Source organism: Sorex fumeus, unplaced genomic scaffold (genome assembly GCF_029834395.1).
Source record: "Sorex fumeus unplaced genomic scaffold, SorFum_2.1 ptg000039l, whole genome shotgun sequence".
Taxonomy (NCBI): domain Eukaryota; kingdom Metazoa; phylum Chordata; class Mammalia; order Eulipotyphla; family Soricidae; genus Sorex; species Sorex fumeus.
In genome coordinates, this window is record NW_026606096.1 from 3675845 (window position 1) to 3747933 (window position 72089).

At 38.8% G+C, this 72089-nt stretch overlaps 2 protein-coding genes across 2 annotated transcripts; one reads left to right on the plus strand and one right to left on the minus strand.

The window, feature by feature from the left end:
* Nucleotides 1–37: 37 nt before the first annotated feature.
* Nucleotides 38–2113, minus strand: LOC130028328 (serine/threonine-protein phosphatase PP1-gamma catalytic subunit B-like). Its single transcript, XM_056119090.1, has 2 exons — nt 1168–2113; nt 38–310 (listed from the first exon to the last, which is right to left on the minus strand). The coding sequence occupies exons 1-2, from the start codon at nt 2108–2110 to the stop codon at nt 240–242; spliced, it is 1014 nt and encodes a 337-aa protein (XP_055975065.1). The 5' UTR covers nt 2111–2113; the 3' UTR covers nt 38–239.
* Nucleotides 2114–26979: 24866 nt separating this feature from the next.
* LPL (lipoprotein lipase) lies at nt 26980–55748 on the plus strand. The gene is made up of 10 exons (XM_056119115.1): nt 26980–27211; nt 35700–35869; nt 40957–41136; nt 42409–42520; nt 44130–44363; nt 45770–46012; nt 47161–47281; nt 49105–49287; nt 51913–52017; nt 54261–55748. Coding segments are annotated over exons 1-10 (1437 nt in total). The 5' UTR covers nt 26980–27123; the 3' UTR covers nt 54262–55748.
* Nucleotides 55749–72089: the final 16341 nt, after the last annotated feature.

Here is a 72089-nt window from a genome sequence, read left to right on the forward strand (position 1 = left end):
GGAGGGCCTCTCTCTTTTTTAAACCAATACTTCATTCAATAAGTCTGATATTCATTTCCATCACATGGTATTGTACACGATCATCTGTTGAAACAGATTTCTTTTTAACAGGTCTTAGTTTTAAAAAAGTCATATTGTGAATTCTGTATAAACTGGTAGAGAGTGAGTTCCTTTGTTTTGAGTTATAAGCCTCAACTTCACCGCAGAATAAAGAATGTGGCCATAGAAAGCATAACCGTTCACTCATATAGAACAGTATTGTTTCTATAATTTGAAGCTTTCTGAATGGTCGGGTTCAGGCCTGATGTAACTGTAAAAAGATTACTTAGTGAATAGACTATATGGGAATTGTACAAAATGTTATTAAGTCTGATCATTAATAGCTTAACTAGCACTAAGTGACTAATCGCTGTTTGAGTCCCGAGGAGGCCGCTGTGGACAGACCCAGGTCACCTTTTACTTCGGGTGTTTCAGTGTTTTCCAACAGAAACTTTGGCCTTAGGAAAGAGTCACAAACATTTAAAATAATGGCTTTAATTGTCTTTTATATAGTAGGGGGAAGTGTGCTTTAATTAAATATACATACCAGTGACGCTGGCAAGGTCGAAAAGTTACTCTTAATGTTGACAGCTATAAAAACTATAGTTTTTACATGTAAGACAATGAGAGAAAAAAAAGCAATCCCTCTGAAACAAAATAAAAAAAATGTTCACAGTGGCTTGTATCAACAGATATGTATTATATGACAATAACATGTACATACCGAGCACCCTAGGGCTCAGTTTATGTCCTAAAGAAAATGAGCTCTTACATTACTTATGTTTTTTTTCTGAATTAAAAAAAGATCAATTGTACAATGACCCTCTGGGAAGAATAACTGTCTGGGATGTACAGCATTAACACCATGATTAAAATTGTTTGCAAAAGGAATCGAGAATTAAAAAAACAGAACAAAATACTTGGTGGAATTGCAGAGTCTTTCATTTGCTGTTACAACCAGCAAACGGCTTCATTAAGACAAAAATGGAAGGGTGGGCGCGCTCCACAGACACACTATTGAGCAAGCTGACCATTTATGCACATTACAGTTTTAAAAATGAAGGTTATACACTCTATGTTACAAGTCCCCGCTAGGCAGTTTTTTCTTGGCCGGCTTTGTGATCGTACTCCGTGGAGGTGTTACAGGTCTCCTGGCATTCGGTTTCTTTTTCTCTGGAGGCTTTAGTACCTGAAATGTGCACATGAGCGTCTCGTCCACACTCATCATGGCCCCGGCATTGTCAAATTTTCCACAGTAATTGGGTGCGGAAAACAGAGTGACCAACTGCCTCTTGGCAAAAAATTCATACCCATCTTCAACCACCTGATGGGCTCTACAGATAAGATCCAGATCATGCTCATGGAGAAATTTTGCAACCACGTCTGCACCAAACGTGAAGGACACTCCTCTGTCATTTTCACCCCAGCCTAAGACATCCTTATCGGGGTCAGACCACAGAAGATCACAAAGAAGACCCTGACCTGGTACGTCAGTTGGTCGCGTAATTCCCCGAATCTGCTCCATAGATCGAAGATCCGGGGACAAACCTCCATGACAGCAGAAGATCTTCTCGTCCACGATGGCGGCTATCGGCAAACAGTTAAAGCAATCCGTGAAAGTTCTCCACAGTTTAATGTTGTACCTTCTTTTGCATTCGTCATAAAACCCGTAGATCCTACTGATGCTGGCACATTCATGGTTCCCTCTGAGGAGGAAAAAATTCTCGGGGAATTTGATTTTGTAAGCCAGTAAGAGGCAGATCGTCTCCAGCGACTGCTTCCCCCGGTCCACGTAGTCCCCGAGAAACAGGTAGTTGCTCTCTGGAGGGAAACCACCGAACTCGAAAAGTTGGAGCAGATCGTAGTACTGCCCGTGGATGTCACCGCAGATCTTGAGCGGCGCTTCGAGGTCGAGCAGGGTGGGCTGGCTGAGGAAGATCTCGCGGGACTTGAGGCACAGCCCCCTGATTTCACTCTCCTGAAGCTGGACATCCTTCCCAGGCTTGGCCCCCCGCACCTCCAGCAGCCGTTGGAGGATGCTGTCGATGTTGAGTTTGTCTGTATCCGCCATCGCCTCCCCTCCCCCTTCCCCTCCCCCCCACCCCCCACCCTCCGGCAGGGGCACTGCCGTCGCAGGCTGGTGGCCGGGACTCACGCCTCCTCTCCCACGCCACGAGCACTGAGGTGGTGGTGGCGGCGGCCGTGGCAGCAGCCGCGGCGGGACACCCCCCCCCCCCCCCACCAGCCGCCCCGCACCCTGCTTCCTCCTGCTCTCCCCACTGGAACCACCAATTAATTACTAGCTTTTTCTTACTTCAGTTATTTCAAATCAGGAGCTATCAAGGCCAGATTTTTTTTTTTTTAACGATTCCACACAGAAACAAGCAAATAAACATATGCTTTCAGACACAGGAAAAGACCCTTGGTTCTTACCAAACTTTCAAATGCCAGCATAAGAAAACACTTAAACTGCCAATGTTTATGAAAAAAATGAGAAAACTGCCTTTGATTTAATTTTTGATGGCTTTTTGTATCTCTATTGTTTGTAAAGCAGCCTGATTTCTCATTAAAATTAGCTAAGGCTTATAAGGCAAAGCTTTGTTCTGGCTCATAAAGTTGAGTTTTTTTTTCTTTTTGGGTCATATCCAACGATGCTCTGGGGGTCCTCCTGGCTCTGCACTCAGGAATCACACCTGGCGGTGCTTGAGGGACCATATGGGATGCCGGGCATTGAACTCAGGTCGGCTGTGTGCAAGGCAAATGCCCTACCCACTGTACTATCACTCCAGCCCTGTCTCACAAAGCTGTTATCTCACTTCTGCTTTTGATTCTACCTCCCCATGCTTTCTAAACAGTACAGGTTCTGGAGCTGAGAAAATTAGGGATCAGGAATCTTTTAACCTTTTATAGTAAGATCTAGATTGAGAATTTTAATTTCTCCTCATTCTCAACACTCAGTTTTATTTTTATTTTTTGCTTTTTTTGGGTCACACCTGGCAATACACAGGGTTATTCCTGGCTCTGCACTCAGGAATTACTCCTGGCGGTGCTCAGGGGACCATATGGGATGCTGGGAATTGAACTCAGGTCGGCTGCGTGCAAGGCAAACGCCCTACCCGCTGTGCTATTGCTCCAGCTCCCTCAACATTCAGTTTAGAGGTATTTCAGCTTGTCATAATTAACAGCCTACTGACAGACTTCTTCATCTCAGTTAAAAATCAAATCGAATGATCTCAAATTTTCCTGCCTCCTCTGCTCTAATTAGCCCATTTCTTTTGCTTTTTGCAAAAAAGCAAACTGCAACATAGTATGATAATGCAAGCTGCCATCTTTACCAGGCTCTAGTTTATACTTTGGTCATGTGTTTTACAAAGGTCGGTAAGACACTTCCTTTTTGACCTCTAATGGGAACTTATTTCAATATTTTAATAAGCAACCCAGAGGGGAAGAAAAAAACCTAAAACAGAATGGTTCCTTGGCAAACTTGTTCTCAGGATCTCTTTAATTTCTGGAGGGGCTTTGACCCCTTCTAGTCTAAAGTGCTGTGACTTTAGAGCCTACCTCTGGTGCTGTTATATCCAGGTTTGGAGTTTCCCGTTTGCAGAGAGACTGGTTCCACATGTGAGAATGCAAGAGAAAAGGACCTTTATTGCTAGCTCAAGCTAGGGTCCAAGTCTCATTCAATGCAGTGGATTTTGACAAGGACCCTGAGCCTTACTACAGCAGGTTTTTATATCTGTAATCACATAACATACTTAGCAGGCACCAACTTTGATCACGTAAGCATAGCTAGGAGGCACCAACGGTTATGCTTTGGGTTTTTTTTTTCCAGTAACAGACTATAGCACAGGACAACAGGATGTGTTGCTTACTGATTAATGTAAGCAGGTAGGGACCGGGTGGGGGTGTCTTTCCCGTAACTCTAACCACAAACTTTTGGGGAAACTGGAACACGGGTCTTCGGGAAACAGAAATACTACTGCTTGCTTTGCTAAAGTGCGGCCTGTCATGGCTTCTTGTTCTGCCTTACTCCAGCCCTTCTTCCTTCCCCCCCCCCTTTTGCTTTAGCTCATATGAGGAATCTTCCTCATATATTGACCCAGTTATGGGGTTCACCCACTCTGATCGCTGGTCCTGAGCTGACTCCTGATATTGTTGTCTTAGTATCATCGGTTGAACTGTGTTTACCCTATGTTTAACAAAAGACACCCACTTATTCAGGATGCAAGGGCCAAGGTCAGGAGCAAAAGCAGGAGCACTAGGGGTCCCATGTGGGATGGGATCAGGGTGACAAGTTGACTTTCCCAGTTCTCCCTCTATAACAATACCTGTAGCACAATCTACCATTAAACACAATTCAGGAGGGCTGGAATTGGCAAAGTAGGAATGGGACAAGCCAGGGGTTAGGTGCAAGCAAGCCAAGTATTTCTGGGTCCCAGGTATAGGGGCTCTTCTAGAAGAGCTGTGGTATAATTGCTGGGAGGCCACTCTATAGTTTTGGTTACAATATGCTCAGTATGTCCCTGAAAAAAAAACCCCACACATCCCAGGATGGGCCATAACTGGCACTGATCAGGGTAAATTCTACCTATCTCTAGAGCAGAATGTACCCAGTGTTAAAACTGGGGCACCTAAGGAGTTCGTTCCATAGCTGTCACTATGAGCATGCAGAAACAGAAAATAACCTGTGCCCTTCCCAAGGTTCCTTTAAGTAACTTTCTTCAGTCTTATCTTGAGGGAGTCGTCTCTGGTTGTCTGGACACACCATTCATAGTATGTCTTCGGGGGATGTGGGGGCAGCTTTTATGTGTTACGTGTGGACACAGGTTTTGATTTAGTTCACCTTCAGAGCAGTTGGTATGGTCAGGATCACGGTATAAGGACCTCTCCACTGAGGTTCTCAGGTGATAGTCTTATGTCACCTGATTTAGACCAGATCTCCCAATGCATATGGATGAAAAGTTACTAGTTCCCCTTCACTCAGATAGTGTGCTCCAAGCCCCACATGGAGCTGGGCCTTGATACCTGTAGGCCCAGGAATGACTGAGGAAGAGAGAGATCATACATTCTGGCCTACACTTCCTCTTTCAAGGCTAAGTTGGAGTAGTCACTTAGAGTCAACCCAAAAGAAATTCAAAGGGAGCAGAGTTCTTCCATAAAGGGAGTTCGCACTCACAACAGGGCAATTGGAAGGGATTTTTTGGGGGGAGGAATTTTCTTAATCTATCTACCTACATCATGGCCTACATCATAGTCCCCTAGAGATTTCACCACCTAAATCTTTAAGGTACTGGCAGAGGGACAAATCCACGCGGGTTCTGGGGCCGAGATCTCCCAGCCTACTCGGATTGGAGTCGAGCATCCTCCACCCAGATCCTCCAAATTCTAGTAGGCGGGGGTCACACCCACCACCTGGCCCCCTGGCGCCGTGTAATCCCATCAACGGCCAAGACACAGAGACTATAAAATCCAGCTCCCGGACGAGAACAGTGCAGTCTGCCCCCGCGCCTGGCTGTTCCTCGTCGGGGCCCGTTGGAGGGGAGCTGGTTGAGCTTTCCTCCCCGCCCTGACCAGGGCTCCGGCAGCCGAAGACCTCCAGGACCAGCCACCACCATGCTGAGACCACTCTCCACACACCTGAAGGTACTGGCAGAGGGACAAATCCACGCGGGTTCCGGGGCTGAGATCTCCCAGCCTACTCGGATTGGAGTCGAGCATCCTCCACCCAGATCCTCCAAATTCCAGTAGGCGGGGGTCACACCCACCACCTGGCCCCCTGGCGCTGTGTAATCCCATCAACGGCCAAGACTCAGAGACTATAAAATCCAGCTCCCGGACGAGAACAGTGCAGTCTGCCCCCGCGCCTGGCTGTTCCTCGTCGTGGCATTCGCGGCCATGTGACATCTTGTCAGGACATCTTTTATGACATCTTATTATCTCATTCCTACTTTGGACAAACTTGCAGGCTATCGAATGTAGCCTGCCCACAGGGCAGAGTCTGGCAAACTCCCCGTGGCGTACCAAATATGCCAAATACCAGTAACAATGATGGGTCTCATTCTCCTAAAGAGCCTTGAATATAATCTCAGGGCTAGGATGAAAGAGACGTTACTGGGGCCTGCTCGAGGCAATCGACGAATAACAGGATGATGAAATGAAATGATAAAATGAATCTTTAACTGGAAAATGATCAAAGTTACGCCTTCTGGAGCTGCTTCCTGCTGACAGAGGGGCACTGACCCCGCATGCTCAAGGGCACTGACCCCACATCTCAAGCAAGCTTTTTTCCTTTAATAATACTTAACTGCATTAGTCCAGGGGTCAACAATGTTAAACTTCCCTTTGGAAACCTCACTCCAATCCCCATTCTTCCTCTTCTGCAGAGTGGTCTGACTTAGAGGAAATATTCTCTAAATGGGGTATTAATCCCATGATGGAATAAGAATTAAAAGCTGTTTAAAAAATCTGTTCTTTCCAAATGACTATATGCATTCAAAGAACTAAGAATAAATACTTAGAACCAGTTCAGATGTCCACTCTCAGTACTTTAGCCAATTGACAGGCTGGGTGGGGGGGAATTGATTCTGCACTTTGAGCTGAGGTTCCCTCTGGTAAACCTCTGGCTTCTGCTTTTCTGGCCAGATGGGTGACAACATGTACAATATTGAGTTTCTTTATATACTAGGAAGCTTACTTACTGAATTAACCAAGTATTCAATTACCTTTGTAGAACTAGAATCTGACTCTTACAAAAAGCAAGATACAGAAACATGGTTTTCTCTCCTCCATTTTAAATTTGCCAGGTGTCTTAACAAACCTGGCTTGGTCTTTTGCATAAACACAGCAAGATTGGCTCCATTTGGGGTACCCTGTTATTTACTGAGAAGTCCTGGGGGTTGGTCAAAGACAGAGCAGGAGACACAGCACTAACAGCATTTAATGTTTTACCTCACATTAATGTTTTACCTCACATCAAGGCTACTCCAGGCTCAGCCATAAGATGTGAAGATCAAGTCCCGCAATGAACTAGAGGTAGAGCCTCAGACTGAACTGGATGTGGCCTCAGGCCTCTCACCCTCTGTAGGAGTGTCCTGGCAGTCAGGAGTCCACTCCATCCCTTCTTCAGGATTGGGAGAGATCCTGGTCTCCTGTTTTTGGACACTGAGGGCGGGACCCAGGCTGAGCCAGTCATTGCAGATTTTCAGTTTCCTCATTTTCCATGGCACAGACAATGTCAGTCCTCCCTTGAGCCGGCCTGCCTTTAGGATCTCCCTGAGGTTTGAAGGGAGACTGTTAAATACCCACTCCTGTCATTTAGCCCAATCCCCTGACTGTTTTCCTGGGAGAGGGCTTTTGGGGTCCGATAGCTGGTTTTCCTATTTGCACTAGGGGTAGACCTTATGCAGAGAGGAAAGACTTTTGTCTGGGTTTATGAAAACAAACAGTGCCATGAAACATTAAAAAACATTTGAAGGTACAAAGGAGAGAAAAGCAAATATTTTACCATACTCGCAATGAGATGCACCTCGTTTGCTATGGGTCCTAGTCAAAGAAGCATTAAGTCCTGTAGAAATAGAATATGCAGTTTAACGGCATCATGTCCAACTCATTTAGTCTCATATTGAAAAACTTGATTTCCAATTGTCTAAGAGCACTGTAACAGGAATCTGGATACTAGAACAATTCTGCAGATATAAGTGTAAGTTTCTTATAACAATATAGTTTGAGCACAGTTTCTTAAAACACAACCTTAAACCTACACATTCTTTACATACTCAAGCCTTCTACACATTCCTTTATGTTCATTCTGTCCTGTTCTTTTCCCACTAATGATATCTCCATTCATAATTTTCTTTTACTTAAAATAAGCACTTGTACTCCTTCCTTATAGTCATATCTCACAGGTTTTAACCTCCTTATTTTACTGAACTTAATATAGCTTCATCTACCAATAAAACAATTTTTTTAATGTAGAAGTACTGTTATTTATTCAGCCACTGATTAGCTGATTGAATTGTGCATGAACTCCACCTTACTGTTTTTTTTCCCTTTTTTATAATTTTATTTACTGAATCACCATGAGAGCAGTTACAAAGCTTTTGGGTCTAAGTTTCGGTCATACAATGAAACACCTATACCTTCACCAGTGCCCATTCTCCACCACCAAAAACCCCAGTATACCCCCATTTTACACCCTCCCCCTACCTGTGGGGCAGATGATTTCCACATTACTCTCTCTCTACTTTGATCACATTCAATATTTTGACACCAGACCCACCATTATTATTTGAGATTTTACCCCAAAACTCAGATCTGCTGAAAAGGCAACAGTAGACAATTTGTTTTCTATTACTGGTTATGAATAACATATGATGGCATGTGGCTGCCATAGTGGCCACGTGATTTTGAAATTCTGAAATTTTAACACTTAAATCTGGAGGGATTTCTGCCAAAACCTGCTGGGTTCCGAGATTTGTTCCTGAGTCTCTGGGATCATGGCTGTTAAGCAGCTTGATCAGGGGCCAGAAAGGCCATTCGTGGGTGATGACTTGGAGTCTCATTGGGGTGGGGAGGACAGGACCAGCTCCACACCATCCTGTGAGGCCCTGCGTGTCTCGTCACTGCGGGCCCAAACCTGACTGTCCAGTGGCCTCTGGAGGATGGTGGCCTCCGACCACCAGGGGAACAGGCCAAGGCACGAAACCTATTCCCACCTGGGTTGGCCCAGCACCGGTAACCTACGGCAGGGACTGAACACATTTCTGCCAAAAACCGCTGGGTTTCGAGATTTGTTTTTGAGTCTCTGGGATCATGGCCATTAAGCAGTTCAATCAGGAACCAGAGAGACCATGCCTCCAATTATATAGCTGAGCCGGAGGTGGTTTGTGGGTGTGTTTCCCACATACCTAACTTTTGGCCGTTTACTTTCTTGGTAAACTTTGCCCCAAGTTTTTGGGGTCTAGCCAAAGGCACAGCAGCAATTTTGGGGTATCTGGAAGTCTGAAGGCGCCATCAGGCTGCTGATGCATTCGCCTCACAGGTACAGATTGACCTGCTGGCGGCACCATACCCCCACATCTACCAAGAAATTTGGAAAGAAGTTGCTAACCATTAGATCATTTACCATGACTAAGCTGTACTCTGCAGTACTCTTCCAAAAACATTGCATCAGCTTTATAGATATTCAAAAGGATTACAATGCTCACAATTAAAGTTCTTTATAACATATATCTACTTGGCAAAAATTCACTTTATATTAGAAGCTTTATCTTTAGAGCTCTAATTTCTAGGGAAACATATAAAAGAATTAATACAATAACAGATTTGCTCGAGCGGGCCCAGTAACGTCTCCATTGGAGACTTTGTTGTTACTGTGTCTGGCATATCGAATACTCTCGGTAGCTTGCCGGGCTCTCCGAGAGGGGCGGAGGAATCGAACTCGGGTCGGCCATGATGGCCGCTTGTAAGGCGAACGCCCTATCCGCTGTGCTATCGCTCCAACAGATTACCATGAAACAGTAAGGATTTCATACTTGTGGATAAATCATTACTCTTAAGGTCAAGACTAGGTTGATACCTGGTAACAAAGCTTAGGTGAAATAAAGTCACTGTGTAGACTAATTATCAATAGTTTGGAAAAGAAAATGGACTAGTTATTTTCCACTTGACTGGCATTACTGGGGCGGCTCAAGGCCTTGTGCATCACCCACACAATTCTCCATTCTCAGGAACTACTAAAGTCAAACAGACTGTTCTTAGCTGCTTAACTGCTTGAATTTTAAAGTTTCTCTCTCTCTCTCTCTCTCTCTCTCTCTCTCTCTCTCTCTCTCTCTCTCTCTCTCTCTCTCTCTCTCTCTCCACCCCTGCTCTTTTTCCAGTAAAAAGAAAGCTGGTCTGGAGCTCCAGCAGGAAAGCCCAGTATCTTTAACTTTTATCAAGGCACAATTCTGTGGTTTTGGTAGCTCCTGAAATTTAGGTTATCAACAATCTCAGAAATCAAATAAAATACTGGTAGGGTGAAAAGATTTTGCAACCAATCTTATAACTTTAGAAATTCACGTTTTAACCCATTACTCTTTAAACTTGTTTTCATGTACCACAATAATTTCAACCCACATTTTAATAATCCAGTGGAAATACAAACAAATATACATTAACATACCAGCATAAGAAAACTCTTAAACCATCAATTTTTTTTTCTTTTTGGGTCCCACCCAGCGATGCACAGGGGTTACTCCTGGCTCTGTGCTCAGGAATTACTCCTGGTGGTGCTTGGGGGACCCTATGGGATGCTGGGAATCAAACCCGGGTTGGCCTCATGCAAGGCAAATGCCCTACCCACTGTGCTATTGCTCCAGCCCCCTTAAACCATCAATTTTTATGAAACATAGGAAAACCTTCCTTGGCTTAATTTTAAAAGTTCTTAGTTATTATCTTTTTTTACACCATATACTTTAACAATTTCACAATTCAAACATGCTTTCAGACACAGCAAGAGGTCATTGGTACTCACTAAACTTTTAAATAGCAGCATAAAAGAACAGTTGAACTGGCAATGTTTATGAGAACTTGAGAAAACTTTGTTTTGATGGTCACTCTACCTCCGTTGCTCGAGGCCCTCCCGTTGATCATCGATTTGCTCGAGCGGGCCCAGTAACGTCTCCATTGGAGACTTTGTTGTTACTGTGTTTGGCATATCGAATATGTCACGGGTAGCTTGCCAGGCTCTGCCGTGCGGGCGAGATACTCTCGGTAGCTTGCCGGGCTCTCCGAGAGGGGCGGAGGAATCGAACTCGGGTTGGCCATGTTGGCTGCGTGCAAGGCAAACGCCCTACCGCTGTACTATCGCTCCAGCCCGTTACTAAGCTAAATAGTCTAATTTTATTTCTACACTATTTCACAAAACTCTTGTTTTTAGCTAGACAGGGAGTCTCTCAACCAGTTCCTGCCAGACCGAGATGCAAGGGATTTGGTCCTGGTGTCCTCCTGGTCCTGGGAAGAAAACTTTACCTTTCTTAGCCTTCAAGGACAGACTAATAGCTTTGGTCTTAAAGTCCTGGAAGTGGTCAATAAAGAGAGACAATGGAGTGGTTTGTGCTTGTCCCACAATTAAACGATGAATCAAGGGACCAAACACACTCAGACAGATAAGCAAAATGCAAAGTGAAAGTAAGCAGGTTCAAGATACAGAAAACAAACACAACAAACACAGGGCAGGTCTGCCGACAAACTATTCTCAGGTCAGGCCCCGGGTCTGAGCAAGAGTCACTCCCTGACGTTGCTTACTGAACGGTGTCCACTATACTTGGGACATTCAGGGAGCCGTCGGGATGTCTCCCACACTCCCCAACCAGCGACCCTCCAGCGAGTCCACCTAGATCTTTTACTGGTCTCTTTGCAGGACCCTCCCACTGATCCTCCATTGGTGTCACTCTGGTCTGGTCTGGTCAACAAAAACAGGTGACCAATTGCAAGTGGAGGATCCAATTTCAGGTGGGAATCCTGGGAGGATGAGCCTCCAAATGTTATACCCGGGTTTGGGGTTTAACGTTTGCAGGAAGACCAGTTAGTTCCACAGGTGAGAATGCAAGAGCAAAGAACCTCTATTGCTAGCTTGAGGTAGGGTCCAAGTCTCATCCAATGCAGTGGAGTCTTGACAAGAACCCTGAGCCCTTATTACAGCAGGTTTTAATATAAGGATATAATCACTTAAGCACAGTTAGCAGGCACCAAAGGTTATGCTTTTCGGGTTTTTCCAGTAAGGCTACAGCACAGGACAACAGGACGTGTTGATTACTGATTAATGTAAGGGGGGGGTCCTTCCAGTAACTCTAACCACAAACTTTTGGGGAAACAGGAACACCAGTCTTCAGGAAACAGAAACTTAGGCCTACTGCTTGCTTTGCTGAAGTGCAGCCCATCATGGCTTCTTGTTCTGCCTCACTCCGCCCTTCAACATCCCTGACAGACTTAATGACAGCTGAATGTCTAGCCTAGCCTTGAGTGCTGAATTGTCAGAGAATCATTAGCTTGGAGGTAGACCTCTGAGACTACCCCAGACTACTGGGGCCTTACCTGGTGTCCAATACAACACCAGCTTGCGTGTGAAGCCAAACCAGAGTGCTACGGATTTCAGGAAACCTTGATCAGGAGAAGAGAAAAAAGTTCTGCCTTGCTGACTTGATGCATCTTTTCCACTGCCTGCTGGCTTGTTGTGTCTTTTTTTAAAAACAGTTTTTTTAAAAATTGAATAATTGTGATAGACCCTTACAAAGCTTTCATGCAGTATCTTTCTCTGGCTTTTCTCCTTTCTTTTCTGCCTGCCTCTAGTTCACCTAGGGCTACCTGTCTGCTTGTTTGATTAGCATTTCAACTGACCACCTGGCATTCTCTTTGTTAGACTGGAGCAGAGATAAGGGAATGGGAGTTGATCTCCTGACTTAATATCCCAAGATCTTTACACTAGGGGGTTTCCTCTCATCCCTCCCATAGTAATTGGTGGCAAGAGACAAACAAAAAGAGGTGCCTATTCACAGAGACCCATTCAGAAGCTGCCTAGTCACTGGTGGACTTAACCTTAGTGGCTCAGCACTGTGACTTACAGCGGACATCAATACCAGTGCCACCGTAGACCAGCCTTGGAATTTTGCAAGAAGTCCATGCAGATTCTGTAACCTTTTTTATGGGATTTCAAGAGTGTCAGGATCAGGTGTGTAGTGGAACCTGAAGTTGTAAATTTAACCATGAAATTTTATTCTTAGTTTTGAAGCAGGTAGGCAGGAAGAAAGGGATCCACCTTGTGGATACAGGAACTAAGACCTGATAAGACCTTAACCTGGCCCCAGTACAGACCCCCAAAACTGAATCCCTTCCCCAACTCCCTCCCTAGATCAACTCCAGCAGGAACAAAGGCCAGGAAAGGAATATCAAAGAAGACCATTAAGTACTCCCAACTCTACCCCCTTGGCAATGGATTCTTACCAAGGTAGAAAGCACCACGTGGGGCAGCTTGGAAGAAACCCTTTTATAAAGGCCAACTTGGACAAAGGAATTTACACAGATGCTGCTGAGCCCATGTGTTGCTGCCAAGTGCATGTGGTGCCTGAGCATGTGCATTGCCCGTATCTCCCCTTTTGAGATGTGTACTTTCATGCTTTCATAGCTAATGCCATTGGAACGTGTGCTAGTACGCTCCCTGCCTTTGGAGAAGCCTGCGATCTCTCCAGAGAAGGTTATTCTCTCTCTATCTCCCCCTCCCTCCCCTTCCTCAAAAACTCCAAATAAAGTCTATTTTTTACTTCACTGCTTGTCTCCTCCCAAACCTTTTTCTGAGAGAAAGGTGAAGGACTGAAAGGACCTGGGTAAGGTCTAGGACTGAGTTTCCTTTCTTGCAAAGAGCAACTCCTCCCTTCAGCCTGAATCCGTGGCTTTCTGAGAAATCAGCGGGTGGGGATTAACTCCTGTGCTGTGCAGAACAAGTGAACCTCAGGTGCGGCTTGATAGCTGCCTAGTGAGCTGCTGGTGGGGGGGGGGGGGGCGGAGACGTGGGGGGGCGGGTATGAGGTCTATGCCCTCTAGGTGCTTATCTCAAACTTTATCAGTCCTAGACTTACGGCCATTCCCAGCATGGCAGAAGAAAGTGGCAGATCACTTTCTCTCTCCTCTCTGCTTCACATAAGGCTCCCGGGGACAATGGGCAAGGGACTACTGGAGGTGTGTTCAGCAAAGCAAGTTACAGAAGTATAATAAGCTTGTTAATGGTTAAGCTGGCTTATTGCTCAGGAGAACAGTTGGCTTACAGTTATAGGGGACAGTCACCTTGTGTGTGGGGGGGAGTGATTCCAGGAGTTGAACAGAATAGATTGTACTTGTTAACAGGTCATACCTTTGGAACAATGGAGTTGAGTTCCCTTCCTGTTGACAGGTTAGGAGAGGAATAATGATGGCAGAAGCCCTTATAGAGGAAGCCCCTAGGTCAATCTTGCCTTTTAAAGAAGTTCCTTTATTGCTTCTTTCAAGACTGATTTCAACACTATAAATTACCTAGGCTGTTGCTTGTACCTAAAGCTGCTTTATTTTTTTCAAATGCAAACGATAATCCAAAGATAGAGATTGTAGGGGAAGAAGAGTCTGTGGCAGAGCCCCATCAAAAAAGTCCAAAAGTTTCTATATATTAACATAGTGGATGAATATAGGAATATGGTTATGAACACACTACCCTGAGAATTCTCCTTCCTAAAGTCAGCCTCACCTTGTCAAAAAGGTCAACCAGGTCTTCAAGAAACCACAAATTGACTTTCCAGCAACATATCTGGTGCCTATGACCAAACCTGAAAATGATGGCCTTCAGAGACCAATTCATCACCAGGAAAAACCTGAAGAGTCCCTGGGAACTTGCTGCCCAACTGTGCATCTCAGATCCTCATCCTATTCTTAGCCTGACAAGTCATGAGCACACACAAACACACACACACACACACACACATATTTGGGCACAAAAGGGATTCATGACTCTGAGAATAAACTAAGGTAATAACAGTGTGGATATTATATAATGGATAAGGGATCAATACATTAAGGACTTAGTATTCATTAATATCATCGAATTAAGGAGCATCAAATTTGTGAAGCAACTAATAAAATGCCTGAGAGAGATCCATAGCATTATAGTGATAGTAGGAGACTTTAATAACCTACCATTATCAGAAAAAAAGAGAACCACATGGAAAAGAAAAGGTAAAGGTAAAGGTAAAGGCCCTCCCGTTGATCGTCGATTTGTTCGAGCGGGCCCAGTAACGTCTCCATTGGAAAAGAAAAAGTACATGAAAAATAAAGTAGCTGTCTTAAATGAGAAATTGAATGAGTTGGGCTTGATAGATATTTACAGAGCTCTCCATCATCAACATGCCAAATATACAATCCTTTCTAGTGCACACTCTCAATGATAGACTACATGTTGGAATAAAAAACAAGTGTCAATAGTTTATGAGTACTAAAATCATATCCAGTATCATTTTAGAGCACAATTGGTAAAAACAAGTAGAACTCAAATGCCCCCCAAAAAAGGAAAAACAAAAAAGATGCAGTCTAAACAATAAGAACATTGAGAAAAATAAAAAAGAAAATTATAATATTTCTGGAAATAAATGAACCTGGTGACATGATCTATCAGCAATTTGGGGCACGGTACCAAGAGGGAAGTTTATAGAAAATTCTTGCTTGTATCAGGAAATAAAATAATTCTCAAATAAACAAGCTAACATTATACTTGAAGGAACTAGAGAAAGAAGAATGCAATCTAAACTCAGTAGAAGGAACGGAGTTTAATAAAATAGAACTAAAATTAAAAAAAAGCAATGATTTTTTGAGCAGATAAATGATTTGTTGAGAAGACAAATGAAATTGACAAACCTTTAAAAAAAAGGGGAGGGGGCTGGAGAGATAGCACAGCGGGTAGGGCGTTTGCCTTGCACATGGCCGACCCAGGTTCGATTCCCAGCATCCCATATGGTTCCCTGAGCACCGCCAGAGGTAATTCCTGAGTGCAGAGCCAGGAGTAACCCCTGTGCATCTCCAGGTGTGACCCAAAAAGAAAAAAAAATAAAAACAAGGGGAAAAAGTCATAAATAAGAAAGAAAAGGGAACTTTACAACTCATTTAATAGGAACACAATTGTATTTTCGGCTGGAGCGATAGCACAGCGGTAGGGTGTTTGCCTTGCATGTGGCCGGCCCGGGGGAGCTGGGTTCGATTCCTCCACCCCTCTTGGAGAGCTTGGCAAGCTACCAAGCGTTTCTCGCCCGCATTCACTTCAGCGATACAAGGATGATTCAACATATTCAGATCAATTAATGCAGTACATGATGTCAAAAAAGATACAGAAACCACCTGATCATGTTAATAAATGTAGGGAAAGCTTTTGGCAAGATTTTGCATCCCTTTATGATAAAACAAACATATTCTAACATAGTAAAGACCAATTATGACAAAGTCAGCCCACAACATAATGGTGAAAAAAGTTTCTTTTCTCAATGATTAAGTGAAAAATAAGAATCCCTCCTCTAAACACCATTATTCAGCATAGTATCGAAAGTTGTAGCCATTAATATTAGGCAAGAAAGAAAAATGTGATTCAAATTAGAAATAGAGTAAAAGTTTACATGGAAAACATGTTTAAACTATATAGAAAACCATAAAGATTACACTAAAAGAACAAAATAAAAAATGAAATTAGAAATGTTAGACCAACACAGTAAAGTTTATGAAATCAATATATATGCAAAGTCTGATACATTTGATATGCAAATTGAACTAGATAAAAGTCAAGAAAATAATCCCATTTACCATTGAATCTAAAAAGTTAAGTGAAGATTGGTGTTGTAATATTGAATGTAATAAAATACGAACAACTTTATAAAAATGAAATATATGAATAAATTGAAAAACTAAGTAGCTATGAATAAATTTAGTAAAGGAGGTGGAAAAACTTGGATATTGAGTACTATGAGTTAGTGAATTGAGAAATAGAAGACATATGGAAATGGAAAGATATTCTGTAACTGGAAGAATTAACATTGTTACAATGACCAACCCACCTAAAATATGATATTGGCCAAAAAATCCTATCAATATTTGAACTGCATTCTTTAAGGAGCTAAAATGAAACATTCAAAAAAATTTATGGAACCACAAACTACACAAATAACCAAAACAAGAAAAGAATAAATGTCATGTTCCCCAACTTTAAATATTCTGCAAAAATATAGTAATATTACTGTGGTATTGAAATAAAATAAACAAATAGAATAAAATTTTGAGCTCAGAAATAAATTTTTGCATAATGGATAATAATGTATAAAAAATCCAGTGGCATAAAATTAAGAAAAAATATGTCTTTCACAAGAAGTACTAGATAAACAGGATAGCCACATGCAAGGCAATGAAAGTGGATCCTTATTCTTTATTGTTCACGAAAGTGAACTACAGATGGATTAAAGACTTGTATGTTAGATCCAAACTTTAAAATACATTGAAATATCAACCTCAGTGGTTTTTCCAGTGATTCATTCTATCAACTAAGAAAATGCAAGTAAGGAGGCTGGAGCGACAGCACAGTGGATAGGGTGTTTGTCTTGCATGCGGCTGACCCAGGTTCAATTCCCAGCATCCCGTGGTCCCCTGAGCACCACCAGGAGTAATTCTTGAGTGCAGAGCCAGGAGTAACTCCTGTGCATCGACAGTGTGACCCAAAAAGCAAAAGCAAAAAAAAAAAAAAAAGAAAATGCAAGTAAAAATAAACAAAGCAATTAAAACAAAACGTTGCTGCACAGTGCAGCAGTCCTTAAAACCGAAAGAATACTGAATAAGAGAACATTTTCAGACACCAGGCATATAACAAAGAGCTAATATCCAAGATTCACAAGGAACTCACCAAATTTAATAAAATATTTTAAATGAATTTACCCCATCGCCCCCTAATGGTTAGAACTCAACACATTTCAGCGAGGAAAAGAAACAGATGACCAATGGGTACATGATAAAGAAAATATTCATCACCACTGATTGTTAGGGAAGTTTAAAACAAAACAGCAATGAGACATTTTCTTACACAGTTGAGAGTAACCTACTTAAAAAACCCATATATATAAGATATAAGTAAAAGATATATATAACTTCTCAGAACCTATATTGCAAACCAGTATGCCCAAAAGGAGAGACAGAGAGAGGGAAGGGAGAGAGAGAGGTAGAGAGAGAAGAAGAGAGAGAGAAAGAGAGGGGGAGAGAGATAGATAGATAGATAGAGAGAGAGAGAGAGGTTTCTGCTTTAGAGACAGACTGCAAGGAGAGTGGCAGGAGGGAAACTGGGGACATTGGGTGGGAGGGACTGGTCTTGGACCATTGTATTGAACATTGGTTGAACGTTGAAACCCAACATCGTAACTTTGTATCTAACAATGATTCAATTAAAAAGAAGAGAGATGCCTGCCCTAGAGGAAGAAGGTGGGTTGGGAGGGAAACTAGGGACATTGGTGCTGGGAAATTACACTGGTGTAGGGAAGGGTGCTGAAACATTGTATGACTGAAACCCAATCATGAACAGCTGTGTAATGCTCTATTTCTTTCTGTTAAGTGCTGATTTTTCTGGCACCAAATTTTCTTAATATGTTTTCATTTGAGATGTTCTTATTTCCCATTGATTTCTGAATGATATACATAAATATTTTCTGAATGATATATTTGCCAGATATAGGAGTCATGAATCAATAGCTCTGCCTTTCAGCACTTGAGGAAAAATCAACTATCATTTGAATGAATTTTTCCTTCGGGAGTAAAATAAATAAATAAATAAATAAATAAATATTAAACCCCACCCAAAACTGTAACTGGCTGTTTTTTCCACTCTGGAGAACTCTGGAGAAGTTGCGTTCTTCCTTGTTTCTCTCTCTTCCCTAACATTTCTCAAAGTAAATTTCTTTTAATAAAACTATATTGCTTCACAAAAGTGAAAGATACAAAATAACAAGTGCCAGTGTGGATGTGGAGAAAAAACACTGTTGGTAGGAATGCAAATTGCTTTATGGAATACAGTATAGAGATTAATCAGAATATTAAAAATATCTTGATATCTACATCTTGGTATCTAACCAAAGAACTTTAAAAATAATAATTTTAATGGACACATGCATATCCACAATAATTGCAGTACCATTTACAGTACTCAAGATCTCTGAAAATCTGGGTGGCCAGGATGAATTTCCATGCAGAAAAGGTCTAATTTTGTAACATTCCAACCTATCTAGGGACTGGTTTCAATTTTCAATTCACCTAATTCATCTCTCCAGAGAGTACTAGTATTGGGTGCTGCTCATAGAAATTTGAGGAAAATCAAACCTCACAGACACATGAGGTAAAAGATTAAATACATGATGTCATCTATACATAAAACATAAGAGAAGTTGAGACCATGTCTTCTATTAATTAGGATGAATATTAAAAATAACAGTAAAAAAGTGTTGGTGAGAATTTAGAGAAATTGGTGCCTTATGGATTGCTGGTAGAAATAAAAAAATGGTGCAACTGCCATAGGAAACAGTTCATCAAAATATTTTATTATTCTGCAATTCTACTTCTCATTATGTATCCAAAAGAATTGAAAGTGAGCACTCAAGGAAAACCTCTGTTTACAGGTTCATGGGAAAAATATGCAGTGATTTGGGCTGGCTTTTTTTTCTTATTTGCTACTCTGTCTCTCAAACAAGATGTCATCTTCTTACTTCTGGATATCATCTGTTCTACTGTCATATAGGACCTAACCTTCTCTGCTCAAAGACAAATGACAGCTTCTTTTTCCAGTTAAAATCTGTCATATACCTATGGAAATCCTTTTTTCTGACTTGATAGAACAAGGATACAACACTTAAAAGAAAAGGAAAAAAGAAGAAAAGAACACTTTTCAGTTATAGAAATGGCCCAGCTCCACAACTAATTTTGAGAAGAACAAAGCTATCAAATCTCTCAGGTGGACCTGAGAACTCTGGGGCTTTTTAGAATGGGGTGAGCAGATTTCTCCCAATGCACCACTCTGCCCAAGCAACCTGCCCCTGCACCCTCACCCCACTGACATTCTCTGGCAAAGAAATGGCCCAGCTCTGCAATTGAATCTCATCAAGTCACCAAATTATTTCAGCTCCTGGAGCATGTGGCCACATACATAGCTGTGTGACACCTCCGAATTTCATAGTACTGACAGCACAGTAGAAATACAGGAAATCTGATGGGGAAAGTCACACAGAAGAGCATCAAACTTAGTGTGAAAGCAAATGACTCAACTAGCACAAACCAATAGTAAATCCTTATATAAAAACTTTAGTAACACCAAGTGAAATATAATAATTAATACAAATTAGGATGAAGGAGACATTACTGGGGCCTGCCTGAGGCAATCGATGAACAACAGGATGACAGTGATACAGCTCTGTTTTCTGATAATTCCTTGTTGCAACAAGGAATATCAAGTAAATTATTTTGTTCCTGCTAAGGGGGAAGGCATGGTGGGGTGATGGATGGGAAATATTAGTGTGTGCAGCAAAAAAAAAAAAAGGAGCAGTCAGCCAACTGTGCTGACACCACAGCTGTGAATGTAAACTCAGAGCCAGCACGCGTGTGCAGCCTCAGAGAGCCAGCGCACATGCACTACCCTGTCCATCTCAGCAACAACCACCATCCCACCCCCCAATCACAAAAGGAATTATTAATGCAGACTGATTTTTACTTTAGGGTGTGTTGTAACAACCAATATAATGTAAACTAAGGGGGGGTACGTGGGACATTGGTGGAGGGCAGGTCACACTGGTGGTGGAATTGGTATTGGCACATTGAATGCCTGAAACAACTTTGTAAATCCTGATGTTTAAATAAAGTTTAATAGGAAAAAAGGATGAAAAGAAAGAAAATAAAATTAAAAACAGGCATGTGGGAAGCACTATAACAATTATAATAAAACAACTAAAAACAAAAACACAACTAGTCAAAGGGCTGGTATGCCTGCTTACCACTTGTGAGGCCCTGCGTTTGATCTCTGATCTGCATTATGATGTTTAATAGCATCTCTGTCTTCTAAAGAGTAATTCCCTACTCCTCTCATTTATTACCAAAAACGTAGACCAAAAGTCATTCGTAGTTCAGACTTGTATATAGCACTTATAGGATAGAACTTAGTGATATACTGATAAATATTTCAGAGTCATATCTGGGAAAAAGTATAGTGTTTACAAATTTCTCTGGTGTACACAATACTCCAGAGGTTTTCCAACTACAAATTTCATAAATTAACGATCAAGTTTAGTGAGCCAATATACACCAACTTCAGCACATTACAAATAATGTGCTTGACATCAGAGTATTCTAACATCATGGGTTATTTTCAGACTGCTGATGCCAGCCTAAGAGAAAGTACAGAGGTTGCCTTACACTTCTGATGACCCTGGTTTGATCCCCAGTACCACATATGATCCCTTGACCACTGCCAGAAGTGTAGAGCAGAATAGCTCCACAGCACTACTGGATAGCCCCCTGGCCCTGCCGCCTGTTACTTCAACCACTTCCCTACACCAAAAAAATTCTCAAAATAATTCCTGGAATCAGGGTCTTGCAACCATGAATGAGTCCAAAGTACTAACTTTCCCCTTTCATTTTTGACTGTCACCTAGTCTCAGTGTTTTTCTCTAACTTCTAATGAGATTCACTTTTCACTGAAGCTGCTAGATCTCAAATCTGAGATGGAAAAAGCTTCAAATTCACATAGGACTGATCTCATGCGACTACTTTCTTCCGCTTCAATCAAGTAGACATAAATTAGGTTCAAGGCCTCTAGAGAAAGTCCTTAATGTAGACTCAAGGTCTTGGCAGATTTTATGCCCCTGTTACATTGCTATTAGGTAATAAGTCAACTGGGTTGACCTTCTGTAGCTTGAAACTGTCCCAAAGATTCAGGATAGAGTATATGAAGGTTTGAGTGGTTCTGTTGAATTTTGGAGAAGTGTTTTTCGAATTCCTATGCAGTAAAAGGAAAAGTAGTGATTGACATGTGAAATCATACAGTAGATTTTGCTTTTAGAAATAATTTCCATCAATTTATTTATTGAGTTTTCTGGGTGGATCTTCAAGAAGCAGGCCAAGCACAAGCAAATCTCCAATTCCTTGCTTTTAGGGAGATTTCTCATATGTGATATGTTATCATTAAAACTTCTTGAATTACAAATATTGAAATTGACTGGGTAGCATATAACTATTTTAAAGTTAAATAGTATTGTACCTGGGATGACAAAGAATTGTGAATATTCATTGTAAAAATGGCAATAGTGTTATCCTAAAATATCATCTCAAGTAGGAGAAAAATCACCTATAAGAGTTTTTATGACATATCTAAGTCATATAATAAAAATGAAAAGTCATATTTTTACAAGTATTATGGCAATGCAAACTCAAATCTGTATACGTTTGATATGATTCTGTTCTGTCTTTCTGCATTAACTTTTATTAATTTGTGAATAACTGTTGTGTTTCATAGTCATATATTTCATATTCAGACACAAACTTCTATAAGACAACATTTTCAGTTAATCGTTATAATGCTTTGGTACTATAATGACTTTTACTCTTCAGACCATTCTTTTCTTCTTTGTATCCAGTAATCTCTTCAAATAAATGTTTGAGTGCTTATCCTGGTACTCAGCCCTGTATTTTATCATAAAGAGAGAGAAGCTATGAATTAGAATTATCCTCAACTTTGGGAGGTCTACAATTCATACAATAAATGACAGTAAATCATGTCACATTTTAAGTATAACAATTAAGAAGTACTACTACACATATTTAAATATGCATTTTTGATAAAAATCAGCAATTCTGTTCCTCCGTGTGTATCTGCAGAATGATAACTATATTGTTCACCAAAAGACACAGCAGATTTATTCACAGAAACTCAAAAGTAGGAGTAGCTCAAATGTCCATCAACTAATACATGCATAAGTATATGCAATGAAATATTTGACTACAAGAATAAAGTATCAATTTATGCTTAATATAGGTAGAATTTGAAAACATTATGTTACGTGGAAGAAACTAGTCCCCAGATCACACAAATTTTAAAACACATTATCCTTGGATTTTCGGGAAAGAGATTCAAGACAGAGCTAGCTTCTGGAGAGACTAGAGAATATTGGAGGTCTGTCAAAACAATCCCAGTGTCAATTTGTTTAATTGCATATGCTTTTGTGCTGCTCAAAATTTTGTTTTTTGCCTTTCATGCCTTTTTTGGGTTTTGTGGGAGAGGCTGAAGCAAGAGTACTTTTTGTTTGTTTGTTTGTTTTAAACTACTTAATTATAAATACGAACTAAAATATGTGAGGTCTGCAAAAAAAAAAAATTCTCTAGTCAGAAGATGTCTTCCATTTCCCCAATCCAGATTTGTTTTAACCAGACTAAATAACAACATGGAGGGGTGATTGTGTGTGGGTGTTTTCAGCTTTATATTTTAAGTGAATATTAAAAACAATTTAATTTTTTTATTGAATCACTGATTAGAGACCCTTACAAAGCTGTTCATGATGAGGTTTCAGTCATACAGTGTTTCAACACCCATTCTTCCACCAGTGTACATTTTCTAGCACCAGTGTCCTCAGTTTCCCTATCACCCTCACACCACCCCCCAGCCTGCCTCTGTGGCAGGCACTTTTCTTCTCTCTCTCTCTCTCTTGCTCCCTTGCTCCCTCTCCCCTCCCTCTTTCTCCTCTCTCTGTCTCTGTCTCTGTCTCTCTGTCTCTGTCTCTGTCTCTGTCTCTGTCTCTGTCTCTGTCTCTGTCTCTCTCCTTTTGGGCATTGTGGTTTACAATACAGATACTGAAAGGCTATCAGTTATATCTCTTCATTTACTTTTAACACTCAGTTTTTGTCCAGTGTGATCATTTCCAGCTACTATTGTCATACTGGTCCCTTCTCTGTCTTCCTAAGTGAGTCTTTTAAGCTTAAAATCCTGCTGACGGGACTGGAGCAAGCCAGTAGGGCACTATTTGCTTGGACCGGTCTGAGTTTGGTTCCCTAGCCCACCAGGAATGATAGCTGAGCACAGAAGCAGAAATAAGCCCTGAGCACCGCTGGCTGTGCCCCTTTCCCTCTTCCAAGTCTTGCTTTCTTCTCCAGTTAGATTTTACCCCCGTTACTCTGTTGTTAATTTACCCACATATAATTGATTTAGAAGCATCTACTTCCCAGGACAGTTTGATGTTGTGAAAAGTAGCACAGAGGTGGGTGAGAAGAAGAATACATGTAATTCAACAAGAAAACCTCAACAATACAAGACTTTAATGATTCATTAAGCCAGTTTGTTCCAAGTCTCTTAAAATGTCGTTTTGGACATGTAACAGATGACAGCAGGGGGCACTTCAAACCTATCTTTTCCGTGTCACGTCTGCTTTTTAGTACGGGACTTTTTTTTTTTTAATATTTTGTCTGAAGTTTAGTAACTTTTCCCACAGTGATTCAATAAATAAATATAAAAATAAAAAAAATTAAAAAAATTAAGGTGGAGTTCATGCCCAATTCAATCGGCTAATCAATGGCTGAATAAATAGCAGTACTCCTACAAAAAAATAAAAATGAAGTTATCTCTGAATGTGTTAAAGCATTTGCAGCCCAGACTTGGAGATCCCGTGGGTCCACCCCCAATCTTCTGAGAGTCACCAATCACAAGAGCACTTGGCTGCCACACCCCCCCCCCCACTCACCACTCGGTGGATTGGAGGCACTTTGTCTGCTTTTCTACCATTTTGAGCTGCTGCGAATTTATTCTTCCTGGAAATCTTTGCAGTTTTAATGGATATGCAGCATAAATGATGCAGACCACTTCTAAACCGTTTGTTTCTTTTTCAAGTACTTCTAAATTTTTGTTTTCTGTTAATCTGGAAATTTCTTTTAAAAATGTTATGACCCCTGAGCACTGCCAGGAAATTGGAGCACAGCTGGTTGTGCCCAAAACTCCCTGCGCCACCTCCCTCCCAAGAATACTTTGTTCCCGACACTTGTAGTTGCTGCATTTGCATGGTCCCCAGAGCAAGTCACCCAGAAGTAACGGGGGAACTGTCCCCCAGACTGCAGGACTTTCCACTGTCCTATTAGAAGCAACCACGGTCCTATTAGAAACAACCAAGGTCCAGAGTGATAGGGCAGCGGGGAGGGCACTTCCCTTGCACAAGTGACCCGGGCTCAGTCCCCAGCACTCCAAATGGTCCCCCTGGCGCCACCAGGAGTGATCCCTGAGCTCAGAGCCAGGAAAAAGTCCTGAGCACCTCCAGATGTGGCCCAGCAGCGCCCCAAATTAGAATAAAAAATAACCACCAAACATTAGAGAACTAGTAAATCCTTACTGGATCTCAGAAACATAAGTATACTTATTAATGTATACATGCCAAATATACATGTGTGTATACTAGAGACAGAAAGGCATGCTGTGGCTCAATGTGACAGTTTATTATAGTAAACACATTAAAGTATATCATGTTATTAATTATATAATATATAAAAGATAAGTATACATTAATGATACAAAGCATCAATTATGTTATATATTTATATTTAAAACAATTTACATATTTGATGTACTATGTAATTAAATATATAAAATTTAGTGTACATTAAATATATATGCCTGTGTACACAGCTAGCTACACATCAAGGTTATTTATATGCTTTATATAAAATATATAATTTATCTAAATCATAAACATTTTATTTATAAGAACTTTATATAAAGATATATAACAATTTTTTAATATTGAAGTTTGTAGAAATGTATTAGATATTTTATTACATACTTTATTGATGTAATAAATGTGTAGCATTTTGCAAGGGATAATAAAACCAATGGTCTGCTCTTATAAAAAAATAAAAATAAAAGATAAAAGTGCTATGACTGTCAGGCTTAAAATCTTTTAGCAATTACATAAAATTTTCTTGCAGTTCTCTGAAAGGCACAGAGTACATATTGTTTGATTGTATCAGTTTCCATAGATTGCATAAGTACTCACACTTTTGTTTATATGTTATTTGTGCTTGAGTACACCAATGTGATTGTATTTATCCTGTGCAATTTTATAAAATTGGGATTTATTATGGTAATTTTTTTTAGAACACAGTTTTAAATTTATCTCCTGTGTGTTCTCTTGTGATACTTCTACAGTTTTTAGAATTTTAATTCTTGGTGTGTCTGAAGGTTTCTCTCCATGGTATATAAGATAGGATGAATTATATAATACATTGCTTAATAATTACAATAAAGACCATGTATTATGCTATGCCCTTAAATCAGTCAACTTAAAGAAAGAATTGCATTCTAGAGAAAAGTAAGCTTTTAGTTACTGGGGTATTGACAGTGAAGTTTTATTTTTGAGTAAGATTTAAAATGTGAGTCTAGCTTAAATTGTTGAACTTTTATTCTTCTGAGACATAAATATAGATTGTGTGCATGTGTATATGTGTGTGAGAGAAGGGAAATAAAGGAGAGTGGGGAAGAAGAAAGGAATTGAACAAAGAAGGTCTGAGAAGAAAGAGAAAGGAGGAGAGTAGAGAAAAGATAAGAAAAAGAAGGAAGATTTCCAACATACACAATGAACTAGCTGTTTTGACTTATGAACTTGTTTTTCTGTAAAGAATACAGTCAATTGTCATTACAACTTACTGCAAATCTTATGTGTAAAAGTGTATCAAACTATCTGAGAATTTTGTCAACCCCCCCCCACAGTATCATTTATAATTGCATTCTTATCCTTATGCTTACAAACTTCAATGCATTTTTTTCAAATAGACTTTTTAATATATAATTTCCATCCCATAAAGTATTCACTTTAAACATTCAGGTCATTTTCTTTTGCATTCTCTGAAGCGTTTGATGACTGGGTACAATATGCTTGATGCAAAATTCCAGCGGGAGGACTTTTCAGCACCACATTTGCCATTTTTAAACAGTTTTCTGTGCAAGGATCAGCTCCAGGGCAACGTGTCCTGAGTTTATGCACCAACAAAACATATTTTACCAGTTTAAATATTCCCTCCTGGGCAAACTGCTGATGGAAGACTATCTTACTTAAATCCACATCCATACCAACCGTACTTGGGTCTTATACAGGCAGCGTTGGAGAGCCAGACCCATTAGATAAAGCACAGAGAAAGCAAAAGAGCAAAATTTCCCTCTTGCCCTTTCCCCCTTTTCTCCTTGGCAGGTTTGATTCTCGTTGCAGTTTGCTCAAACATTTGGAAGTGATTTTAGAGCCCTCCCCCTCCCCCCCAACTTAAGATTTTAATAGCCAATAAGTATGCGGTTTATTTGCATATTTCCACTCACATAAGCAGCAGTGGGGTGGAAACTGTCATACCCCAGAGAGGAACCCGGCCACTTCTTAGCAGTCTTGTCCTCCTCTTTAGGAGGACCACTTGTCCCCGCGCCTGTCGGACCCGGGTTCCAGCTGATTCCTGTCTCCGAGTCAGCCAGCGAGTGCCCGGAACTCTTGCAGGGAGAGGCGCCGCCGGGAGATGGAGAGCAAAGTCTGGCTCCTGGTGGTTCTGGGTGTGTGGTTCCAGATCCTAACAGCCCCCCACGGAGGGGTGGCCACCGCCGACAGTAAGTTTTGCACGCAGACTTCCCCCACCTGTGCAAGGGACACCTCCTTGCATTCTGTGGACGGGAAGAGGAGCCGGGAGAATTTTCCTAGCCGGAGCGCTGAAGACGCTAGGGGCAGGAAAGGAAACCCTCCTCTGAGCCTCTGCTCTCCAAAGTCCACAGAAGGCAGCTGCCAACTCTGTGTGTCTGTCTGTGTCTGTGTGTCTGTGTGTCTGTCTGTGTGTCTGTCTGTGTGTCTGTCTCTCTCTCTGTCTGTCTCTACCCCCCTCTCGGTCCCGCTCCCTCTCTCTCCCAACTCTATTAAGAAGAAGAAAGCCCCTAAGATTTGAACTAGCAGGCTTTACATATTAAAGTTTAACTAAGAAATGAAATCCGTTTAATCGGCTGAGCCCGCACGGGACAGAGGTGGCCGGGGGGGGTATTTTGGGGGGAGTGCGTTGGGTGCTGGCACGAATGGAATGCGCTGACCAAGGTGACCCTGGCGGGACCGCGGTCTGCGCGGGCCTGGGGTCCGGAGCGCGGCGGGAAGCGGCCGTCCCCCCTCCCCCCCGCCACCCCCCAGGAGACCGTTGCAGGGATCCCTGAGGGCGGCTTGCTCTCCGCTCCAGGGCCGGGAAGAGGCTTCCACTCTGGCACATTTGGATTATTTTTGGTGCCCAGAAAAACCTACTGAAGAGTTGCCCTTCCCGAAAAATGCAATGAACAGCGGTCCTTGGCAGTGCTGGCGTGGGCTTTAGCGGTTTGCTCTCTTCCCCTGGTTCTGAGTCGAACCCTGCTCGGGAGCGCAGCTGGGTAACTTGGCCTCCAGCCAAGGGGGCCCAGAAGCTGGGGACTCAGGGTCTGGGGCGCAGACCACGCAAAAGGAGGCAGTCCAGGGTTAAGGGTTCCCTTGCCTGCCAATTTCTTTATTGCTCAGATGAGGGTCCAAGCGAGGTCAGCTCACAACAGAGGCATAACTTTAGCCTCGGTTCAGATAGCAGACAGCAGCGATCAAAAGGCAACCAATTAAATCATTGAAAAGAAGCAACGTCTTCTCTGCATTGTTTTTGGTGGCCTGTGGATATGCATTCAGGTGGTTTTCACACAGTGATTAAGTTAGAAGCGACTTGCTCCTAGCCAGTTTGCAAGTAAAATTTTATTTCTGTGCTGAAGTGTGTGTGTGTGTGTGTGTGTGTGTGTGTGTGCCCGCACGCGCCTGTATGTGTGTGTATTTGAAGGAGTTTTTAGGATAAAATGCTAGATCGAATAAAAATGCAAGGCTTTTTTGGTTCTGTTCCTCAGATTTTTGTTAGAGTAAACAGCTGAATTGGACAAAATTACAAGACTCTTTTGGTTCTGTTCTTCAGATCAATTTGAGAGCACTGGAGATTCTATTAGAAAGTCTTTAGCATCTTGGGTGGAACATGTTCCTCTGTATATCAAGAGCATGCAAGTAACAAAATTCAAATCCTTATTTCATAAAGTACATAATATTATACCTTTACTAGTTACTTTTGCCATAAACACAGGCACACACACACACATCTACTTTTTTGTGGAAGGTTTTGTTCAACTCACTTAAGTGTTTACTTTCTGGCACTAAACTCTTTGGCTAATCTGTGTTATCTGATTTAGCTTTCTCATCTCTAAAGTAGTGCATTTAAATCAAACTGAAAGTCTCTTAGGTCCCTCAAAACAAGTATTAATTAGATTTAAATGGGTAAAACTAGATTTTAACCAAGCTTTTTTTGGTTGTAAATACATTGAGGAGCTACCATAATCTCAACAAGGCCTCACTGGGACACTTGATAAGGCTGAGCATGAATGACAATTTCCAGTAGCTGTGGTTCTATTTTATTTGTCATGGTCAATTTTCAGGCATATATTGGAGTTTAGCTTGACTGATGATGATAGTGAAATAACAGATGACACTTTGGCATGATGCAGAGTGATTGATTAATACTGGTATTGAGAGGTGGGAGTCAGTCTCCTAAGAATGAAAAATTTTCACTTTTTTCAGGTCATGTATTTTTAGCTCAGCCTTCTATTGCTTTATTCTTATGCAAGAACATTGAATGCATAATTTACTGTCTCTACTTTTGCAATTGTTTCAATACAAAGGAAAAATAATTATGTTGGTTAGAAAAGTCAAAAGCATTGTTTACATCGAAGTAGGAAATAGCCTTGGTTGAATATGATAATATTCAATCATATATTAGTATTAAATATTAAATATGATTCTGTTCAATCATATATAAATATTGAGGTTTTTTTCTTACCAAATTGACCAATTCAACTTATGTCCTTTTTATCATTCTATAGAAGATGTGAGTTAATGACTATAACATTAATCAGAGATGAATTGCTAATCAGGTTCATTTGGAGTGTGTGTGTGTGTGTGTGTGTGTCTGTATGTGTGTATTAGAGAGAGAGAAAAAATAGAAACTTGGAAGAGTATGTCACTATGATCAATCTTTATGTTTACATAGTAATGTTAATTTTATGATTCTGATAATTATAAACCACCCTTAAGTATCCTGGAATATTCAACATTCCTCTTTTTTTTTTTTTTTTTACTGATACGGGTGATATTTTTTTCTTCTTTTTTTTATTACAGTTGTAGATTTACAATTTTTTGTGCTTGGGTTTCGATTATACAATGATCAGATAGCCATCCCTCCACCAGTGCCCATTTTCCACCACCATGGATAATATCCCCCCACCCCCATCCCCCCATCCCCCCCTGCCTCTGTGGCAGGGCAATCCCCTGTGTTCTCTCTCTCCTTTTGGGTGTTGTGGTCTGCAAAAGAGGCATTGAGTGGCAAACATGTTCAGTCCATAGTCTACTTTCGACATGCATCTCCCCTCCTGGGAGGATCCTCCAAACACCCTTTATTTGGTGCTCCTTTCTCTATCTGAACTGCCCTTTCCTCTAGGATACCCGGCTGGCCACTAAGTTATGGAGTAATCCTCCTGGTGCTGATCTCAGCTATTCTTGGGTATTAATCTCATACTTTGTTACTTTATATCCCCCAGATGAATGCAATCTTTCTATGTCTATCCCTCTCTTTCTGACTCATTTCGCTTAGCATGATACTTTCCATATTGTACCACTTGTATGTAAATTTCATGACTTCATCTTTTCTAACAGCTACATAGTACTCCATTGTGTAGATGTACCAAAGTTTCTTTAACCAGTCATCTGTTCTTGGGCATTCAGGTTTCTTCCAGTTTCTGGCTATTATAAAGAGTGCTGCATCAACATTCCTCTTTATAGCACTAATAGCATAACCCCTATACATTTATCTTTAAAAAATTTTTTTTATTAGTGAAATTATACATTTATCTTTAAAGAACCTTACTTAGCCAAATTTCATTTCCATGAATTATTATCTATGTTAAGATAAATTTATTGTTTTTGTTTATACACATATTTTAACTATATACTAAAAATTTTGGTATAAAGATTATATAGTTAAGAAATGCATTGATTTGGGGAAGAGAGACAGTACTGAGGGTAAGGTGCGTGCCTTGCAGAGTTGACCTCAATTTTATCATATACGGTCCTCTGAGCATCACCAGGAGTGATCCCTGAGCACATAGCCAGGAGTAAGTCTCAAAGTACCACTGGCTTACTTCTGGCTCTGACCCCCTCACCCCCACAGCGCATTAACTTGTCACTCTCCTTAGTAGCTAATTATGACATGTTTGATGGGAATATGATGGCATGGTGATCCTGAGATTCACGTTCAGGGTTATACACATATTCAGTTATGTGTAGGTTAGTATAGGTTTGAAAAAGTATATTTATCTGTTTATTTTTAGGATGTTGAGACATTCAGTAGGGGTAAATGTCTCAGAAGTAGTGTGAAAATTCCTATCAGAACACCTATGACACAAAGACTAAGTGCTGAGAACAATTACGACTTCCTATATGAAAATATCACGTAACATATAGAAGGGTACTAATTTTCTACCAAAGGCTTCATTATACTTTGCATAACATTTTTTTTTTGGGGGGGACAGCAGGTTTGGACCATACCTGGTGGTGCTAGTGCTTACTTACTCCTGATTTTCTGCTCTAGTATCACTTTTAGTGGAGATCTAGAGACCTTATAGGGTTTGGTGATTGAACCATGGTCAGCCATATGCAAGGAAAACTTCTTACCTCTGAACTATCTCCCGGTACTTGGGTAAATTTAAGAATAAAGTGAAATAAAAGTCTCTCCAATGGAGGCAGAGTGATAGTACAACAGGTAGGGCATTTGCCTTGCATAGGAGATATCCTGGGTTCAATCCCTGGCATCCCATATGATCCCCCGAGCACTGTCAGGAGTGATTTGCAGAAATAACCCCTGAGCATCGCCAGTGTGACCCAAAAAGCCAAAAAAAAAATTAAAAAGTCTTTCCAAATGCAAATTTGCTTGATTGTGTATAAATTCTTTTTTTTATTAAAAAAAACCCAACAATTTACAGACCTAACAGAAAACATTGACAGTAGGAAATATGTGCTCTCAATAAACATAAAAGATAATCTGAATTAACATCTGTGCATTGAATAGATTTTTGTGTTGGATAGGAGAGGGGCAATTTACAAAGCACACTTCACTAATCTCAAAGAATATTCTATCATTTCAAAACCACTGCAACACCAGATCTAATTCTAGGGAAAAAAGACTAAAAGTGAGTGGCATCCTCTTTAACAGTGTAACTATTTTGGAGGGGGCCAAGTCTGGTACTGCTCAGGTCTTACTCCCGGTTCTGCTATCAGGGATCCATCCTGGTGGGGTTTGGAACACCATATGGGTTGTGGGGACTGAAACTGCGGTGCAAATGTACAGTACCTGCTGTACTATCTCTCTGGCCCATGGATTAGTTCTCTTCTTAAATTTCAATTTGACAAATAGGTGGCAGGAGAAATCGTCAGGTTGCTCATACAATTTTTCTTTAAAAAGATTGCTAATCAAATATGTTAAATAAGATTGCTAGAAAGCTTGAATAAGTTGATTGAACAAATATATGGAAGGTAATGAAACTAACTTAGTTTTGAATATTTTAACGTACTTCTTAGTCATAAAAGAACAACTTGGGGATTTAAAACAAAATCAGATTAAAAACCAAAAGCATTTTTTCACTTTAAAAAGACAAGGCCACTACAGTGTTTTCTGAGTAGGAATGAAAAAGAAAAAGATCTACAACTTCAGATAAGATGAGAGACTGAGATATTATTGATGCATTAATGGATTTTAATTTAATCATTGGTAATTAAAATGAAAATATAAGAGCTTTAAGTTTTTATTTGAATAATTTATTTGAGCAAATGGTCTTAGAATAGGCAGAGATATGTATGAGTGTATGTTTGTATGAGATCAAATTGCTCCATATAAAGAATAAGCAAGTAACTAGAATATTGTTTAGAAATTCTAGAAGACAATTGAAAAGTAAAATGTTGGCCAGTCCTCATGAATAAATTATCTGTCTGATTCTATCTAATGCATGTATGTCTTTTAATTTAATCCTTCATTGTTATTTTTTTGTGGTTTTAGTTTTGCTATATTGTTTCAGGATACATATTTTCAAATTTTGAATTGTAAAATGTAGGTAAGATCAAGAAATTAGAAGTATTTTAAGCAAACTTAGCTACCTCCTTAAGCTTTTGAATAGTGAAATCTAAAATCTAAAATCTATATGTAGGAACATCTTTGTTTTTTTGTTGTTGTTTTGTTGTTTGGGCTGGAGTGATAGCACAGCGGTAGCCTTACAAGTGGCCAACATGGCCGACCCGAGTTCGATTCCTCCGCCCCTCTTGGAGAGCCCGGCAAGCTACCGAGAGTATTCGATATGCCAGACACAGTAACAACAAAGTCTCCAATGGAGACGTTACTGGGCCCGCTCGAGCAAATTGACGATCAACGGGAGGGCCTTTACCTTTTTACCTTTTGTTTTTTATTTTGGGGACACAGTTGGGGTACTCAGGGGCTTCTCCCAGCTCTGTGCTCAGAGGTTGCTCCCAGCTGTGCTTGGGGGATCATGGGGTGTCAGGGGTCAAACCCAGGTCTTCCACCTGCAAAGTATGTGCTCAGTTCATTGGTCTATCTCTCTGGTTCCAAATACTAACTTCTTATATTCATATATTGAATTGATAGACTTATTTGACTTTTTTAAAATTTAATTTAATTTTTTAAAATTTTTGCATTTTGGGTCACACCAAGCGATGCTCAGGGGTTACTCCTGGCTCTGCACTCAGGAATTACTCCTGGCAATGCTGGGGAGACCATCTGGGATGCTGGGGATTGAACCTGGGTCAGCTGTGTGCAAGGCAAATGACCTACCTGCTGTACTATCGCTCCAGCCCCTGACCTTTTTTTTTACTTGAAAAGAAATTAAACAATTTCCCCTAATATAACGTCCCTTTGACTGTTCATAAAGGCCCTCCCGTTGATCGTCGATTTGCTCGAGCGGGCCCAGTAACGTCTCCATTGGAGACTTTGTTGTTACTGTGTCTGGCATATCGAATACTGTTCATAAAGCCTGATTTTATTTGCTTATTTTATTTTATATTTATTTGATTTATTCTTTTTTCATTGCAGTTTATTTTTTACTATATTGTTTATTTTGAGCATTCCTTACAATTTTACATGTTACTGTTTACAAATGGCTATGAGGATTTATCAAACTTTATACAGATTGACTGGGGAGTCAAAAGATTGAACTTCTCTTTCTCCTATTCATTTTGGTATTAACTATGAAGTGTTAGAGTGAATTCTTTCCAAAACCAGTGTTATTATAGCTTTTTATTTTATTAAAGAATTTTTTAATAGTGAGACATCATGAGGTACAGTTGCAGACTTACACATTTTTGTGCTTAAGTTTCAATTTAATTTGAACTATTCAGAAAAAGCTACAAAATAATAATTTGGAAAGTAAATACATTAGAAATTAAGTAGGAGTCATATATTTCATATATTTCTTAACAATACACGAAATACTTTTTTTAAAAAAATATTGTGAACTGATCCTTTTGCTATCAATTAAAAAAATTCCATTCAAAAGATTTCTCATGCATTGACATTTTCTTGCTACTAATATTTTTTAAATCACCATCACGATCACGATCATCCTGTTGTTCGATGATTGCCTCGAGCAGGCACCAGTAATGTCTCCTTCGTCCTAGCCCTGAGATTTTAAAAAGTGCCATATTCAAGGCTCTTCAGGGTTAGGAGAATGAGACCCATCATTGTTACTATTATTTGGCATATTGGGTACACCACGGGGAGTTTGCCAGACTCTGCTGTATGGTCAGGTTACATTCGGTAGCCTCCAGGTTGTCAAAGTAAGAATGAGATAATAGTTGTGCGGCCGCAAATGCAGCCACGTGCTCCCAGGAGCTGGGTTTTATAGTCTCTAGGTCTTGGCTGTTGATGGGATTACACGGCGCTGGGGGTCAGTTGTTGGGTATGACTCTTGCCTACTGGAGGATGGAGTATCCGGGTGGAGGATGCTCAGCCCCGACCCAAGCAGGCTTGGAGATCTCAGCCCCGAGACCTTTGTTCCTCTGCTGGTACCTTCATGCGTGTGGAGAGTGATCTCAGCATGGCTGTGACTGGTTCTGGAGGTCTTCGGCTGCTGGAGCTCTGCTTGGGGCAGGGAGGGAAACTCTACCTGCCCCCCTGCAAGGGACCCCAGCAAGGACAGCAAGGTGCGGGGACAGGAGACTCTGTTACTGAGAAAGAAACAGTCTTCCTTAAACAAGCTGTATTATACAATATTGTGGGAAAACAATTTTTTGATGTAATCAGAAACCTAAAGATAAAAAACACTGTATAACACAAAAAAAATTGTCAGTCAGTATTCTCTAGGACTATGAATAAGAATCAAGAGACTAGCATTCTGTTTCCCTACTATCTCTTCCAGAATTAGCAGCATAACCTAAATTTGACTAACTTAAATGTCAAAATATATACTAGAGAAAACTGGCTAAGAAATTCCAAAGAGCAGTGCATTTATATGAAATTATATATCAACACACACACATTCACATGCACACATGCACACACACTGACTAAAGAAGAGGATGGAAGATATTTGGAAAAAAATCAGAATTTCTGAACTGAGTTATTTTTAAGGGCCATTCCTGTGGTTGGGCACCAAGTGTGAGTCCTTGGAGGTCACCAGGGCCACATTTGTTGGTTGAACTTAGAACATCACACATGTGCAAGATATTTGTTTTAATATAAGGCAATATAAGGCATGTATGTCCCTTGGGACATATATATATATGCATATATATACTTCATAGCTATTTTAAGGTTATTTTTGTTAACTTTAATCACCACTGAAGCATCAATTATACACTTGAAATGCACATTTTTTTTTAAACTTTAGGAACATAACTAACATTGGTAATACTTGCTTTTAACCTAAAACCATCATTCTGCTAAAAAAACAAAAACAAAAACGAATAAGACAGCTCTTCAGTTAACCACCTCTCTATTTTTCCCCTTTTCAGGAAATGTTGGAAGAAAAGATTTTATGGACATTGAAAGCAAATTTGCCCTAAGGACCCCTGAAGACACGGCTGAGGACAATTGTCACCTTGTTCCTGGAGTGACAGAATCCGTGGCTAACTGCCAGTTCAACCACAGCAGCAAAACTTTCGTGGTGATCCATGGCTGGACAGTAAGAGAAGCTTTTAGGAAGGAGTGGATTGTTGGGAATCCCATGATCGGGTGCAGATCCATATTCATGCTTACTTTTCTATGAGTTTAATCATTAGTAAAGACAATTCTGATTGGGAGTGGGACTATGGAATATAATGTCTAAATTCATAAATCCTTTTCTCAGAGAATGTTGACTTTCATTTGACTCCAGTACCTTGATGTTGCTCTTTAGCCAGCATTCCTGTGAGATGGAAAAATATTGTTTTGCTGAACTATAGAGCACAATGTAGATAATCATTGTGGGAAAACCTGAAATCTGACAAGATCCTACTTCATCCAACACTTCGCCTAAGGCTTTTTCTGGAGAACAAAGAGAGAGCTGGAGTTTAGTGGGAGCTTTTTTACCGGGCATTGACTTTGCTAACCTCCAGCTCTGTGATGTAGATCATGTTTCTTCTCATTTCTAATTTTCAGTCAACTGATCTATAAAATAAAGAGGTTGGGTAGGTATTTCTCCATTTCCAACCTTCTCCGGTGAGAAATTTTAGGCAGCATTTCTAGAGATAGTAGGGACCTAGTGAAGGAGCTAACATGAAAAATGATTAGGAAGGGTGAAAACTAAAAATATAACTGAAGTAGTTTCTCCAAATTTGCCAGATAGTCATTTTTCTTGATGTAGGTTATGTTTAACTACTTTTGGTTTTTAAAATGACCAATCCCTAGTAAATAAATTTCATTATTACTAAGGAAACAGCAGGTGGTTAAAGACATTATTTTCTGTTATATTAGATACTATGGATAGATAGCAAACATCAAATTAAAATGAGCTCAGTTACCGTATCATTGTTATATACAAGACACTCTTTTTCTATGTAACTTAAGTGACTAAAAAGTGACAGTATAGGAGTACATGGTATTACTTTACAGAGACGAAGACAATAAAGGCAACCAAGTGAAGATTTCACATAGATTCTTATTTTAATGAAATGTCTCTATTAATATAGTTAAGTTCAGACCTTAGTAAAAAATATATTCAAATTTCTGACAAATATCTTCTACTTTGGTGGTGGTAGTAAAATATCACCTTACTGGCAAGTTAACACCATTGTAAATGCATTACATCACTACAATAAAAAAGCAAACAAAATTTTTAGGCTTGCTCTTCAAGCTGGTATTCTCCCTTGAACATGTATCTTACTTGCTTGTCTCTATTTCTACTTTGGAGAAGCCCGTATTCTTCTTGAACACACACTTTTCTCTCTCTTCCCTCACATATTTCTAAATAAGTTTCAATAAAACTATACTGATTCACTAAAAATGAATTTCTTAAAAAGGTTTTAGTATTGGAGAGACAGCTCAATAATCTGGGAAAAATTCACTGCATGCAGGAGTTTTAGGTTAGATCTTTGGCTCTGCTTGGTTCCTTCAACTGTTGCTGGAAATAACCTTCAAGTATTGAGTGGAGTGCAGCTCAAAATTAAGAAAATTAAAAATATTAAAAATAAAAGATTTAATGGGGCTAGAGAAATAGCACAGCGGGTAGGGCATTTGCCTTGCATGTGGCCGACCTGAGTTCGATTCCCAGCATCCCATATGGTCCCCTGAGAACTGCCAGGAGTAATTTCTGAGTGCAGAGCCAGGAATAACCCCTGTGCATTGCCAGGTGTGACCCAAAAAGCAAGAAATAAATAAATAAATAAAAATAAAAAAAATATTTAAGTGGGAAAAAGTAATCTTTAGTGTTTTCAGAGATATTTTGCTTGCCTATAAGAACTTTACTCAACCTTCTCATAACAGTTTAAACTTAACTATTTATACGACAGGAAAAATTTAATAATACTCAAGTATCTTAATCTTATCTTTAAGAGAATTTTATACTTTAGGAAATTTTGTGTGTTTGTTTGTTTTGGGGCCATACTTGATGGTGCTCAGAGCTTACTCTCGCCTCTGTGGACGCGGATCACTCCTGGCGGGGCTCTGGGAACCATTTTGGTGCTTGGTATTGAGCCCATGTAGGCTGAGTGCAAGGCAAATGCCCTGCCTGCGGTACTATTGATCCAGACTACTTGTCTTTTTGTTTAATTTTTTTGTTTGGGGGCCACACCTGACTGTGATCAGGGCTTAATCCTAGATCTGTGTTCAAGGATCGCTGCTAGCGGAGTTCTGGGAACCAATTGTGGTGCTGGGGATTGAACCCATGTAGGCCGTGTGCAAGACAAGTGCCCTATCCACTGTACTATTGTTCTGGTCCTACTTTAGGAAATTTTGAAAATAAAATTACCTTTTCACACTAAAATGATACACCCAACATATTATCAGCAGACAGTTTTAGTAACTGTCATTGGCTTTAATTACCCTTAAGCTCACTTGTATTTTTCCACGCTGTGTGTCCTGACATTTTGAGTACCAGCGTTTAGAGGTTTTTCCACTGACCATGTGCTGAGTTTCCTTGTATAGAGCTGGATGGTATAGTCATTAACTTCTTCAGTCACACTGATCTCATCCTCTCTCAACTTCCTGACTGAGTCGGTAGAACCATGTGGTAGAGGGAGCAAGGAGACCTTCAGTTCAGCTGTAGATCTGATAATTAAAGGTTTTAAGAATTGGTACTGATTTAAGGAATTGCCTAAGAAACACCTAGTGAAAAATAAAACTCTTTCAGAGTTGAAGTAGGTGGATATTGGATTTCCCACCCTTTTATTCAGGGTTACTGTCACTGTCACTGTCCATCCGTTGTTCATAGATTTCCTTGAGCGGGCCCAGTAACATCTCTATTGTGAGACTTGTTGTTACTGTGTTTTGGCATATTGAATATGTCACTGGTAGCTTGCCAGGCTTTGCCATAGGGGCGAGATACTCTCGGTAGCTTGCCGGGCTCTCCGAGAGGGGCGGAGGAATCGAACCTGGCTCGGCCAGGTTGGCCGCGCGCAAGGCAAATGCTCTACCACTGTGCTATCACTCTGTTACTAAACAGCCTTATTTTCTGTTGAATTTAGAAAAAAAAGAGGGTCTAATTAGTTGTTAGACAATTGATAGGATACCTATGACTATAAGATATGAAGAAATGCTTTTCCACCTTATCTGAAAAATTAGCTGCAAAATATTGCCAGTTTATAATTTCAAAGAGAGAAGAATAGGTTTCTACTCTACATGGTTGTTCTATCTGCTTCCCTCAAAGAGCCAGGGCTGCATCCAGACTTGAAGAAGTTTTACTGTAACATATTTAAAGAAAGCTTAAATAAGTTTCCCATGAAATAAGTTGACCTTTGTACCTTTTCTTCTTTGTTTTATGTTCATGTCTGAAATAGTTGTACAGCCAGCATTTTATCACTTCAAGAAGTTAAGGAACCACAATCTGTCACAAAAGAAATTTATGAGATGGTGGCTAATCAGGACTATATGGACCCAACTTCTTATTTATTAGGTGATCTACTAAGGTTAAAACAATGCCTATAGTCTTAGAAATGATTAGTAATGAGTAGTATTAGAAGCAGGGTCTCTGAGAAGCTTGTTTTTCCCTACCACAAAGCACAATAATATGAAAAATTATGCAGTTTTTATTGTCATGTCTTCATCATCCTAATATAAAGACTAGACCAAATAAAAAGGAAATATAAACCTGAAAAGAACCCACAGAGAGATGAAAGTTCCACATGAAGTTCTCTGATTTGGAAATTTAAGACTTCTGTTTTTTATCTATTGAAACGACAGCAGGAAGAATATAGGTTTTATGAATCTCCTGTTAAAAGCAGTATTAAAGGGCCAGAGAAACAGGACACCAGGAAAGGCATTTGCCTTGCATAAGGCTAACCAGCTCAATCCCTGGCACCACATATGGTTCCCCAAGTTCCAGCAGGAGTGATCTCTCAGTGTAGGTAAGCACAGAAGTAAACCCTGAGCACCATTGGGTGTGGCCTCCTAACCAACCAACCAACCAACCAACCAAACAAACAAACAAAAGGCTGCATTAAACGTATTTTTCAGAATCTTTGTTGATTATATAATTGAGTAACCTTGATTATGGTTACAATATGATCCGCTCTTGGTCATATTAGGGATGGTAGATTTGGGGATTTAAACTGAGTTTGTTGCCATGTGCAAACTCATGATAGGATAGTGAGATATTTTAAAATAAAATTTTCCATGATTTTCAAATATTTTAAGGTGTTTCTATTTGCAAAGGTGTTCAGCGTCTCCCCTCAAAGTACAAATCAAAATTTGACATAATGTAGAATTGACTTGAGAACCCCATAGATCTTTTGACCTTGAATTTTGGGCCCCTTATTGACAAAGAAACTAAGAATCCCATTTGTTGATCTGCTTATCTCCAGACAGGCTTGATTTAGGAATTGTTTTATTAAGCATCATAATTTTTTACTCTGATAATTAAGAATGTTAGAGAATTTCCAAAAAAATCTGATCTGACCTGATCACTTTTTATGATTTATAAAGTATTTCTTCCATAGTAAGAGATTGCTAAAGAAATTTACTTTCTGCTCAGATAAATGGTATTTTGAAAAGTTTTTTTTAAATTAGAATATAAAATATTATTTATAAGTATCTCTTCACAAGAATAATTAGTCCTCACAATAATTGCTGAGAAAGTTTTTTTTCCTAATTGAAAGTGATAGACCTAGTTTCTTTAAAATAGTCTGTAATTATGCTGCAAAATATTATCCGATCCAGTAATTTTTTTTACTTGTTTGGGTCACACCTGGCGATGCTCAGGGGTTATTTCTGGCTCATGCACTCAGGAATCACTCCTGGCAATGTTTGGGGGACCATATGGGATACTGGGAATCGAACCCGAGTCAGCCACATGCAAGGCAAATGCCCTACCCGCTGTGCTATTGCTCCAGTCCCAGTGATTTTTTTAATACTAAAAATTATTGAGTTTTGTTGAATTTATAAAATATATTTAAAAATAAATCCAAGGTTGTGATTTTATCCTTTCTTTTGCATTCTTAAATTTGCTTTTGAAAGGGAAGTCACAAGTCTCTCAACATTCTGGTGTGTGTTTTTCATTTAATATAGGTACATTGGATCAGTGCATCTATAATGAGGTACAAATGAGTATTTTAAGAAAGTTTGTGTTGTTCTCTTTAGGTGACAGGAATGTATGAGAGTTGGGTGCCAAAACTTGTGACTGCCCTGTACAAGAGGGAACCAGACTCCAATGTCATTGTGGTGAACTGGCTGTCAAGGGCTCAGCAACATTATCCAGTGTCTGCAGGGTACACAAAATTAGTGGGAAAAGATGTGGCCAGATTTATCAACTGGATGGAGGTAAGTTTGGAAGAAGGAAACTTACCTGTTCAAAAAGGATTTCTCTTCTAGAGTTAGAAAAACATAGTCTTTCTTTTTCATTTAGAAATAATTATTTTCTGGGGTAATTCAAGTCTACAGAATGAACACAATTGCAATTTTTAGCAACATAATTATAAGAATTATATATCTATAAAACCAAGGCATAGTCCTGCTCTGCCTCATCCTTTGACATTTCTATGGTGAGTAGATCAGCCATGACCAAGAACCAAGTATGTTAAGAGACAAATAATAGTTTATTATTTCAGCACAGAGGAAAGATGTCACGCCCAGCCAATTGTTCTCCACCACCCTGATAGAGTGTAGTCTCTTTGACAAAAGTATTAGAAGCACTTATTCCTTAGTGTGGCACAAGTTTAGATTTTGTTGAGGATTAAGGAGAATTTAGCTAGGAAAGGAACTGAGATGACTGAGGACCAGGAGTTCTAGTAAAAAAATTTACCAGTTTTGCTCCCTTTGACTCTGAAGTCATTTTCTGAAAAATTATCTGGGAAAGGTAAACCTATGCTTGAAAAGAAGTCTTTAATAAAACCAAGCTACTTATATCAAATACTTGCAGGGGGGAAAAAAGCTCTGTTTAGTGAACTGATCATTAAAGAATAATTTTTTAAAAAAATAATTTTGCTAGTTAAGAAATAAATTAGGGCAATCATGTCACCTCCCTGGGCCTCAGCACTTGAATTAGGAAATGAACCATTTGTGTATGTGGTTCCTTCCCACTGTCATATTCTCTGATTTTAAGCCCTTTCTGAAAAACCTTACAAACTAAAATAACAAACATTTAGAATAGCAAATAATGCATTAAGGTCAAGTGTGTTTTTATATATATTTGTATGTGTATATCTTTTTATACATATACTCTATAAGCTGCAGTATATGAACATATATTATGGCTATTTTTAATATAATACTAAATAAGAAAGTTTTTCTAATCTGAAATTATAACATTAATTTACACTTCATATACATATATGTAAAATACTATCAAAACATCTTAATATACATATATTAATGCACATAGATATACATATATTTCAAATGAATGGATAGGCCTAATTTTAATAGTTAAAAAAAGAGGAAATGTCAGCATCAAAATATTTTCTTGTATCTGTAACACAAAGTTAATTTTTAGTATTGTCTATGATTTGAAAAATGTATTAATTTTATTTCCTTTGTTTTTTAAATCTTTGTAAAGATTCAGAATATCTCTTTTTTTCTCTTTACATTCCACAGGAGGAATTCAACTATCCACTGGACAATGTCCATCTCTTAGGATACAGCCTGGGAGCTCATGCTGCTGGAGTTGCAGGAAGTCTGACAAACAAGAAAGTCAACAGAATTACTGGTAAGACAGCAACATAATTTGTCTTATCATAGAATAGTTGAGATGTTCATCATTCTGAAAGAGAAGCAGTGTCAAATACCCAGAGAGTAATCAAGTCATCACTTGATTATCTTTGGAGGAGTTTTTTTCTTGAAGCAAGATAAAAAGATCTGGCTCTTGATCCCACAGGCTTACTATCTACCAGCAGTAAAAGAGAACTAGAAATAGAGCAGAGTTAAGCATCTTTCTTTATGTTTTTGTATTTATTTGATCTTTTTGAAATAGATTTTTAAAAATTTATCATAATGTAAACAAAGTCACAACTGTTGGTACATTTGAGTTGAAATTGTTTAGACAACAAAGCACCAACACTAAATCAATAAGTATAAAAAATAAATTTTGAATGTGAAAATTGTTATACATGATTATAGGGTTAAGTCTTTGTATAAGAATTTCTTAAGCTGCTGCTAGGTGAGCCATCTGTGTTACTGTTTTTGTTTGTTGAGGTTTGTTGGCTTTTATGTTATTTTCCCATCTAGTTTGGTGTGCTCCTACTGAAATTTCAGTATGGAAGAATTAGGAGGTATCCAGAGACTTCAGGATCTATGGTCTGAGTCAGTGAGTCATCATGGTGTCTCTGCGAGCTGGGCATGCCTTCCGGGGCTTCCTAAAGTACTGTGCCCTGGGGGAAGACTGTCCACTTGGATTCTGAGAAACACCAGAGTCCTCAGCCTGGAAAGTCGGAGTCTTTCTAAGAATCTGAGAAGTTCATCTCTCCCCTTCTTTTGTGTGCTTGATAATAAAACTCTTGCTTCACCTTTCACATAAGTACTTGACAACATTTTAAAGGAGCGCCATTAGAGGACATTTGAGAAAAGAAAGAGAGTCATCTGGACAATGTTCACAGGAAGAAAGTACAGAGCAGGGGTGTCCAAACACCTGCAGGTCAGCATTAGCTTGCATAGCCTTCCAAGGAGGAGATGGTAACCTCTTCAACAAACCAGTATTTTTCAACCTTTGGGCCAGTGGACCACTGGAACAGAGTCATGTACAGAGAGGAAGAAAGAATCCAGTAATATAACTGTCTTCTAGCCTGGCTCAGGAATGATTTACCAGTGCCCAAGAAGAGGTCAGTGTCAGAGCACCTGACCTGTAAGCATGACAACACTGTCATTGAGTGTCCTGGCAGCACAAATGTGCAATAGCAAGCACACCAACACCTAGGCGTGCAAGCACTAAAATCCCCTTAAAATCCCCTTACAATCCCACTACCACGTGTGTGACCCCTAGTCACTCCAAAAAAGGGTAAGAGAAAGGAGGGAAAGAAGATTAATATTACAAAATGAAACCAAGTCATCTTGAGTGAAAATTGCAATTTAAGTCCAGTTTAAGGGATTTAAATTTTATTTTAGAAGAGGCTAAGCCTACTTTTATACACTTATATTTTAATGATTCAATTAATATAAACTAAGAGCAAGTAATAACTCCTTTTGCTGCCATTTAAAAATTAAATGATATATAAGCAATAATCACTTAAGCAATGGAACAGTAAGGTAATAAGGATGAAGAATAAAACTACAAGGCATTGAAACATCTCTGAGGACTTTTCTAATCTTTTGGTCCCGTTAAGGCCTAGATCCTGCTGGACCTAACTTTGAGTATGCAGAAGCACCAAGTCGCCTTTCTCCTGATGATGCAGATTTTGTAGATGTCTTACACACATTCACCAGAGGTTCGCCTGACCGTAGCATTGGAATCCAGAAACCAGTCGGGCATGTTGACATTTATCCTAATGGAGGCACTTTCCAACCAGGATGCAACATTGGAGAAGCTATTCGTGTGATTGCAGAGAAAGGCCTTGGAGGTAAATAGGAGTTAAAAGTTAATGTAATATAAGCTTTATTGTTAACTCATTAACCGGTGTCTTGCCTATTCTTCATAATATATGATCTAACTAAACAATTTTACCCAAATGCATTTCTGAAGCAGTCTATCATAGTCAGCGTGAATACCTTATAGTTTGAGTCTTGTGGTCAGACAGGTATATTACTTTTATTTTTTACATTATAAACTGAACTCTAAGTATTATACTTTAAAATAAAAGAAACATGAGATTTAGATAAGAAAAATCAATGGTCTTTATTAATAACATAAACTGTTATCTGCCATACGTTGGTTTACTTTGTATATAATTCCAAGACTAGCAGAATGATTTTGAATTTTACTGAAAGTAGAGGCGATGTTAGTTCACCTTTCTTCTGTCTTCCATGTTCTTTTGGGGGGTTTACTTGGGCTTTGGTTTGGGAGTTTCACTTAGTTGTGCTCTGAATCTCAATGTTGCTCAGGAGCTAGAAAGTGCCAGGGACTGAACCCAAGGTTTCTACATACAAAACATGCCATCTACCTGGCCCTGTCAACCATTTTTAAGAGATAGACAAACCAGAAGTGAATAATCCTAAAATAGTAAATCTCCAAAACTGGTTCAGTAGTGTAAAGGATAAGGCACTTGCTTTCCAGGAAGACACCCCACGTTTGATCCCTGGCACTGCTAAAATATAATTTTGATATTAATCCTAATACCTATTTTAATATTCATGTTACTAAATTTATAATTTGTTTCAAGAAACCTTTAAAATTTTATGAACTAAAGGATCTCTCTGAAGTCAAAATGTTCAGGTCTTTTGTGTAGAAGTTATAAAATTTAGACCTTAATATTATTTTTAATTATTATTAAAATATGTGATAATAGTATACTATTATGACTTTAGTGACTATTTGTATAATTTATTTAATAAAACATAATTAGTGGCTCTGCTAAATTATACATAGTAACTGCTATTAAATACTATTCCTTTAATGCTATCCTTTTATGATGAAGTTTCTGATAGGCCATTTCTAGAAGCATCTAGAAGTATTTGATTCTTTCAGACAAATGAAAGATGTCATTAACTAAAAGAAATGAATTTCCATCTTGGATATCTTTTATTATAGTCTCATAAATATATGAATATAATGTTTTTGACATAGATGGAGAACTTTTGGTTCTCCATAAACTTTGATACTCCTGAAGGTAGATAAGCAGCTTCCACCAAGAAGTATCCTTAAATAGGACCTCTGCGCTCAATGATTAATAGGACTAGACCCTGAGGCCATTTTATTCTAACAGTATATCTATATTATTTCAATAAAAGTGAAAAGAAATGGAGTAATATTTAATATTTAATAAGAGCTTTCAAGGAGTTAAAATTTCTTTGTGTCCTTTTAATTCAGATGTAGACCAACTGGTGAAGTGCTCCCATGAACGCTCCATTCATCTTTTTATTGACTCTCTGTTGAATGAAGAAAATCCAAGTAAAGCCTACCGGTGTAATTCGAAAGAAGCTTTTGATAAAGGGCTCTGCTTGAGCTGCAGAAAGAATCGTTGCAATAACTTGGGTTATGAGATCAATAAGGTCAGAGCCAAAAGAAGCAGCAAAATGTACCTGAAAACTCGTTCTCAGATGCCTTACAAAGGTAGGTACAGACTATTGTAAATAAGGAAAATCATGTTTGTCCTATTTTTTACTATACTTATAATACGCATATCATAAGAAATGCTTCTGCCCATTGCAGTAGAAATAATAAAAATGATATTACTCTAATTGTGATGTCAACATAGGCTAGTCCATCAGTACCAGGCTCAGAGTGAAGTTAAAAACATCCATCCAAGGTCAGCAAACTATGGCCCACGGAGCAAATCCAGTATAGAACCTACTTTTTAAAATAAAGTTTTATAATGACAGAACTTCATGCACTTACGGTTGCATTGATTAAGGCTGCAAAGTTGAATAGTTGGGATAGAAACTATATGACCCCCAAAGTCTGAAATATCTATCATCTGGTTCATTATAGAAATATTAAAAGTTCTCTAATTCCTAAAGTTTGCTTTAAATGAAGGTAAGAATCTTTTATACTTTGCATATAATTATTTTATGAATTTGTAAGGTAGCTTATTTGAATCTAGATGTATATTTGGTGGTGTAGAGATTGGTAGCACCCATAATTCAAGGAAGTATCAATGATGGGCCCTTTAGTTTTCCTGACGTTTCACAATAAGCAGGTAGAGAAAATACTGTAATCTTTTGAAGACATGAGTTTTGTTGTGAACTTAGTTTATACTGTGCTGGATAGTAGATGAATATGAATCTCTGATCAGAAAGTGCTTCTGGTTTAGATATATCCAGGAGATATGAAGAAACAGGATCATTTAGAGTGATATGGTACCATGTCAAATATACTTAGCATAGATGCTAAAGAACAAGGATGACTGAGGAGAGATGGAATTCATGGAGGACGTATTATGGGTGTTTGGCCTCTTGATGTGATCTCAACATTAAAGATGGCTACATTCTAGGATAGCTTGGAAATTCAGAGACCATTTGAATTTTCCCTGTCTACTACAAAAGCTGATTTCTGAAAGAGAGTCAAATTCAAGATCTAAATTTTCTGCTAATAAACACTATAGAGGGATAAAGAAACCTTTTCAAGGTACACTGATATTTGTGTTTGAGCATTTCTTATCTGGGCATTAGTGAGGTATTCTTTGTGGATCTGAATTGTCTGAGTTGTGTGGTGTTTCCACAAAGACTAATCAGCACTTTTTCTAATTTTCTTCTGCGCAGTCTTTCATTACCAAGTAAAGATACATTTTTCTGGGGCTGTGACTAATACGCAGACCGACCAGTCCTTTAAGATCTCTCTATTCGGCACTGTAGCTGAGAGTGAGAACATCGCTTTTACCCTGTAAGTGACACGGTATTACCTCCAGCATGCGGGTTTATCATGGCACTGTTTTTTAACCATTTGTCTGAGGAGCAGAAAAGGAGTAGAAAAAAGATAGAAAAAACGTTCAACATGGAATGTTCTAAAGTTATAGGGCAGATGTGGGGCCGGAGAGCTAGTACAATAGGTATGGCATTTGCCTTACATCCTGCCTTGTATGCTTCCCTGAGCAAAACTGGGAGTGATCCCTGAGTGAAAAGCCATGGAAAAGCTTGATGAAGTCAATCTTCTACCAGAAGTTCCCAAACTTGTTTAGCCTATTTTTTCCTTTTCAGAAAAAAAACAAAACAGCATTCCTCTGGAAATCTATTTTAAGCAAAGAAACAGAGAGTGTCCCATTCCCTCGCCCCATCTCTCTGTGTCAGAGGCCACTGCTGCCTCCCTAGATTATTTCAATACCCATGTGGGAATATTATCACTCAATATGGAAAAAACTGCTCTAAAACAGGGCTTCTTAGGTATTTCCACTTACCATCCCCTTTTAGCTGAAAACTACAACACAAGTAAGAGTTGCCCCAAACCACCTTGGGTTAATCATACAGTTGAGTTTGAATTTATTTTTGGTCGTTGCACACTCAGAAACCGTTCACTGATGCCTTATTTTTTGTGACCACATATGTATGGCTATATTTGGTGCTGAAGCCCACAATTTGCAAAGCTAGGTTCTTAATTATATTTATTGAAGACTAGATCAAACATGACAAAAAAAGTGAAGAAAAACTGTAATGAACCAAAATGAGAATTGCATATATATAGATTGCAACAATATAGATAGAAAGAGAATTCATAAAAATTCTAACGTTGAATTTGACTTGTGGATTTTTTTCTTTAAGAACTTTTGAAAAATGTTATTAGGATAAAAATAAAGTAGGTTAGTGGAGTATAGCTCAGTGATCGAGCTTTGCAACTGTAAAGTACATTTGTGAGGCTCTGATTTTGATCTCCAGCGCTGCAAAAATAGAAACAAATAAAAATTACACTTTGAAAGGTTTTAAAGTTCTTGCAAGATCTCTCAAAAACCTGGATAGTACACAGGTTTTGTAAATGGGAGGCTTAAGTTCAATCCCCAGCACCACATAATATTCTGAGTACTCGTGATTAAAAAACAAAGAAGGAAAAGGAAATGGAGACAAAAGAAGGTGGAGAAGAAGCAGCAGCAAAATAAGGAGAGAAGAAGGAGAAAAAGCAGAAAGAGGAGAATAAAGAGAAAGAAAAGAAGAAGGAGTAAAGAGGGAAAGAAGGATAAGGAGAAGTTACCAGGAAGATAGTTTAAAGCATTGAGCTATGTTGGAATCTTGGGTTTAATCTTTGGCACCCTCATGGTCTCCCAAGCACAGAGCCAGATGTAGCCCCTAAGCATCAGGTGAGGCACAAAAAAAAAAAGAAGAAAAGGATACAGAGAAAGAGAGAGAGAGAGAGAGAGAGAGAGAGAGAGAGAGAGAGAGAGAGAGAGAGAGAGAGAGGGAAAGGGCGGGGAGAGGGAGAGATTAGAGTGGGAGAGAGAGAGAAAGAGAGAGAAAGAGAGGGAGAGGGAGGTTAAAGGGGAAGATATTTTTAAAAATACACTAAATACACACTGGATTTCTAAAACACACTGAGTGCCATTAACTGAGTGCCATTTATCTTATTTACATCACTGGTAATTATTTTTGCATTAAAAATATTCTCAAATTATAAAGCTATTTACTTTTAGGGAGGAAGGAAAAGTTTCAAAAAAGCTCAGGAGGAGGTAAAAAAGGCTTTTTAAAAATATGAACTAATGACTATGTTCCTTTTTCATTCAGACCTGAAATTTCCACAAATAAGACATACTCCTTTCTCATTTACACGGAGGTGGATATTGGCGAGCTGCTAATGTTGAAACTCCAATGGGAGAGTGATTCATACTTCAGCTGGTCGGACTGGTGGAGCAGCCCAGGCTTTGGTGTTGGGAAGATCAGAGTCAAAGCAGGAGAAACTCAAAAAAAGTAAATAAATAATTTTTAAAATTTAATTTTAGACTCACTATAATATATAGACAGTATTTCTGGCGATTTCAACATTGAGGTAAAAGTTCAGTAATTTTTATCTTTAAAACTATACGGGATGGGGGGTGGGAGGGATACTGGCATCCGTGGTGGTAGGAAATGGGCACTGGTGGAGGGATGGGTAGTTGATCATTATATAATTGAAACCCAAGCACAAAAATGTGTAAGTCTGCAACTGTACCTCATGATGTCTCACTATTAAAATTTTTTTAATATAAAAAAAACTATATGGCCGGGGCTGGAGCAATTATACAGCAGGTTGGGCGTTTGCCTTGCACACAGCTGACCCTAGTTCGATTCCCAGCATCCCATGTGGCCCCCGAGCACCAGCAGTAGTAATTCCTGAGTGAAAAGCCAGGAGTAATCCCTGTGCATTGCCGGGTGTGAGCCAAAAAGAAAACAAACAAGCAAACAAACAAAAACTCTATATGGCCTAGGGGGCCGGAGAGATAGTACAGTGGGTAGGGTGTTTGTCTTGCATGTGGCCAACCTGGGGATCCCTGGCATCCCATCTGGTCCCCTGAACACTGACAGGGGTAATTCCTGAGTGCAGAGCCAGGAGTAATCCCTGAACATTGGTGGGTATGATGCAAAAAAAGTCAAAAAATAAAAACCTATATGGCCAAGATTAGAGATTTTCAATCATCTATCTGTTCACAGATTTGTGCAAATCTGTAGTTATGAAAAAGGTAGAGAATCATTGACCTATATAATGACATTCATACATTTTTAGGAGAATGAGTGAAATAGAATGAGTACTAGTAGAATGTAATGAGGCCTAAAAATGAATGACAGCAAAGTCTGTATGCATTTCATAGAAGGAAAACTGTCATGAGAAGTCAGGAATCTCAGTTTCTCATTTAACAGTATTTTTTCAAATATTTAGCATCAGAGATGTTACTTTGGCATTCAAGGTTACAATCAACCTCTTTAGGAAAAGGTTATCCTTCCAAGACAATCTTTCAGGCCCCATTAGAATATATCTATAAAATGAAGTGTGTAGAGTCACATAAAATTTAAAACTTTTCTATTAAATGTATGGGAATTTTGAAACCATAGTGTGCCATTACTACTAGTAAAAATTATTCCTTAAATTAGGATTAATAGTTTATTTCTGTTTAGGCTTTGTTTTGGTAACAAAAATAAATAAAAAGGAGGCTGTGGCTGAGGGGCCATGCAGAATGAAAAGTTAATTCTCTAATGGAGATGTTACCATGTGATAAAATTGCTCTTGTATCACCTTTTGGTGAAAGCCATGGACTATTAAGACCAATCAGACTACCCAGATGCCGTCTGCACTGACTGACTAGCTTTGTTGATGATCAGTAGATGAGACTTCCAAATAAAACCCATGCATTTAGAAGTGATGCTGACCAAAGTATGAGTGTGAACAGTTTAGTTTGAGAAATATAAAAATGTCTGGAAGGTAGTTCAAAGGGCTGGAGCTAATGATTTGTATGAGAAAGAACTGAGATTTGATCCCTATCACAGAATGACCTCTTGAGCAGTATTGGGGTGAACTCTGAGGATGAGTCCATGTAGCTCCCAAGCACTGCAAGATATAGCTCCCCAAACAAATAAAAATTAAAAAAAATTATATTTCCTTATCCAATTATTCTAGGTATTACAGATAAGTAAAAGGGGGAAGCCTAGATCATTATTGGTCCAGACCCCAGAGTTTAGGGAGGAGAAGGACAGAGAAGGAAAGAAACCAAGGGGGTGAGGAAGAAGATGAGAAAGAAAAGTAATGGGAGAACAGGAGTTGAGGTTTTGGTCATACCGGTGATGTGGGAGAGTGGTATAGCTAAATATCCAAAGCACAGCATCAATAACATTGAAAACATGAGACCTAACCTGTAACCACTAACTCTGTAATGTGTGTCTCACGGTGGCAGGTGGAGCGGGGTTTGGAGGTGGGGTGTTGAAGCATGAGAACACTGATGGAAGGAAGTTGACACTAGTGGTGTGATTGATGTCAAATATTATATGCCTAAAACTTTACCGATAACTTTGTAAATCACAGTTCTTTAACTAAATAAAAAATTAATATTAAAATATCAAAACATGGGCTGGAACTATAGTACAGCGGGTAGGGCGTTTGTCTTGCACGTGGCTGACCCGGGTTCAATTCCAACGTCCCATATGGTCCCCTGAACACCGCCAGGAGTAATTCCTGAGTGCATGAGCCAGGAGTAACCCTTGTGCATCACTGGGTGTGATACAAAAAGAAAAAAAAAGAAAAAATCAAAACAACTAATCAGAATGATCAGATAGGTTTTAAAAAGCTTTGGATTACCATTTCTGAGCGATAGCACAGTGGGTAGGATGTTTGCCTTGCACGTGGCTGACCTGGGTTTGACTCCTTCGACCCTCTTGGAGAGCCTGGCAAGCTACCGAGAGTATCCAGCCCACACCGTAGAGCCTGGAAAGCTCCCTGTGGCATATTCAATATGCCAAAAACAGTAACAACAAGTCTCACAATGGAGACATTACTGGTGCCCCCTCGAGCTAATCAATGAATAACGGGAGGACAGTACTACAGTGCATGTTTATTTTTTTCTGCAGGGTGATCTTCTGTTCTAGGGAGAAAGTGGCTTATTTACAAAAAGGAAAGTCACCTTTGGTATTTGTGAAATGTCATGATAAGTCTCTGAATAAAAGGTCTGGCTGGTAAGTATCATGGGCTAAAACTCTGCTACCCTTAGCTTGCATTTTGAGAGATGTTGTTTTATGCATTCCACTCCACCCTCTAATAAATAAAGACACGCATCACTGATTCTTGTGATCATGCTATCAGGGGATCTTTAATAGCCCTTTTGTGCATTTATCATATTGAACCATTTGTTTTTGGAAATACTCCCTCCTTTTCTATTCTTTCTGCCAGCTGTGACCTCTGTGTTAAATTCAGGCTTTAGATTTATTTTTGGACAACCACACAAACTTCACTTATATTTTTTTTCTGTGCTTTCCTGTTTTCTTTACAGTTTTTATATACAAAATCATGTAACACAAGTTAGTAGTTATCATTGTGGATGCAGCCTTTTGTGGTTTTTATCCCCAGGGAAGCAGAACCTAAGATGCAGTTTATAGTTCTTGATTCTCTAGGTGCAAGTAGACTCAATGCAGAGAGCCAAAGGGGCAACCAGGGAGCAATCATCACAAAACTCCCCAAATGCTCATGGAGTTATGGAGTTAGACTGTAGAGGATACTACTTCTTTTTCCATCTCAAAAAAACTCCCTGGCTCTCTTCTACCTGACCTTTAACACTAATCCATGTGGCAGCTGCCAGCGGAATCTTTCCAAAACACCAGTGCTAAGTGGAGACGAAGCATGTGACTCTCTCATCCTCTCCTGAATTCCTTTGATATGCCAATTTGTTTATTCTTTTTCTCATTCTCCTGCCAAATGTCAAGTGCTAATGGGTAATAGATACAAAGAGGTGAAATCTTAGATTATCATATAAACCAGACACCATAAAGAATGAGAAAGTCACACTATCATCTAGAAATAAAAGATATAATTGCTATTAGTTTGTCTTCTAGCCCAGATATATTTTTGTTAGTTCCATTTATAAACAAAAAGTGAAGGATAAAAACTACCCATTCAAAAAATATGGCAAAGATACTAAGGAATTTTTCCTGTTTTCAACTTGTATTTTATAATATAATATTCATGTTCACTATGGATAAATTAGAAAAATAGGTAAGAAGTAAATAAGATCAGTAATATATATATGTATAGATATACCCCAGGTTTTATGCATACATAATATATATATTATTTATATTTTTTAGCAAAAATAAAATTTGGGCATATAAACTTTGAGTGACAAAATGGTGTCTTGGATTAAAAACATTAAGAGCACTCAACATGAGATTGAGACTGAGTTAAACGTAAGCTCGAAGAGTATTTACTTGTATTAAACTGGGCAGAATAATAAAATCATTACCTCAGTAGAGACTTTATACTATATTTTTCATCACATACAAACAATGCATAAATACACATGGCACGTACATTGTACCCAAATCATTCTTTGTGAATGCTAAAAAATTTTCAAAATGTTGAAAACTAATTCCATATATATATGTCTAATTTTTGTCACCTTATATGTTACAAAATATACCTGGGAATATAACATTCTTCATCTGATTAAGGACTAATGAGATAATATTGACTTAAATATCAATTTAGGCAGCTTTAATTTTATACATTTTATATTTATCTAGGAGGTCATTACAAATAAAACTAGTAAACTGTAGTTGCTTCCACTCTAAGTGAATTGATATAATTAATTAATTTAATTAAACAATTAAGATGAATGATTATAATAGATAATTAATAATAATAAATAAAATAATATCTCATCTGATAACTCTCTTTAAGTATCATATTATTAGAAAATAAAATGAATAAATAAAAATGTCATTTACCAAGTTTTGAAAATGAATATTGTTAGTTTTTAAAAATAGTTTGTGTATTTTACTGTACCAGTTGATGGTACAGTGGGTAGGGCACTTGCCTTGCATGTGGCCCACCCAAGGTTCAAGCCCTGGCATTCCATGTGGGCTAAACATCTCCAGGAATGATTCTTGAGTGAAAAGCCAGGAGTAATCCTTGAGCATTGCTGGGTGTGTCCCTAAAACAAACAACAACAAAAAACGCCCCAAAATAAAAATAATTTGTCTTAGTTTTCAGTAAATGCTTTTTATTCCATTCTACCTAAGTATATATGAATCATCTTGTATCCCTATAAGCCTGCTACTGTCTCAGATTCATTATTCACATCAGCTCTTATTTTATTCTCACAAACTTTGTATTGAACATCGGTTTGAATATTTTTTCCATAATAAAAGGGGATGATTGTAAAATATTAAGATAGTAAATTGCCCTTCTTCCTCTTATTTTTCAGAAACCAGGGAAATCTGCAAAAATAAGAACACATAAATTCTGTGAAGAATGAAACAGCTTTTGCAAAAAGATATCCAGTGCTCTGGGTTGTTAAATATGTATTTTTCCAAGTATTAAGCCCAGATATATTTTTGTTAGTTATTTTAGGACAACCTCAAATACTGAAAGGTGGATAATTAAATTTGAGGTGTATAGTGGCCAAATAGTACATCTAATGTTTAAAGACCGTATGTATAAAAAGTGTTGCATGTTGTTCTTTGAGAAAAAAAATCGGAATTGTTTGGGCCCATGATAAAAGAATAAGGCTTCTTTATGTAGTGAATATAGACATAATTTAAAATTGGCTAGAACCTACTATCTTAATTTGTAATTTGTACTTTCCTCAGAATGTAATTTGTTCCTTCTCCAAGGCAGAATGTAGATAATGAATTTGTGTAACATCAGTTAGAGCCATTTACTTAGAAGTTTAAATACCAGATTATTTGGAGACTGGTTCTCCTTTTGCCATTGGTCATGAATTGCCCAGTTCTTGAAGAAAGAATAGATAATAACCACTAACCCATTAAAATAATCCCATGTAATTGGTTGCATCATAATTTAGTTACAAATTTAAAAAGAACATTAAGATTAATATGCAGTAGTCTTTGCAGCTTATTGCTTAAAATTCTCCCCTCCTTTTCTTTGTCTTAAGATTGTATTTTAACAATTTCCTCTGTGTAGGTATTTAAGGAAAGTCTACAATCCTTGAATGACACATAACTTTAACTTTGGAAGAAGATATGATACCACAATTATATTTTCATATTGTCAATTTTATACTTATCAATTTGAAATCATTTAATATCCAGTAGTCAATAATCAAATTTTGGTTTATCTCAGTCTTACTTGAGGCATCTCTTTATTCCTTTATTTGTTAGGAAAACTTGTATTCAGGTTCAGAGTTTGCATTTTGCAGACTTCTACAAATTTTAGATAAGAACCATTTTTATTAAGAGATGAAAAAGTTAATGGGATGTGTTTATAAAGAATGATTGTCAACCATTAAGAGCACTTAATTGCCAGAGTCATACGAAAGGCCATGAAAGTTGTTTTTAACAACCAGTTGAGTTAGCAATTACATACTTATAAAGTAAATTCATATTTTAGAATGCTTTTCTATATGTTAATATAAAGTTATAAGGAAGAAACTATTTCAGAGACTATTCCTAGGACTATGAACTATAAACATATGTTGGTATCTGAAAACATTCTAACATATAAAGCCCTGCATGTATGTTTTATTTTTCAGTGTGGTTTAAAAGGGAAATGGTAAAGGAATGTATTGGAACACATTGGAAAAAAAATTGTTCTGGAAGTGCCAAAACTACAGCACTTCATGTGAGAAATATGGTTGTATCTTTATAAAGTATGATGAATATTGTGATTAAAATCAGCAGGTTTGGAATGAATTATCTCTAAAAAATAAAATTATGTGTAATTTGTCGTTGCATCCCCCTTTATTGCTAATTTATTAATTTCCTGGGTTTGGGTTTTGGCTAAAGGTGCATGGACTTAAGATGATTTAAATCAGTATTTAACACTAGAAAATGAATTCCTAAGACTTCACAATGCTTTGGCCTTAAATGTTATTTATTAGCTGTATATATATATGTGTGTATGTATAAAGGGAGATTGTACATATTGGAAAGATTGTGGCTATCTGCATTTATAGTCATGTGGTGCTAATTTTGTACTCCTATCAGTGACAACTTCACTGAGCCAACTTATTACTATGAAATAATATAATAAAATGGTCTTGAAAACTTAAAGATGTTAAGAAATGGAATCCGCTTTTAATAAAATTGACAAAATTTTATTTCAGTACTAAATCATTACTCTGTATCATTTTACATCCTTAAACGTAAGTTTATTTAGGGCAGATTTATTTACAAAAACTTTTCTGAATAAGCAATATACCTAATAATATAGATTCTAAAAACTGCAGTGTACATATATTTTATTGCTTAATATTTACATTTGCATAAGAAAAAAACCTTAGGAAAGCTTTTAAACTAAATCTAGGGATAAATGATGGGAATTTTTCCCTAAATAAGCACTCAGAATTTTTCTTGCTTGAAATATGTTTTATCATAAGTGAAGTGTTAGATTAAAATTAAAATATTGGACTATTTTCTGGGATACTTCTGAGGCAGATAGCTATGAAGTGGCATTTGTGTAATAAAAATGAACTATTGTTGATGAGAGGGAACTTTCATGTAAGGAAATTTTCTTTCTTTTATCTTGATTGAGTCTGGCGCCTTAGGCCACTCGGTCATCTCGCCCGCACGGCAGAGCCTGGCAAGCTACCCATGATGTATTTTATATGCCAAACACAGTAACAACAAAGTCTCCAATGGAGACGTTACTGGGCCCGCTCGAGCAAATCGATGAACAACGGGAGGACAGTGACAGTGACAGTGATCTTGATTATGAACATAACTATATACATCTGTGCTTCGAAGATGGAATTTCTTTCCAGCATCAGGAAGAGTTTAGTTCAGAAAGCAGTTGTTTCAATGGTCAAAATGTTCAATGCAAAATTTTCAATGCAGAAGTTCTCCATCAGTAAGATATCTGATCTTCTGGAGGCGGAGTCAGCAAGTCTCCAATTTATAGTTTTCTCACTAGCCATCAATATCTGTCGATGTAGTAAATATAATAGATAAGCTTGGGGAAGAATGTGGAGAAACCATGAACCTACGTAAATCACTGGGGCAGTCACTATGGAACACAGTTTTACAGTTAAGAAATCATTCCTACAACACAGAAATTCCCTTAGGTCAAGAGAAATACCCACAAATTACATAGAGATTCACAGTAGCATTATTCTTAATAATACCAAAGAGGAAGGAACCAAAATGTTCACCAATAGGTGAAGAAGTTAAATGGAATGTGGTTTTTCCATACAAAGTCTCAATAAAGATCTTAAAAGTAGAGGGCATGGAAATAGCAGTTAGCTGCATATATTATTACGTGAACTCTGTTTTGGGAACACCTGCTGCTGCCGTTACAGGAGGAATCTCTAAGACGTTTGTTTGCTACTTAAAAAGCTAGTCTGGTCTGGCTTTCTCCTTCTCCCCCTGCCTTCTTGGTGGCTGCTCGTGGGGGCTGTACCACACGTAAGGTACAAAGATTCTGGCCTCAAAGAAGACAGAAAGTCCCTGGCGTCCATCAACTCCTGGCTTCACATAGTGATGAAAAAAACAGCAAGTGCGTAATGGGCTTCAAGCAGACGCTGAAGATGATCTGGCACGGCAAGGCACAGCTGGTCATCCTCGCCAACAAGTGCCCAGTGTCCAGGAAATCTGAAATCAAGTATTTCACCATGTTGGCCAAGACTGGTGTCCACCACTTCAGTGGCAATAATATTGAGTTGGGCACAGCCTGTGGGAAATACTATAGTTTGTGTGCTGACCATCATCAATCCAGATGATTCTAATATCATTGGAAGCATACTGAATACACTAGTGAAAAGTAAATCAGGCAAAAGTTTTCTGTGATAAAAATTAAAGCTTATTAAAAAACCTTGTCTGTACTAGGAGCTTAGAGCATGTGAATTTGTCACAAGTGAATGCCATTTTAATTTCGTTCTGATAAAATTGCCTCCTTTGACTACTTCACTATACTATTGATCTATTTGTGAAGCATTTCTCTTACCATAGATTTTATTATACATGTATTTTTAGATGGATCCTTCTGAGAATCTTTTATTTTAATCAGAATGTTACAAAAAACATATTGAGAAGATCAATTAGTCTCAGAAATCATACAGTACTCTATTTTTTCTAATTTTTAGTTGCTATAATAAAACCAAAATAGATTAAGTGACTTTCCTGATGCTGTGATTCTGTTACAGAAGAAATAAGGAGAGACCAGATCAGAAGAAGGAAGCCATCAAAAACAGGCCAGATTAGGAGGAAGTAAGGATAGGGAGTCAAGTGGAGGGAAGGGCTGGGTAATCTAAACCTTTAGCTAGTTTCTCTTATGTAATCTAACTGGCTGGTCCCACAAGCCAGTCAAAAGCAGAAGTTAGAAAGAGGCAAAGATCTCATACCACTGTCAGAGAGGAGTGGCAGTTATGGTAGTTGGAAATTTCAGTTAGTCCATCATATGTGTATATATATATACATATATATATATATATACACATGATTTGATTGTGTGTGTGTGTGTGTGTGTGTGAGAGAGAGAGAGAGAGAGAGAGAGAGAGAATGTGTGTGTCCATACTGTTGGTCAACCAATCTGATATCAGAAATGAGCAAGGGGTGGGGAGACAATATATGTGTATATATATGTATTCATACATACAAACCCGGCTGTCTATAAATGGGGGTCAGAAGCTAGAGATATGTGTGTACAAGAAGAATAAAAGGAGGGTGGTATACAAGATGGAGAATAAGAGAACCCAGAGGTTCCTATTTCTTCAGTTGTTCCATCTAACAGAAATATGCCAACTTTAGTTGTTACATAAAAGAGCCGTGAAACCAGAGTAACAGTGGTCTGTGTGACAATCTTTCATTCCTTCACAAGAACCCAGAACTTACCAAAACTGAATTGGACAATTCTAGTTAGTAGCACATATAAAACTAGATCTGATTCTTAAAACTTATCAGCGAAGTGCATCCTACTTTATTTATGACATTCCATAAACTATTTCTTAATTTAGTTTCTTTCATATGGAAGCGTTACAATAGATTTACCATTGGAAAACACATACTTTGAACTTATAATAGGATAAAATGAGTTTGTATTAATCTCTCACATCCCTTTGTAATTAGTGACACAGTGTGTTTGGTAGTGACACATTCCAGGTAATGTACTCTGCTCCATAGATGCTAGCCAACTATTTCATCATATCTCATGTCTTAATTTTGTTATCATAGTATTCTGGACATAAAATTTTTGTGCCTGAATACCAAACAGATATGGAGAACAACTGGAAGAGTGTAGTAATCATTAAATTAACACCAAAGATGGTGGGTACAGTGATTTTTGTACATCAATTCTATAAATATTAACACTATTATAAATGTTAACACTATTATAGTTAACAATGCTATAGATGTTAACTATGTAACCTAATAATAAAAACATTTTTAAGGTTGATCCCATGGTCAGAAGTGAAAGCACAGTAAGTAAGGTGCTGGCCTTGCACATGGATGACCTGATTCTGATCTTGGCACCCCACAGGGTTCCCCAACCACTGCCAGAAGCCCCGAGCATTTCCAGGAGTAAGCTCTGAGCACCTCCGGGCATGGATCTCCTCCAAAGATATATAAATGCACTCAAGAATTTAAATGTCTGAATCATTCTATTTTTTGTTATTGTTCTGCTTTTTTTGTTGTTGTTGTTTTGTTTGGTTTTGGGGTCATATCTGGCTGTGATCAGAGCTAACTACTGGCTCTGTATGCAAGGATCACTCCCATGCTGTTCCTCTGCTGTGCCACTCTTTCTGAGAAAACCCATGTTGTGAGGAATCTTGTGGAGGGTTCCACGTAGCAAAAGATTAGCATCTCTTATGAACAGCCACAAGAATAATCTTAGAAATGAATCTTCTAGGCACACTTAGGCTTCAGAGAAAGGATTTCTGGCCAATAAATAGATTGTAACCTTATGAAAGACTCAAAACATTCCAATATTTCTTAACTACAGCAGCTGTAAATAAATAATTGTTCATTTGTTCTAAGTTGATAAATTTTGATGCAATGTATTATGAAGTAATTAACAACTAATAAAGTTTTTCACTTTACCTATAGTTGAAGCTGCAATATTTGTTCATTTCACAATCACGATCATATTGTTCGTTGATTGCCTCGAGCAGGCACCAGTCACGTCTCCTTCTTCCTAGCCCTGATATTTTTTTTTTTGGATAGCTTTCAGTGGTTTATTCACAACAAACAATACAGAATGAATTATTTTGGTTCTTCTTCTTTTTTTTTGTTCTTTATTTTTTTATTTTTATTTTTATTTTTTTAGTGAAACACCATGAGGTACAGTTATAGGCTTACAAATTTTGTGCTTGGGTTTCAGTTATACAATGATCAGGTGCCCATCCCTCCACCAGTGCCTGTCATCCATCACCACGGGTCCCAGCATCCCCCCACCCCCCATTCCCCCGTCCCATCCTGCCTCTGTGGCAGGGTATTCCCCCTTGTTCTCTCTCTCTTCTTTTGGGTACTGTGTTTTGCAAGAGAGGCATTGAGTGGCAATCAGGTTTGGTCTATAGTCTACTTTTAAACATGGTTCTCCCACCCTGGGAGGGTCCTCACAACACCCTTCATTTGGTGCTCTCTTCTCTATCTGAGCTTCCTTTTCACCTAGAACGTGTTAGCCCTGATATTTTAAAAGAGCCATATTCAATGCTCTTTCGGGGCTAGGAGAATGAGACCCATCATTGTTACTGGTATTTGGCATATTGAGTACGACATGGGAAGTTTGCCAGACTCTGCCGTGCAGGCAGGATACTTTCGGTAGACTGCCAGATTCTCCAAAGTAAAAACGAGGTAATAAGCATTCGCCAGCTGTGCGCTTCTGGGAGCTGGGTTTTATAGTCTCTGGGTCTTGGCCATTGATGGGACCACCTGGCACCGGCAGAAGCTGGTGGGTGTAATGCCTACCTACTGGAAGATGGGGGATCTTGGTGGAGACGGCCCAGTCCTGATCTGAGTAGGCTTGGAGATCTCAGCCCCGAGACCTGCTTGCCTGGGTTCCTCTGCCAGTTCCTTCATGCAAGAGGCTTGTCTGGACATGTGCAGGGTGGTCTCAGCATGGCTGTGGCTGGTTCTGGAGGTCTTGGGCTGCCGGGGCTCTGCTCGAGGCGGGGAGGGAAACTCAACCCGCCCCCCTCCAAGAGGCCCTGGTGAGGACAGCCAGGCACGGGGGCAGGAGACTCTGTTCATTTAGAAAACTATATTTCAAAAAAATGCAGAAAATTACATTTTTGAAGGAATCATTGTCTTATCTCCCTTATCTTTAGTAAACAAACATAATGAATGATCATAATAATGAATAATAATCTCTTTGATTTATATTTTTAATCCTTTAAAATATTAATACTTATGTCTAATGAACTTTGTCAAAGAGTAAATAATTACAAAATAAAACCATTGCTTCCTTTCCAAAGTTTTACTATATAAAAAAAACTATTTCCACAAGAAAGTCTCATAAAGTCTCTATGGTTTAGAAATTCTTTGTATTTGAGCTGTATTCCCCTGGTCATGCCAACCTTTATACAGTAGCATCATTGTAAAGCAATAGATCTTTATTAGAGGCTCAGATAACCTATGCATCTACACCCTTTAATTTAAGGCATGGAAGACAATAAAAGGGAATAGAATTGCCCTTTCTTTCTCTCTTTCTCTTTCTCTTTCTTTTTCTTTCTCTTCCTTCCTTCCTTCCTTCCTTTCTTCCTTCCTTCCTTTCCCTCCTTCTTTCTTTCTTTCTTTCTTTCTTTCTTTCTTTCTTTCTTTCTTTCTTTCCTTCCTTCCTTCCTTCCTTCCTTCCTTCTTTCTTTCTTTCTTTCTTTCTTTCTTTCTCTATTTCTTTCTCTCTTTCTCTTTCTCTTTCTCTCTCTTTCTCTCTTTCTTTTCTTTCCTGGAGGTCTTAAACTTAAAGTCTCACACATAAAAGGCATGTGCCACCATTGAGCCACATTTCTGGCCCTGTAATAAACATTCATAAAAAATGATTCTATAAAAATTATCCTCTACTTAGGAATAAAGTTGTCATATGAGAGTTGTTTTTGCCCTTACAGCTAAAGCAAATCTTAAAGAAAAGAAAAAGATGGCTGTCATGGTTTCTAACCTCAAGTTTTATTACAAAATAATAGTAACTTAATAAGTATGTTATTAAAAAAGAAACATGGACTCAGATAGATGGAACAAAACAGAAAAACAGTACAGTACCACAAATCTATGGACAAGCAGTCAAATCAAATAAAGGATCCACACTATACAATATACAATGGAGAAAGGAAAGAGAAGAAAGAGAAGGAAGGAAGGAAGGAAGGAAGGAAGGAAGGAAGGAAGGAAAGAAAGAAAGGAAGGAAGAAAGAAAGAAAGAGAGAAAGAAAGAAAGGAAGGAAGGAGGAAGGAAGGAAAGAGGAAGGAAGGAAGGAGGAATGAAGGTAGATGGAAGAAGAAAGAAGGCAAGGGATGGGGATTTAATTTCCCTGATGATTAGTGATACAGAGAATTGTTTCATTTTTTTTTTTGGCAATCTTTTTTTCTTCTTCTAGGAAGTTTCTGTTCATCTTTTATCCCCACTTTTTGGTAGGTTTGATGTTTTTTCTTTTATTTTTTTTTCCTTTTTGGGTCACACCCAGGAATGCTCAGGGGTTACTCCTGGCTTTGCACTCAGGAATTACTCCTGGCAGTGCTTAAGGGACCATATGGGATGCCAGGATCGAATCCGGGTCGGCTGCGTGCAAGGCAAATTCCCTACCCACTGTGCTATTGCTCCGACCCCTGATGTTTTTTCCTATAAAGTTTCTATCATTGCTTTATATATCTCAGTATTAACCCTTCTTCAGATGAGCGTTGAGCAAATAAATTCTCCTAATATGTGGGATGCCTTTATATTCTAGTCATTATTTCCTTTAAGGCGAAGAAGCTTCTCAATTAAATGTAGTTCAATTTGTTTATCTTCACTTTCACTCCCGTGGCCAGTAGTGATGCATCCTTGAAGATGTCTCTAGCTTCAATATCATGGAGAGATCTACCTATGTTTTCTTTTATGCTGACACACGTAAAAAATAAAAAATGCTGACAAACATAAAAAAAAATCAGTGATGGCATGAATGCGGGGGGGAAAGGACCCTCATTCACCACTAATGGGAGTGTAGATTGGTCCAAACTTTTTGGGGAAAAAAAAAAGAAAGCATAGATTTCTAGGTCTTAAACTCCAGAGATGTATTGTAGACTAAACTCTAACATTAGGGGGAACAAAAGCAAAAATAAACAAATGGGACCACATCACATTAAGAAATGCATAAACAAAAAGGGAAAGTGGTCTAGCAAAAGCTCCCTAAAGGATGCCTCACTTAATCCCCCATTTCAAAAGCCTGTCAGTCAGAGACCCTCCTTGCTAAGATAAGCAGCTGTGACCAGGAGGCGCCAGAGGTCCTACCATTGCTTCATTCTACCCCACAGTTCCAAGAACTGGCAGAGACTCCCCTGCCTTATCAGTTTGGCCCAGTAAAACACACATTCTAGGCCCGTGCCATCCAAATTCCTAGAATTGGCCTCACTATTCCCTTTCCAGGTGAGGTTAAAATTATTTCATGTACATTTCATTATCTCTGTATGATTGGCTTAGAACATTTCATAGTTGATCCAATTACTATACATATTTCTTATTCTTTTTTGGCTTAGAATATATAATTTACTTTCTCTCCCCAAATTAGATGCATATTTCTTGTTCATACCCTCCCAGGACTAACTAATCTATAGAAAGCAGAAATTTCCCACCTGAAGCAGCCCAGACGAAGCAATCCCTAAAAATTCTAGACAGTTCTCTCTCTTTAAAGGCTTCCGTATGTCAGTCTGCTCAGTGCACTGTCTTTCATGAAACTTTGATCTGTCTAAATTGTCTCAGTCCTGGTAAATTCTTTACCATCCCACAACTTGGACTCAAAGCATTCAAGCACCTTCTAAGACCCCTTCAGAGACCATCACAAATTAAAAGACAGAGTGGAGGAGATATATTCATACCGCACATCTGGCAAGGGGTTTAATGACCAAAATATAAAGAACTCACATACTCAACAATAAAAAAATTAGGAATCTAAATAAGAAATGGGCAAGAGATCTGAATAGATAATATTGTGACCACAGACAGATATGTCAAAGTAAGAGTATAGGTGGTTCACAATGTTCAATATCAACCCTCATTAAGAAAATGCAATTCATAATAAGATAATGCTTTGGTGCCAGAGAAATAAGTTATTAAAAAAATTGGGAACAAATGTTGGTCAGGATGTATGGTACTTTGGTACCTTGTTGTACTCTATAAAATAGTATGTAGATTCATAAAAGAAAACAACACTGGAGAATCTATACAATACTGCTATATTACTCATGGTCATTTATCCATAGAATATGAAAATACTAATTTGAAATTATATTTGTACACATATGTTTATAGTGTCATCATTTACAAAAATTAAAATATGAGCATTCTCAACAATGTTCATAAGCAGATGGATTGAATGAAGAAGTTGTGGGACTCAGTGGACTTAAATGACTATTACACTGCCACTATGGGGCAGAGAGAGCCCAGTGGTCTGAGAGGAATAGGCTGTAAACAGGATACCTGGGTTCAATATCTGGCACTGAGTTATCCCACAGTCTAAGCAATGAGCTAGAGCTAACCCCTGATAACCTTTCAGTGTGGTGATAATAGAAAACAAACAAGCATTAAATGGGCCCTTTGTAAAGGCAAGGATGATTGTTGAGATGATTATGCTAAGTGAAATAAATTAAAAGGTGAAAGACTGCTACTGAATGATTTTATTACATGTGGAATAAAGGTAAAAGGTAAAGGCCCTCCCGTTGATCGTCGATTTGCTCGAGCGGGCCCAGTAACGTCTCCATTGGAGACTTTGTTGTTACTGTGTCTGGCATATCGAATACTCTCGGTAGCTTGCCGGGCTCTCTGAGAGGGGCGGAGGAATCGAACTCGGGTCGGCCATGTTGGCCGCTTGTAAGGCGAACGCCCTACCCGCTGTGCTATCGCTCCAGCCTTAAGCAACCAAAATGGCAAAACTCCTAGACTTTGTGAAAACCATGGTGGTTTTAAGAAAGAAAGGTGGATAGTGGAAGGAATGAGTCGAGGGATTATGAGTACTGGTTAGAAAAAACTCCCTTTGAGCCTAAAGAGTCACAGTTAACAATATAAAATACCATTCAATAGTTTTCTTATTTTCAGGCACAAGCAGGATACAGGAAGCCAGAACAGGACATTCAGAGATACAAGTCATAAATCTCTCAGGTAACTGCAATGTGGAGATAAACCACCCTCCTTACCCTTTCGTGATGCTGAAGCAGGCTTTTGTTCCCATGAAACAATGTCCACATGTTAACTTACAGCAAGCCAACAAAATACTTATCAGTAGGATGTAGGTGACATCTGTGCAATATAAAGAGAACTTCTCAGATCACACTTCAAGGTCTAAATCACATTTTCAATCACAGATAGCTTCCCATGAGTAGGCATCACATCCAAATAAAGATGTGAAAACCCAAACTAGTATCAGCACTGTGCCCTTTACTCTTTGGAGTATGGCCTACATGCCTCTCCTTTGCAACCACATAGTTTCTTAGTAAGCTTTCCTTTTACTTATAATATTCCCAGTAAATTATTTCACTAACTGATGTGCCTACTCATCATCCCCAACAAAGGTCTTTTAGAAGGCAATGGTAACTATGGAAGCATTTGTATAAAGTCAAAACCCTAAAATTCCATAAAATTATAAATCACTGATAAATAAATAATTTTTAAATGTCTTTGGCTTTACACTCAGGAATACCTGAGTTTAAGACATCTAATTAAGTTTCTTAAATCAAGCTATTCATAGGAGACTGGAATTCCACCCACAACCCTATTTTTATTGATGTTCCATGACTTGCAACACTGTCAAAGATGGTTTATGTATACATGATTCTAAAACCACGTCTACCTTCTGAATGTTTGCTTCCTTCCACCAATGTCTCAGGGGTCTCTCCCTTTTTCTTCCTCCTTCCACAGGTGAGCTCAATTTTGTAGAAAAAATTTTTTAGTTTTACTTGCTTCCTTACTATGTTTTTTTATACTCCACATATAAAGAGATATTATCATATAATTCTTTCTCCTTCGGACTTCATTCAGCATTATACCCTCTAGTTCTATTAATTTGCTAGTAAATTGTATGATTTCAGTTTTTCTCATACTAAGTAAAGTTTGATTGTATATATAATGCCACATTAAAAAAATCCTATCAACTGTTATTGGACATTTGGATTGTTTCTAGGTCTTGGTTATTGTAAATATCACTGCAATGAACATAAAAACACGTATATTTTATTGAAATAGTGTTTTGGGTCCCTTGGAATAAATGCCAAGAAATGAAATTGCTGTATTATAAGGAAGCTCAATTCTTAAATTTTTTTGACAAGTGTCTGTATTGTTTTCTTAAAAAGTCAACATTCCCCACCAGAAGTAGATGAGAGTTCCTTTTTCGACACATACATGCCAGCACTTATTGGTCTTGTTTGTTTTCTCTGTGTCTCATAGTTGTTTTGGTTTACATTTCCCTGGGAGCGATAGCATAGTGGTAGGGCGTTTGCCTTGCATGCGGCCGATGCAGCCGACCTGAGTTAGATTCCTCTGCCCCTCTTGGAGAGCCCAGCAAGCTACTGAGAGTATCTTGCCCACACGGCAGAGCCTGGCAAGCTACTTGTGACATATTCAATATGCCAAACACAGTAACAACAAGTCTCACCATGGAGACGTTACTGGGCCCGCTCGAGCAAATCGATGAACAATAGGAGGACAGTGCTACAGACTGATGAAGAGTAGTTTTTCATATACCTTCCATTGGCCAACTGTGTGTCTTGTTTAAGAAGGTGTCTGTTCATTGTTTCTCCACACATTTTGATGGGGTTGTTCATTTTTTTGTTGCTAGGTGTTTTTTTTTAAATTGAATCACTATAAGGTAGACCACCACAAAGCTGTTCATGATTGGATTTCAGTCATACAATGTTCCAACACTCATCCCTCCACCAGTGTACAGTTGCCACCACCAATGTTTCCAGTTTCCTTCCCACCACCCCGTTAACCCCCATTTCCCCTGCCTCTGTGGCAGATAACTTTATTTCTCTCTCTCCCTTTGTGCATCATGGTTTGCAGTATAGGTGTCAAGAGGTCATTGTGTTTGTTCAGGTAATCCAGCATTCTAATTGGGAAGGTACATTGGAGTAGCTTGTGTTAATTAGGTGGCACTTTGGGGTGTGGATGTGACTTCTGGGTTTTCCAAAGGTACAGGGAGGTCAGGGGAGGTAGCCAATCCTGACCTCAAGAAAGCTTGGCGATTTTAGTCACAAAACCATATACATAAATTTTCAGCAGATTAATATCTCAGTGAGGTCTGTTCCAAGACTTGGCTGGAGGCATGGTGACAGTTTTGGATTATGGGAACAAGCGGTTGCCAGGGACTTTGTTTGGCTGGGTACCAGGAAAATTTGCACCTTTCCCATCTACCCTGAGTCTGTTCAGCCTGGCGTGGGTCCAAGATTAACTGCGTCTTTTGATCTCTTTTGAGATTTATTTATAGGTCAGAACAGACCAATGAGATTGTATGGCTAAGCCAGAGTTGGTTTGCCGGTGTGGCTTTCAGACACCTAAGTTTTGACCGTTTAATTGCTTGAAAAATTTGGTGCTGAGTTGTTAGAGTCTGGCCAGAGGCAAAGTGGTGATTTTGGGGTGTCAGGAAGGCCGAGGGTGCCATCAGGCTGAGGATGTCTTCGCCCCCTAGTGTCCAGGTTGACATGCTGGTGGTGCTGTGCCCTCTGGGCCCCAGTGGTGAAGGCAGCTGAACCCTGACAGAGACCTGGACTGAGGTCACGGCTGCTACTGTTCAAGGCTTGGGAGCTCTGGTGGGTCATAGTCACCAGTCCAGCAGAACCTGCCCAAGGGGACACACGTCCCCATTCTTGGTCTCCAAACGCTCATGGAGGATATGCTTCATAATATGCTGCCAGTAGCACTGGCAGCACAGGCTGGTCCAAGGAAGAAATGGTGGCAGGGATGCTTTGCCAGCAGCAAGTTGCCTGAGCCAGTCTCCCAAAGTGGGAACCTGGGTGCGCCCTCAGCTTTGGGACCTGTACTCTGTGGTAGTGCCAAGTTGGACCTGAAGAGCCCCATTCATTCATGGTGACAGCTGCCCATAGTGCTGAGAGCTGAGGTAGCTCCATCAGTTTTGGAGCCCATGCAGGTGCCACCGTCATCTTCACAAGTCCCATTCTGGCCAGTGCTCCACCATGGGCACCAGTTTGGCTCCACTTTGGTTCCAAAAAGTCTCACTCTTTTTGGGAGAAAATATTTAAAGGGAACCTTCAGTCATTCATGCAGAAATTTTATGACCCATCGGTCCCACTGTTCAGAACGCTGAGAGCTGCCTCTATGCCAGCACTTGTGTCCATCTTCTTTCTTCTCTTGTGGCTAAGTTTTACAAATGTTTTATTTATCTTTGTTACCAAGATATTACCATTTTCCAGATGAGTAGTGGGTAAACATTTTCTCCAGTCTGTGGGTACCTTTTATGCTAACCATCATTTCTTTTGTAGCACAGAAGTTTCTTAATCTGTTATCATTTCATTGTTTATTTTTGATTATGCTTGCTTCACATTAAAGCACTGACGATGCTTCTACTACCAAAAGGTCAGGAAAGAATAACCTAAAATGAATAGAGAGAAGATGGTTCAATTAGGAATAGAATAGTGCCTCACAGAATAGAAAGTTTTATAACTGGAGTAATCAAAGAGAACACATAAAATTTTTATGTCAGAAGTAAAATTAAAAAGTCCTCAGATAGACATTTTAGTGTTTCTACAATGATAGCTTAAAAGTAAGACTCCAAAGATTCAAACTGCTCCAGAAAACTATAGTAGAAAAAGACCATCAAACCATGGAAACTCTTCTTTGAAAAAGCGATTGGCAGTGCTGTTGCAGATGTGGAAAGAAAGGGACTCTCCTTCACTGTTGGTGGGAATGCTTACTGGTCCAGCCTTTTTGGAAAACAATATGGGCATTTCTCAAAAAAAACTGAGCTCCCATTTGATGCAGTAATACCACTTGGGAATATAGTTATGTATTAAATGCTACATTACTTACTTTACAATTTTTAAGATTTTGAGTCTCAAGGACTCTCAAAGACCAAAGGTCTTTTTAAAGCAAGACCTTGAAAATTAATAGTGTGTGGATGAGGATAGGCTTGTATCTCAACAGGTAAACTGGTGAGACTTCCAGTTAGAAGCCCTACAATGAGTCAGCACAGAGCCAGACTTCCCTTCCTTGGATGAGTGGATGAGACACTTTACACTGAAGAAGTGACCTTGAGCAGGATCAAGATATGTTCCCATGGAGGCACAAAAGCAACTCAAACAACAGTACCTGCACATCCAAAAGAATAAAAGCCACTGGTGTTGGCGTGGATGTGGGGAGAAAGGGACTCTCCTTCACTGCTGGTGGGAATGCCAACTGGTCCAGCCTTTTTGGAAAACAATATGGATGTTTCTCAAAAAACTAGAAATTGAGCTCCCATTTGACCCAGCAATATAACTTCTGGGAATATATCCCAGAGGTGCAAAAAAGTACAGTAGAAATGACATCTGCACTTGTATATTTATTGAAGCACTATTTACAATGCCAGAATTTGGAAAAAAACCCTGAGAGCCCAAGAACAAATCACTGGTTAAAGAAACTTTGGTATATCTACACAATGAAATACTATGCAGCTGTTAGAAAAGATGAAGTCATAAATTTGCATATAAGTGGATGGTCATGGAGAGTACCATGTTAAGTGAAGTGAGTCAGAAAGAGACAGAGGTAGAATGACTGCAATCATTTGTGGAATATAGTGTAACATAATAGGAGACTAACACCTAATGACAGTAGAGATAAGGGTCAGAAGGATTGCTCCACAACTTGGAAGCTGGTCTCACAGAGCCAAGTGTAAGCCCTGAGCACAGCCAGGGATGCCCTCAAAACAACAAAATGCTATTTGCACCGGACACCAAAATTTCCTGATAGACCTGCCAATATGACGTTGTTTTTCAATACTACTCTATATCTCTAAAATTATACAAAATACAAAAAAAAATCCTTAAGCTCAGGAAAATCTCCTGTGGGGAATGTGGAATATTGTCAAGTAGCTGGTCTGTACTGGAACTCTTCAACATAAAAAAGACCCTGGGAAACAGGATTATTATAGAAGGGGCCCAGGAGGCCACCTAGAGGACAAGAATGGGAACCCTGCATCCTTTGGTTAAGATGCAAAGATGGAGGTCTCAGTGAACCAAAACTCTAGTCACGGGGGGACCCCACACTTCCCTGGCATATATATTATGGAATTTAGCCTTACCTTACATGGAGAGGAAAGTTAGTCATGATATTCTTATAAAACATGAGTCCTACATGGAAGTAATACAAAAGCAAGGAGAGGCATCTTGTGTAATTATGTATGTTCTCTCCCTTAGATCTTTTTAGGGCCAAAGAGATAAACTTACCTGATATGATGATCATGCAAGTAATTTTACACTTATTAATGAGCAAGCCTTTTCCTGTATATTCAGGAGGGGTGTAATAGAGTTTAATATTAATATCATTTTTATTGCCAAGCAAAACCTCACCCCAGCATTTGTGAGCACGTTTATGATTCCCCTTTTAACTCCTTTTCTAATAGTGGTTGCTTTTCTGTAGGATTACTTGCACTTGGCAGTTCTGACTTTCGTCTTTCTAGGCTCTAGGCAGGCCTTCTGGGAAGGCACAGAGAATTCATTTGGTCATGTCAGGCCAATCTACATAATCTGGGATAATCTCTTTTATGGAAAAATCCTTAATTTAATCAGAACTGCAAAGATTCCTTTTGCCTCAAAAGAAAAAAATTCTTGGAATTAAGACACAGCTATCTCTGTATGGTGGACTTATTCTGTTTGTTATGGCCACTAAAATATGAAAACGAGATTGCTGTCAACTAGTAAATGGATAAACAAAATCTATTACCTGAACACTTCTTATAATCTTCTATGTAAATATGCCCAATACAGATGAAAAGAGAACAGAATGGTAAGACTGATGTCTGTTTTAGTGTCATAAATTTATTTATATGGGAGACAGAAAACTGACTTAAACTGTTGCAGAAGTTAGCCCAATTAGATAGGGACTAACCAATCACCATTCAGAGAATTTCAGAAGCAGGGTTTTTTTTGATGCTGGAGAACTCAGAGGAAATAACTTCCATAAATCTGAGGCCCGAATGTCTCAACAAAGTCAAAACAGGGAATCTTATACTCTTTCACAACCATATATATCTTTAAGGAAACAGGATCAAAGTAAACATAGTTATCAAACAACCCAACTGAATTAAGTGTAATCAGAAATTGAGGGGAGTGGAAAGGAAGTGCTATAACACCTGCGAAACTCTGAGAAGTGGTGTAAATTTATTCTCCTGTGTTAAGGAAGTCGGATGTTTCTGTCACAGAACAAATTCAAATATTTCACATCTCTAGCTTATTCAGTCAGTAATCTTCCCTGTCATATACCTCTTTCTTAATGTGTTTTTACCCTTAGAGAAGATATAATAGTTAGAATTAAAAACAATATCATAGAGAATGAAATGATATTTTTCCTCCCTTAAGGGGGTGACATATTATATGACACAGAGGTTAGTAGTGATAGAATCATTAACAACTCAGATTTGGGGATCAATGGGCATAACAGAAGGTCTGAGTCCAGTTATTTCAGAATTATGCAATTACTGACACCTTGACCTGTCTTTATAAAATGCAGCTAATAATATTCAAGGAAGTTGACAGAATTAAGTCAGAACCTTTACTGCACTGAAGTGAGCACTCAGTGTTATCAGTGCTGTATATGAATCAGTAAAAAAGTTATCAAAGTTTGGAACAAAAGGTAGAAGTTTCCCCTGGCAATTTACCATAGTAAGAATCAGACTGATACCTCTGACCTCTGTCCAGCGTTGATAGGCCAGTCACAGAGACGGATGGTGTGGTATGTCCAGGTTGCAAGCAATCCT

Bases quoted from the DNA above. Each gene is read 5' to 3' on its own strand.
- LOC130028328 (XM_056119090.1), bottom strand. From the start codon at position 2,110: ATGGCGGATACAGACAAACTCAACATCGACAGCATCCTCCAACGGCTG. The intron at 311-1,167 runs GTACGATCACAA...ATCTTTTTACAG, and splicing joins ACCTGTAACACCTCCACGGA to TTACATCAGGCCTGAACCCG.
- LPL (XM_056119115.1), top strand. From the start codon at position 27,124: ATGGAGAGCAAAGTCTGGCTCCTGGTGGTTCTGGGTGTGTGGTTCCAG. The intron at 35,870-40,956 runs GTAAGAGAAGCT...TGTTCTCTTTAG, and splicing joins TGGTGATCCATGGCTGGACA to GTGACAGGAATGTATGAGAG. The intron at 42,521-44,129 runs GTAAGACAGCAA...GGTCCCGTTAAG, and splicing joins GAAAGTCAACAGAATTACTG to GCCTAGATCCTGCTGGACCT.